The following is a 72,089-nucleotide window of genomic DNA, read 5'->3' as shown; positions in this document are numbered from 1 at the left end:
CATGGTCTAGTTAAAATGTATAGTAGCAGATTTTTAGGGTACCACACTCCCAATCCTTAAATTTGGGACAATTGTTGTAACTGCACGCACAATTCACATATTTTGGTGATAATTCTTCCAAGATGTTTTATGCATAACTACAAGACAAACTTGCTATTTCAAGCACAACAATGAAAGACTAATCTTCCCAAATCTTGGCGAGATGGTTTTCCAAAATCTTCCATACCTTCGGTGTATCTTTGCACCTTTAGGGGCAACTGCTAGTTTTAATGTGGTTGTACTAGTAAATAATATATCTACCATCAATTATTTCCCACCATAATTTTAGCAAGTCTTTGCATAAAAAATGGATAGGAATAAGATGTAAAAAAATACTTACATGAGTTACTTCCCACCATTATTTATGTTTTCTTTAACACTTATGTAGAAGTAAAATTGTAAATGTGTATACTTTTACTACCCACCAAAATTAGAAGATTTTAAGGGTTGAAATTTATCTTAAAGTTTAGAAATCTTGGCCAATCTTAGTAGTCCCTAATATGCAAAATATAAAAAAATTGCAATATTTTTCTATAAATTTTCAATTTCCAAATGATTTTATCTAGTCTTTTATAACATTTTGGCAATTTTTGGGGTAAATTAATTTTAGGCTAGAAAAAGTAGAAATATTAGCCCATTTGCGAATATTAAACCAAAAATTTTCCCTCCCAAAATTTATGCAAGGTTTTTTAGTCACTGCCAGAGCAAGACTAATCAATGATTTGTCTATCAGCCATCATTAATATAACGTTGACCAATGTAAGTTATAATTATTTATGCAATTTTTAGTAGAGCATAATTTCTAACTTGAGTTGGAGGGAACCATCATTAATATAACATTGACCAATGTAAGTTATAATTATTTATGCAATTTTTAGTAGAACATAATTTCTAACTTGAGTTGGAGGGGCAACACAGGCCTGCAAAACAAAATTATACTATAAGAAATCAAATTTTATTATTTTTATTACTTTTAGCTTTCTACTGAACCAAAATTTAAATGGTTACACTACAACATCTCCACCATACTCGCCTCTATATTACTTTTAACCTTTTATTATTTTTTAATTAAGGGAACATATAAATGTTAAATGTTAAACATTTAAGCCTACACATCTACTTCTATGTCAGTTTTTAATTAGGGACATTAGATTAAATTTGTTAAATGTTAAAGGTTAAGCATTTACACTCGACATCTACCCTATACTAGCCTGTAGAATGTCTCTATGCCCAAAAAGCTCTAAAACCTTTTGCATGGAATTTGGTCTCTTGTTGTTTTATGTTTGTTGTTTATGTGTGGTGAAAGAAGTTCCAAGGGACACTCTCTTTTATACATATATAAATTGATGAAATGTTTAGGTGACTTGCTATTTGTTTCTTGTCATTCAAGTTCCTACTACAAGGAAAGTTGATATACCTCAAAATCAATGTTGTGAATTCCTTTCAGATATTTTTATCCTTTGTGCATGCATCTTGTAATGGTCATTTTGATCTAGATGATTAGTGATATATGTTCATGGCAACCAATATTTCTGGAGCTCTCCATCCATTAATACAGGGGGCAATATATCCCACCCATTGGATTTTCTACTTGCTTATCCCACCCGTTGGATTTTCTACTTGCTTAAATCCAACAGGTGACATGTACTGCCCCTGCATTAATGGATGGATAGCTCCAGAAATATTGATTGTCATGAACATATATCACTAATCATCTAGATCAAAATGACAATTACAAGAGGAATTTACAAACTCATTATATTTTGTACTTGCTTAAATTTAATGGCAGCGGCTAACCAGCCTGCCATAGGGCATTAAATGCCCGGGGAGATGCAGGCTGGATAGCCCGCTAACACGCAAATTCCGAATCTGGGCGCGGCTAACCAGCCTGCCATAGGGCATTAAATGCCCGGGGAGATGCAGGCTGGATAGCCCGCTAACACGCAAATTCCGAATCTGGGCACTAAATAAGAAATTGGAATTTGTGTGTTAGCGGGTTATCCAGCCTGCATCTCCCCGGGCATTTAATGCCCTATGGCAGGCTGGTTAGCCGCTGCCTAAATTTAATTGGTGACATATAATACCCTCGTGCATTAATGAATATATAGCTCCAAAAATATTAATAGTTCATTAATTTTCATTATTCAACCTAATAAATTTATTACATATAAACAACTTCCACATCTTAGAATGAAATTCTCAAAAAATGGTAGCAACACTATTGCATTAAAAATCATCGTAGAATTATCCATGCACTCATAAGTTACATGATATTACCCTTGAAAAAGACGGTAAAAACACTATTGCATCGAATCGTCTTAGAATTATCCATGCACTCGTAAGTTACGTGATATTACTCTTGAAAATGATTTCAAGTTTATTTTGAAGGTAAAACATCAAGATGTTGCGTGAGAAAACATGGAGATATTTGTGGTTTGGCCACACCATTAATATTATGCAAAACAAAACATGGAAATTTAAGTGAAATTACATAACATGACACACGTGTAATACTTCTGAGGTTATAGATTTTGATGTTAACAACGATGTGGTTTCCCTGGTCAAGGAAGCCATTACATTTAGTGAAGCCATTGGGTTTTGAAGTTGGTGTATTCAAACTATGCAATTTCTTTTGCCAATTTGTAAACCACTTTGATATAAGGTACTTGAATTCTTATGAATTTGATATGCCATTATTTATTATAGGAGGATCATGAATAACATGGTAAGAAAACAACTTGTGAGTTACAGTTTGCTTTGGGTATCTTAGATATGGTAAAGTTTGATTAGATGGGTATCTTAGATATTGTAAAGTTTGATTAGAAATTGCAAATTACTGCCTAAACATTTATTCTAATTGATATTTAAATTATCAAAGTGGTTACTCAAACATTAACATTGGGTGTTTAAAGTTTGCAAGAATATTACAAGGAAACTCTATAATTGATTTAAACACGAAGCCTACTAGCAAACTCAATATGCAAGATGGTCTTTTATATATTTTGAGATTTCAAAGTAGCAATATTCATTCATAGCATTGCCATTGCCGCCACCCTGACCACATTTCATCATTATTCCTATCACCCTTACAACATTTTGCCATTATTTTTTTCTCAATCGATAATTTTCAATGTCACTAGATTAGTAAACTAATAGTTAAATTAACTTATTGATAGTAGTATTGTTATATATTTGTCATTTGAATTTTTTTCCAAACTTAGTAGTCATTGTATATATACTAGCCTAGATCCATCTTAACCCCAGATCCATCAAGCGTTGAGAGGGATCAAATCTCTTGAGATGCAAACCTCTTTTAAAGTGAAAAGAGATTTGATCCCTCTCAGCGCTTGATAGATCTGGGGTTAAGATGGATCTAGGTTGGTTTTTATATGCACATACCATATCTAGGTTGGATCCATCTCTCCCTCTCTCTCTCTTTCTTCCCTCCCTCTCTACTCTCTCCATCCCTCTCTCCTTCTCTCTCTTAAGTCCTCTCTCTCCCTTTCTCTCCCCCATCTCTCTCTCTCTACCCTCCAACTCTGTGACTATCTCCCTCCCTCCCTTCTTCTCTCTCTCTCCCCCTCCATCTCTATGTCTTCCTCTCTCTCTTCCCTTTCTCTCCCTCTCTCACCTCTCCTCTCCATCTTCCCTCATATCCTCTCTGCCTTGTCACTTTGTCTCTCTCTACCTCGATCTCTCTATGTCTTGGTTCTTCCCTCACTCTCTCTCCCCATCCAACTCCATCATTCTCTCGCTCCCTCTCTCTTCTCCCTCCCCTCCTCTCTCTCCTCTCCCTCCACTCTCTCTCTTCATTCCTCTCTCTCCCTCTCTCTTACACCCCCCCTCTCTCCTCTCCCTCCACTTCTCTCTCTCTCTTCATTCCTCTCTCTCCCTCTCTCTTACACCTTCCTCTCTCTCTCCCCTACCCATCACTCTCTCTCTCTTCACCCTCCATCTTTGTCACTATCACCCTCCCTCCCACCTTGCTCTCTATCTCTCTATCTCCCTCCCTCCATCCATATGATGGAGAATTTTCACTCTATGTAATCAATGTTATATGTAATGTTTAAAATATTTTACATTTTATTTTTTAATTGTGAAATGAGTTATGGTTTTTAGCCATGTGGTATTGATAAGCCATGGTATTGGCCCATGACATTGTAACAAAACCTATTTACAAGTTAATAATATCCATGGTTAAGTGGGGGCGGATATCCATGGTTAAGAAACTTGTTATATTGTAGGTTTATTGTAAGTATTAAGTTTTTATGTGCTTATTAATTAAATTTAAATATGGTTATGGAATCATTATTAGTCCCTGCCAAGGCAAGACTCTAACAATCGATTTGTCTGTTGATCACTATTAATTTAGCATTGACCAATGCAAATTATAATGTTTAACTTTGAAAAATAAATATTTATTTTTCAATATTATTAAAAATTATAATTTTCAAACATTTGATTGGACCATAACTTGAAGGCCTTATTACAGCGGTTGCACAATATAATGCCATGTAGATAATTGGGTTACATAGTTTATGCCATAATTTATGGATATGGTTGCAATATTTATGCATGATTTTTAGATATTTGTGTAGTCATTTTTTTATTCTTAAGCTTTGTAGGAAAACATCCAAAAATAAAATACTTGAAAATAACTTATACTCAAGTAAATACTAGCAATTGCCCCTAAAGGTGCAAATTTAGCGGAAGGAATAGAAGATTTGGGAAGGTCATCTTGAAAAACAAAATCACTAACACATCTTTGACAATATGAATCCCTTCTTCACAAATGAAGTTTCCATCAATATTCAATAGATCAAAGTTCACTTATTTATCATAGTTTCAAATGCAGCCTTTGCCCCTATTCTACTTATACCATTTGCACTCAGATCAAGTTGTTTCAGGTATTCATGACCTTTCATAAGGGCTTTCTAGAGTCCAGACTACAACAAACCCCTCATTCTTGAGTTCATTCTCTGATGTAACAAATTTTATAGAATTATTTTTAGAAGCAAGACACTCTACTAGGGCTTGAACTAATTTCTTAGTTTAGTTAGTTACACAATTACATCTTAAACTACATGTCTTGACCATATTTCCAATGGAAAACAATGTTTGGAAGATGGGTTTGTTCGATGTCTCGATTGTTGCATCAATCATTGCATTAATACTCGAAACTGTTGGCAATGCAATCTAACACTCTCAAAATTCAAGGTATAATGTTAATAAATTCATAATTGCATTAGCATAGTTTCATACAAATTGATTTGTTAGATCTGCCATCATCAATTTCATTCATTCAATGAATTTAACACAGTTACATAGTATGAGCAGCGTTATAATTTAAAGCTACACTACAACATATCCACTTTGAACTCCACCATCGCAGGCCACATATTCTTTTTCTTTTCAGAACCATTAATATTTGGAGAAGATTGCATGTTCACTCCCGCTGCTTCAAGAGGTAAAATCGCTTTGAGAAGTATGTTGTAATACCCTTAATTTTCCTTGTTGGAGTATTTGTCACTTCCGAAGCTCTAAGAATTGGAGCTTTTGTCACTTTCAAAGCATTTAGTTTTGGTGTACTTGTCACTTCCAAGGCTTGCACTACATGATATGAAATGATATTTTAAGGTCCACGAGACTAAAAATAGTCTATGAGACCATTAGTTCCCTATTTTTCGTTCTTTACAATTCAATCTTTTTCCAATTCAAATTGATGATGCTCTGACCCAACCATCCAACAATCTCCTCACTAAAAAGACAATGCCAAGAAACTGATGCTAACATGTTCTCATAACTTTCTTTGATGTCTTTGAATGCATCACATTCCAAAATGAAATGTTTTTCCAATTCCACAGCCCCAGACGTGCAAAATGTACACACCCTTTCTTCCCAAGCTTCTTTAGGCCTTTTCCAACATCCTATTTCACACCAAAGTTGATGTGAGTTGGTCTTTAATTGAGCAATAATAACCTTTGCCCTCCACAAAATGCTAGTTCCAATGAACTCTTTTTGTTGTATATCACACATAGGGTTGAATTCCTCAATGTAATGTTTCTTCTTTCTACCCAACTCTTCTCCCCATACCTTTTTACAAAACTTCTCCATAACAAAATCCTTTAGCTCCTTGCTATTTGTGGGATAGGCATTGAGGTAGATATTCCATTTTTTCATCCATGTGTAGTTTTGTTTCATCCATGTTTTCTTTCTTTCACTGATATCTTCATTGAAGATAACATTAGGCCATCTACCTACTCTCATATGTTCAATTCTTTTTAGGTATCTTATGAGCCACACCATAGCAATTGCTTCAATGGAAGTTGCTCCCGTTTCACTCAACATTATCTCATAAGGTACCAAACTTTTTATTTTGAACTTGCTCATGATCAAGCGTTTTTGAATTTTCTCAAATTGTTTCCATTTTGAGACAGGGGTGCTGCTAGCCCACAATTCACACCCATATAGCATCACTGGACAAACTAGGAGTCCAAAAAGCACTTTAATCGTTTTCCAATCCTGTAACTCTACCTCTCTACATCTGTTTTGAAGAGCATATAATGCTTTCCAATTTCCTAAAATTCTCCTTTCTGCAGTCCTCCTAATTGAGTTTGTTGTTGAAATCAATCCCAAGGTACTTGTACTCCTTTACTTCTTCAAGAATGTTGTCTTCAAAGAAGAAAGTATGCTGGCTCTGTTTCCTTTTATTAGAAAAAATCATTATTTTGGTCTTGCTAGTATTGACTTGCATCCCCACTGCTCTACAAAAATGCTCAAGGGCATATAAGTGCATTTGCAATCCATGGGCCGATTTAGAAATCAATACAATATCATCAACATATAAAAGAAGTTTTATCACAAACTCCCCCAACCGAACGCCATCTCCACCTTGTAGATTTAGCCACTCTTCCAATTTATCAATATATAGACCAAAAAGAGTGGGGGATAGAGGGCAACCTTGCTTGACTCCAATGTCACTTCTAAAGCTCTCTAAAATACCTGTTGAAGTTCTAATTTTGACTTTCACCTCTTCATAAAGTCTATGGACAACAACTCTATAATGCACAGGAATTTCAAGTTCTTCCATTCTACGCCACAATTTATCCCTAGGGACTGTGTCAAATGCTTTTTTGAAGTCAACAAAGCAGCAAAATACTTCTTCTTTGTCCTCCCAAACCTTTTCAACAATGTGTCTCAACGTGATGCCATGATCCACTGTAGAATGTTTCGACCTAAAACCCGCTTGTCCTCTTGCCCTCTTTTCTTTTACTTCTGCCCACTTGCTAATTATGTCTTCTACCATGCTGCCAAAAAGCTTTGCAAACAAAGGATTGATCATAATTGTTCTATAGTTGGATGGATTATTAATGTCTCCACTTTTAAAAAGGGGTATTGCTAGGCTAGTTGTCCAGTCTCTTGGGAATCCTTGCTAAATGATGTTGTTGAATATTTTCATGATGTGCGGTGCAAGAGTGCTCATTCCCCATTTTAGATATTCCGCTTGAAGTTCAACCAAGTCCTTTGTCCAGTCTCTTGGGAATCCTTACTGAATGATGTTGTTGAATATTTTCATGATGTGCGGTGCAAGAGCGTTCATTCCCCATTTTAGATATTATGCTTGAAGTTCAACCAAGTCCTTTGCCTTTCCTGTTTTCAGCTTCTTAATTCCATTCTCCACCTCTTGTAATGTGAAGAGCTTTGAATTTGTGTTGATCCTATGGGGGGACTCTGCCTCAGATTTTTTCTCATAGAGTTGCCTTGCATATTCAAACCATTGATTGGCTGTGATATTATTTTCAATTTGCTTCTTCCTTGGTTGCAGTTCCTGCCAGAAAAGCTTTGGATTATTCTTGCTTAAATATATTAACTCTTCTCTCCTTGTTTGCATGAACTCATCTTTTTTCCTTTTTAGTATCTGCTTATATAACTTTACATTCATCTTCTCTTTTCCTACCTTTTTCAAGGTTCTCTTTGCCATTTTGCATTCTTCATCAAAACAGGCATTTACAGGAAAGCAATTTGATTCTGATTCCTATTTTTTGCTCTTTTGCACTTCTCAAGTGCACTTTGGATTATATTTGTTAACTCATGGCTGCTAAAGCGTTTGAAACTGGTTTTCTCTTTCTGAATTCATCTCTCTAACATTGTCTTGAAGATAGTACCATTTTCTTGTGTTAGAAGTATTTTGCCCCTTGATAGTGATTGTCGAGAGCATTGGGTTTTCCTCCTATGCCGCTTTTCTTCTAACTATGATAACCTTATAAAAATTGGGTTATGGTCTGATTTTAAGTCCTAAATATGCTCTCCAATACTAACTTCGTCTATTTTTTCTATTAAGCTTTGTGAACACATCACATAGTCAACGACACTTGCCCCATTGTATGTGTTGCAAGTGAAGTTCCCATACTTTTTCCAACTATCTAAACCATTGCAAAAGTTTAGTTGAAAGCCCCACACAATGTAAGCAACTCATCTCCAAAATGATTGTTAACTTTTATCATCTTCTAAACACCTCACCCATTGGGGATTCTCCTCTTCAGTGAGCCAAATAGGATTGTTATCTTCATTGCAACAAAGGATACTAGCTTGATTATTTGTTGTTCTAGCATTGAAATCTCCCACTAAAAGAACTTCTCCCTGCTAAGAGTACACAACAATATCTTGTTTTAAAGCTGCATATGGATCCTTGTTGTCAAGCCCCTCATTTTTGTAAGTTTTTTAGACTTGAAGGGCAAAATAGCACGCTGCAATTCTTATGTGATTCTCATTCTCTGATATTTTCAACCATAAATATTGTTTATTTGCATCTTCTTTAATTAATTGAATATGACAGCCTTCTTTTTCTTTCACTAAAACTAGTATTTCCCCATACCCTTTGCCATTTTCTGCTACCTTGTTCCAAACTGCCAACTTCAAATAACTGTCAAACACAGGAGTTTTGCAACCATCATGCTCATGAGTTTCCGTGAGACAAATTATGTCTCTACCTTCCGCAATAGGCCCTAACCCAGGTCCCCTCCTCCAAGGGTAACCTCTACAATTCCAACAAACTAAACTTAGGTAGACCTGGGTAGGATTTGACTGCTACGCAGTTTGGCACATAAGACTCAAATTTGAGTCTTCACCCCTTTTTGTCCATGCTGCTCTTGTTGTTTTCGTCTCTATTATTGAATTCTCTGTTTTTTTTTACTGTCAGCTTGCTGCCTTGATTTGCCTAGAGGCCCAAACACTGTAATAACGGTTTTCCCATTGTACAACCATACCATTTTCCCTTCATTTTTTGCTGTTCTAATTTTCTCCACTTCATCCCTTCTCTCCTCTTGTTGTTTTTTGGTTAGATCTTCATTGAGGAAGAAGTATGAGTCTATCAAGAGTTTCTTTTTATCCAAACGCTGTGGTTTTTCTTGTACGCTTGCCATGGTGACTTTTATGGGTTGAGGCATCTCTTCACATATCCTCCCAACCCTTATTGGTTGGAAATTTTGCTCTTTTCAATGTAGTTTCTCTTTCAGAAAATCTCTTGTCAAATTGAGAGTACTTTCATTCTTCCCATAATCTCTTATTCCCCTGATAATAAAGTTTGTTTTTCTATCCTGTCTTTCTTTTTGTTTTATTTCCTGTGCTCTGCGATCACTTGCATCTTCTTCTTCCTCTGTCTTTATGTAACCATTAGCGTCTTTAGCTCTAGCTTTGATTTCTTTTGGACTATCTTTCCCACTATTCATTTTTGCCTTCTCTTTGGAAATCTCTGTTTGCTGAAATACATGTGTATCTCCCTGAGTTTGTTTAGAAATTATCACATCTCTGTTTGTGGTTATTACTTCTTTCATGTTTTGTCATTCTTGTTTTCCTGTCTCTAAAGCCTCTTGTAACATTGTTACTTGTTCTTTTAAAATTCTATTACCTTCCATTAGACATTGGTTTGCAACTGTGATCTCTGAAATTTTGCCGTCTCGTCACTGTTCTATGGCTTCCAAAATATTTAGCCTTGTTCTGACCTTCATTAGGTTTTGGACATATAGATTTGATGACCAAGTAAGAGTTGTAGATGTGGTTTATTTTTGTTTCTTTTATTTATTTTCTTTTTCTTTTTCTTGATCTTGATCGGTTTTCTTCTCATTTGTCCCCATTTAAAGCGAGCAATCCTGTCTTAAAATGCTCTCATATTGCTTTGCGTTTACCCAAATCAACCTTCCTGTTTTGTCTATTGAAACAATTTTGACTTGACCCTTCCTGTTTTGTCTATTGAAACAATTTTGACTTGACCCAAATGATTTGTTTCCACAAAATCTGAAATTTCCTTGCTCTTTACGCCTTGGCACTTCTGAGCGTTTTCCATGTTTTGAACATTCACTTATTTAGAAGTTAGCTGCCTCACTGCTCTGTGCTCACGAAACCCTGTTCACACTTTCTGCTTGTCCACTGTGCTCACAAAACCCTGTCCTCACTGCTCTGTGCTCACGAAACCCTGTTCACGCTGCCTGTCCAGTGTGCTCACAAAACCCTGTCCTCTACTTGCCCACCTGTTCTCGCTGCCTGTTCCTGTTCACGCCTGCCTGAAATGTTCACGCCATTGGAGAACTACTCATTCTCATGAAGTAATATGTTCCTAAAACTGAAGCTGAAACGGCCATGCCTGCAGATTGCTGCGTCCTCTGTGGCAAATTACAAGGGATCAGATTTTTGTTTTACTCGTGACTGCTCCAATATTGCAGAGCTATTTTGAATTGCGGCCACGGAGAATAAAACTGCAATTTAATCGACTTGGGAATATTACAAAGTGGTGGTCGCCCTGCTTCGGAAAGTGGCTACAGAATTTCTGCGAACTACTCCTTGTCCACGCGGAATTACTCCAAAAACATTGGAATTGACCCCTCATATTTAACTGATCACTAGGCTCTAAACAGCACTACAAAATGTTATGCTCGGTATTGTTTTGATGTAACTAAAATCGAGATGAGCGGTTTTCTTAGAAAGTCATTTGATTACTGTCTCCAAAATCTTCTCCTAAGAAAATCGAGATGAGCGGTTTTCTTAGAAAGTCATTTGATTACACTCCGGAAATCCGTAAATCACACTCATCCGCAATAAGGAATGAGAATTGGCAAATGGACAACGAAGTTTAATTTTAAAGTGTTCATCTACTGGACAGAACACTCACCTGAAGGAAACATACTCAATTTTTCAAGAACCTCCTTTTTTACCTGAAACAAGACACAAACATCTGACAATAACTATATATAAATCAACATGAAGTTTAGTTAATTCCAGGATGCAACTAGTATAGGTAAATTCACTATTGTTGGGACAACGATTTTCTACAAAATCCGACATTTCACTGATTTTGCTTTTCAACTACTTCTTTGGTATGCTAGGAAATTTGTTAAGCAGAGACTCAACTATCTTATTCATGCCTTGGGTAGAGGACTGGATAGTACGGATCTAAAGAAAACATATATCAAGAGAGATGTCAGATGGAGTACAAGTCTAGGAACCCCAAATCATAAATCCTTCATATGGGAAGCAAGATTAGTGATTGCTCACCAGTTCAGGTATGTCTAAGTCTGGAATAACAATGCAATTTTTCTTTTGTCGTTTAGAAGGTTCCCGATCCTCTTTAGGGTTTGCCTCTGTTAGACGTTCAGAAGGCAGTTCAATAAGTATTTTTGGCAAACAAATCTGAATTCGCAGAGCTTGTAAGCAAATTTGTTGCAGTCTATGTCTAGCATTTGACTCTGGAGGAGAATGTTCACTCTTCATGTTATGCAGATTTGTTATGATGAAAAGATGGTTTGACTGCAAGGCTTGTTCCGTTGCATTTTCTAGGACCTTTTGCTGCCGCTCAAATGCAAGCCACTCAGATTTAGTTTCTAGCCGTTGGTTATTCCAACCATTTTGGGACACACTATAGGGGGGTATATCCTCTTGCATATCTTCTTTCATATCTGATTCAATGTCATCCAAACAGACACCCTGTTCATGCATACGACAATATATCATTTTCATACCTTGGGATGGAAAATATAGGTGCACAATTTGACATGTTACTAGGAGTCATCAAGGCCAACAAAATTATCTTCAATCCTATACATCCCCAAAGGAACTAAATGGTTGCACTCAACTTATATACCAACTTCCATAAAAACCTTATTTTGAGGTAAATTCCAGCAACACTACAACGAGATGAACCCTCAATTACCGCCAAGAAAACTTGGGCATTACAACAAGAAATATTAAAATGACAGTAAAGGCCTTTTATGTACTCCTGATTAAAGAACCTCATCACATAATTTTTTCTCTAGAATTTACCTCAGCGTCAGAAAGATATCCATTAGGTACAAAAAAACCCATCACTATCATCATCTTCTTCAGATTTAAAATTCTCTGTCTCAACCTCAATCTTTTCTTCCTCATTATCCTTGGCACAGTCAGAAAGGCTTTCCCCGGGATCTAACTGAAGATATTTAGAAGATTAAGAAAAGCTTACAAAAATATTGATAAATACTCTTTCCCAAAAAGATTCAGTGATTTGTACCTCTTCCCATTCTTCATCGCTATCAATCTCATAGCCCAAAGGAAACTCCTTCCTGAAAGGATTTCGAGGCCTAATGCTATCACTGCATGAAAGCCAGAGAGTCAAAACCAAAAACTTTCCCTCTCGTCTAGTACAGGATTAGGAACCCATGAGCTTCAAGGTGATTCATGTGTTTTTCATCGTGGTCTATCAACGTTAACAACACTATCTTTCTTTAATAATTAACAGCCTTCAGACTATGCAAAGTATCTTCTCCTTTTCTTGGAGAAGGTTCCATAATAATCAGGTTTGTAGCTGTGATCAAACTGCAAAAACTTTCTTCTCTTACTATGGAGCCTAGTTTCTATTTGTGCAGTGGTATTTCCATTATTTCCGGGCAAACTATCACTTAAAAATTCTTCCCAGTCTTTCGCAAGGTTCTTTGCCATGAACTCATGATCTTCAAAATCACCGTAAGTCCGCTTTTTGCTTGTAGAGGATTGCACTTTTGCCAATGCAACAGCTTCAGCAGATGCCCCCATCAAACGAAGTTCATTGACCAATGCAACTTTGGGTTTATGTCAGATACTCCAACTCAGATGTCTTTGTGCAGAAACTCTCCGATTAATATTGTGCCAAGCTTCCAGGTGGGACCTGTGTGCACCAAGAAATCAAACTTATTCAATTGAGTGTCGCCTGTTTTTGTATTGCAAGTTGTTTTTTCATCTCAGCTTCTTCCTTTTTCACGTTGTTTCTGTTTTTTATCTACCTCTTCTTGTTGCCGTTTCTTTTCTTTCTCCTGGTTCAAGACAACTAACGATGCTATCAACTATATATGGTGCCATCATGGAACGCAGAGTAGATGTGTTTCCTACCGGAGTTGTATAAATCTTAGCTTTTCTTTTTTCATGTTGGTTGGGAAAAAGAGGTTTCCTGATTGAATTTGAGTTTGACTGTAATAATGTAAGACAATATTCCACATATACTACAGAAGTAGAAGACTTGATTTTTTTGGGAAACATCTTTGTGAAATCAAATAAATAAACAACATGATAAACTCAATATAGGGGTAACATGTCCTCATAATTTTGATAATCTCACGAAGTAAATCAACATTGCCAATTTCCCACATTCATATTTGCATGAACATCTGGATTAAAAATGATGCAAATCCATTTCAACAAGCAATCAAAGAAAGCAGTGTGGCCTGAAAATCTTACTTGAATAATAGCTTCCTTCTGAGCACGAGCTTGTTCCTTTTCCTAAAATTGCAATAAGAAATGTTAGTAAAAGCTCCAAACACTATCTTTTAAAGCTTGCATTCTTTTATAAGAATTCAACTAACCTGTTTCATCTTCTCCCTTTTCAGTTCCTGTTCCAGCCATTTCTGTTCCATCTCTTCTGTTCATTTCTTTCTTTCTTCTTAATTGCCTCTTTCTCCTTCAGCTTTGCTTGCTTGACCATTCTACATCAATAAACAGAGACATGTTGGCAACATTGCATATCTTCAACTAATCGTACATATCCAGATTGCTAAATCTAACAACATCAATTTAAATTGGCTCGCAAATTGATTCAATTCATAAATATTTGATTGAGAATGTTACATCTGAGTATGATTTTTCTGAAGCAAGTCTGCAACCATAGCACGAATGCTCATCTCATCATCAGCTTTTGCAAGCAATTCCTCAACTTTAGCTACAACTATATTCCTGTTTCCTTGTGATTCCAGTGATGACAATGCTGATAACATTGCTATTTGCAAGCACCAAAAAGTATATACTTAGCTTCTTAATACTGTGTGCAAGGCCTAATTTTTTTTGCCCTGACTTTTGGCGTAGGAAATAATTACCCATTTTCTTCCAGACATGTACAGAGAAGTTAGAACTTCATCGAATATTAGTGTTCACCATACAAAAAATCACAAAATTTAAAGGACATGCTAAATTACAGCATGAAAGACACCACCGATAATGTTGTCTGTAACGCCAATCTCAAACAGTTTTTCACCCCCGTCGATTCAACGCCCCTGCTTCCGCTTAGCTCAGTAAGTACAGCAGGCTTCTTTGCAACATACATCTAAACAACCCGATTCAGGTTGCCACGCGTTAAAAATTTATTAATGAGTGGGAGGAAGACGAAAATGAAAGATCTTATTGACCAATTCTGCCGAGCCAAATTCATCATAGGAATATTTTTGGTGTTGGTGTAAATATTTCTACTGTAAATTGTTTCCCATTAAGGATAAGAATAAGATCTAAAAAAATATTACTTTTAGTGTTTTTTAAACACTTATTTAAAAGTAAAATCGTAAATATATAGTTTTTAGTATCAACCAAAATTTGTACAAGTTTTTCTGCTTAATACTTACCCACTTCACATATCAATTTATTAGTTATTGCCAAAGCAGGGCTATAAAATGATTTGTTTATCAACCATCATTAACTTAACATTGATCAATGTAACTTATAATTATTTATGCAATTTTTCCTCGGGCTTAATTTCTAGCTTGAGTTAGAGGGGCTAATTTAACATGCAAAACAAAATTATACTATAACAAATCCAATTTTATTATTTTTATTACTTTTAACTTTTTATTGAGCCAAAATTTAAATGTTTACACTACAACATCTCCACCATACTCGACTTTTAACTTTTTATTATTTTTAAATTAAATCCACATATAAATGCTAAATGTTAAACATTTAAGCCAACACATTTACCTCTTATGGATTTTTAATTAGGGTCCACATTGACATTAGATTAAATTTATTAAATGTTAAACATTTACCCTATACTAGACTATAACACACAACAATAATATAAATATATGTCAATTTCATTTTACTCACAGAAATTGAGCACTCTACAACCCATCCTACAAGTGAAGAGAGAAATTCATCATTTTGTATGTGTTTCACAATCGACAACAACCCATCTCAAGCAAGTGGGGAGAAAAATTCATCACTTTGTGTGTGTTTCACAACGGACTTGAACCTGTATTTATATCTTGTTATTAAGTGCAATTTGAACCTGGGTCGAGGGTTTCATAAGTGCAAATAAACACGCGGACAAAACAGGTGGGTCTCAGCCAGTGGGGGCTGCTATAGCTCACGGCTGGGTACAATCGAAATCGCCACAGTCATTTGCAGTTTAAGTATAGCGTCGTTTTACCTGAGAGAACCCATGGAAGTTAGGCAGGGGGGGGGAGAAATCCCCTCCTACAGAAACGCAATGTTAGGAAATAGAGGAATTGCAGAAGGGCAAAGGGGAAAAGCGGAATTGAGTAGTGAACCTCCAGTATTGGGCAATAAATGGCAAGCAAGACTGGTTAATCGATGCCTTCCTAGGGCACAGAAAAAACCCAGGTATGTCATCCCTAATAATAAATTGGAGAATTACCGGTGTTATATGAGAGATCACGCCTTAATTTGCAAATTTATCGGATACTGGCCATCTGAAAGAGATCTTACGAAATGGATTCAGCAGCGTTGGCGTCCAAAAGGGAATATCGATCTCAAATTGGGGGCGAAGGGTTTCTTTACAGTTATCTTTGCCAACCTTGCAGATAAGGACCGAGTCTTTGAGGAGGGACCGTACTTCATGAACAATGCGGGTTTATTCACAAGATACTGGGAAGACAGATACAACCCGGATGAGGAGAAGATTATGGCTGCACCGATATGGGTTCGATTATTTGGGTTGCCGGATGAATTTTGGGATCCGGAAATTTTGGAAGGCATAGGAAACTCTATTGGTACTTTTGTCAAAGTGGCAGAATCGACGAAAAGAGGTAAATATAATTCTTATGCTAGAATCTGCGTGTATATGAATATTGCAGACCCCTTGCCGGAATCAATTGAGCTAGAATATCAAGATGAACTGTGGCAGCAACCCTTAGATTACGAACATGTCCCGTTCAGATGTAGGAAATGTCATGTTTATGGACACCTTGCCAAAGAATGCCCACAGAATCGACCAGTGGTGGTAGAGCAGACCAATAGGGAGGATACAAGGAAAGCAGAGGGAGTGGAAGGGACGGGAAATGAATTTACAGAGGTACAGAGGAAAAGGAAACAAGCTCCGGGAACCTCAAAACCCCAATTTAAGGCTACTACTTCATCAACTGAGAATCGAAATAAGTTTATTACCCTTCAAGAGACAGGAGAAGAGCATGAAGGGGAAAAACAGGAAGCGAAGGGTGCAGAAATTATTCCAATGGAAATCATTAAGGATGGCAAACGGAAAAGTAGGAGTCCAAGTAGAGAAATGGAGGGGGACATGAGTGGGAGGAAGGAGACTACAGAAGAACAATCAATGATCATTACGGAGAATGTTACGGAAGTGGGCGCAGATGAAGAAAGGATATTGAAAAAATTACTTAATGAATGGACAAAATTAGATGAAAGATTTATCCCGGAGAAAGAGAAACAATTGTATAAAGAAACCTTTCAACGATATAAGGAGAAGAAAGAAGCATTGGTAGGCAATAGTAGTGATCAAGTGGGGAACCAGGTGACCCAATCTTTAGAAGGGGAAAGTCAAGGCAAAGGAGGTAGGAAAAAAGGGAGAAGGACCTTAACTGAGTCAATCCAAGCAGTGGGTGAGACCTTAGTCAATTCAGGAAGGGTGATACCTCTATCAGAGGTATTTCAACAAACTCCTAAAAAGTTTTAATGATTATTACTAGTTGGAACATTAGGGGTTTAAATAGTAAAGGTAAACAACGATATCTAAAAGACAGGGTGAAGAAAGATAAGCCAAGTATAATGATCATTCAAGAAACAAAAATGGAAAGCCAACAGTTGGCAGGTACTATTCAACAATTAAAAATTGGATATGAGGTTATGGCTTTGGATGCGATCGCAACAGCAGGAGGTCTGGCTATTTTGTGGAACCCGGAAGAGGTAATTTTTGAGCACTGGTATAGTCTTCCTAGAATCCTTTCAGGAATGTTTCGACTAGTGGGAATGAGTGATAGAGTGCTTATCACCGGTGTCTATGGTCCTCATAATCATAGAGAAAGGCCTGTTTTCTTAAAGAATATCTATAATTTGAGAAGCTTAATTCCAAATGTCCCATGGATAATTGGAGGGGACTACAATATGATCAGGGATCTACGAGAGAAGAGAGGGGGTATACGGAGAGAGGACCAGAATATGGAGGCGTTCAATGACATGATTAGGGATTTGAGGTTAGTTGATATTCCTACAAATAATGGAGTTCATACATGGAACAACCGCAGAGGAGGACAGAACCAAATTGCTTCCAGACTGGATAGATTTTTGTTGTCTGAGGAAATTTTGAACAGAGATGTGTTTATTGAGGCGAATATTCTTCCTAGTCTGGGCTCAGATCATTGGCCTATACGCTTAGATATTGATATCAACAAGGTTAAGGGGAAAAAGCCTTTCCGATTTGAGTCGTTTTGGCTGAGAGATCCGAAATTCATTCAGAACGTGGAGGAGTGGTGGAGTCAGATCACTATCAATGCGACCGGCAAAATGCATACTCTACAACTGAAATTAAAAGAAATTAAAAGGCGAATAAAAGACTGGAACAGGAAAGAGTTTGGGAATATTTTTGAAGCCAAGCTAAAGTTAGAAAGAGAAATGGAGGATATCCAACAAAAGATTATTCTGGAAGGACGGGATGAAGTCTCAAGTAGGGAGGAAGGCCGAATAATAAGTCAGTTGGAAGAGCGACGGAAGCAAGAAGAGATCTTGTGGCGACAAAAGTCAAGGATTAAATGGCTGAGGGAAGGGGAGAGTAACACTCGATTTTTTCATCAAGCGATGATTCAACATAGACAGAGGAATAGAATCTATTCAATCAAAAACGCTGAGGGAAACAGAGTAATTGAACAGAAGGACATTGAAAAAACTCTAATTGATTACTTCAAAGGAATTTTGACAGAAACTCAACGGGATAGAGGAGAAGCTATCAATACTATTTGCAGGGAGATACCGAGGTTAGTAACTGTGGAGCAAAATATGGCTTTAATGCGGGCTGTGACAATGGAAGAATTAGGAGAAGTTGTTATGAGTATGAGTAAGAATAAGGCTCCTGGCCCAGACGGGTTTACGGTGGAATTCTTCCAGGCTAGTTGGAATTTTATGGGCAAAGATATACTAGCGGCTGTAGAAGAATCCCGAATGAGACAGAGAATATGGCCTGGAATAAATTCGACTTTTCTGACCCTAATTCCAAAAAGTAATAGTTCGGAGGAACCACAGGGTTTTAGGCCCATAGCCCTGTGTAACGTTATTTATAAGATAATTTCCACATTGATAGTGAAAAGACTAAAACCTCTTTTACCTAACTTAATAGCCCCTGAACAGACGGGGTTTGTGGAGGGTCGGCAGATCCTGGATGGAATAGTGGTATCTCAGGAGGTTATACATTCTCTGAAGATAAATAAACAAAAAGGGATGCTCATGAAGTTGGATCTATCCAAGGCTTATGACAGATTAAATTGGGATTATCTTAGAGCGGTTTTGGAAGCCTATGGTTTTGCAAGAAGATGGATAGCATGGATTATTAGTATGATCTCTACTCCAAGTTTTTCAATTTTGCTCAATGGTATTCCTACAGCCCAGTTCAATGCTAGCAGGGGAATTCGGCAAGGGGACCCAATTTCTCCGTTTTTGTTCATCTTGGCTATGGAAGGATTAAGTAGGAAAATCAAAAAGGAAGTTATTGAAAGGAGAATCAGAGGTATACGACTGTGGGGGAATAATCTGACTATCACACATCAACAGTTCGTTGATGACTTGATGTTATTTGGTGATGCATCGCTGAAGGAGGTGAGGAACTTCAAGAGGATCCTAGAAGTCTTCAAGAACGCATCAGGTATGGAGATTAACAATGATAAATCTTGTACTTTTATCTTTAATTCGCATGAATCTATCAAATCCCATTTAACCAGAGTTCTAGGTTTTAAGAGGGGGGAGTTACCCACGAAGTATTTGGGCATTCAATTGGATGCAAACCCCAATAGGATTAAGAACTGGCAAAGTTTGCTGGAACGAGTTCGAAAAAGATTAGATAGCTGGGTATTCAGATTGTTGAACTTACCAAGTAGAATTGTCCTATTGAAATCTGTCCTATTATCTATTCCAATATATCATTTGTCAATTATGGCTGCCCCAAAAGGAGTCTGTGTTAAAATGCGAGAAATCTTTGGAAAATTTTTATGGGGTGGTCCTAAGCAACAGAGGAAATGGACTTTGGTTTCATGGAAGAATGTAATTATGCGGAAAGAGGAAGGAGGCCTGGGTGTGCGAGACCCTGAAATTGTAAATAACATCTTAGGGGCAAAACTATGGTGGAGATGGGTCCAGGGAGGAGATGATGTCTGGAAAAGAATATGGCAACACAAATATGGAATGCCTCAGTCAACTATGGAACGATTAAGATTAGAGGAAACCCCCAGAGGGTCACAGATTTGGGATTTTGCAAGCAGAAATAAGGCTCTCGTTCAGGACTATGCCTTTTGGGAAATCCGGGATGGAAATTTTGCCCGTTTTTGGGAGGATAGTTGGCAACAGTGGGGTATTTTGAATAGAATACCAAGCCTGCAAGAAATCAAAGAAATAGCGCAAAGAAGAGGATTGAATTATGTGAAAGATTATTGGAAAAGAGCTGAATACAATGATGTATGGAGAACATGGCGAAGCCCGGATGAATGGGTGGATAACCTCGGACAAGAGGCTCGGCATTCGTTTGATAGAACCATAGAAACACGGAAAATCAAGTTTAGAGAAGGTCATGATATTTTGAGGTGGGGTAAGGCAATGATTGGAATGTTTACAGTAAAAGAAGCCTATTACTGGGCCACGAAGGAGGATAGAGCGGAAGAACCAGTAGGGTGGAAAAATATCTGGGAAGGTAAATGGTGGCCTAAAGTTACTTGTTTTGCTTGGCTGGTATGCAGAGGAAAGATCCTCACTTGGGACAATATGCAGAAACGAGGAACGATTGGCCCATCACGATGTCATCTATGTACCAACGCTTTTGAAACCCAGGAGCATTTGCTGAATCACTGTAGGTATACTCTAAGCATTTGGGAGGAAATGCGAGTGCTCTTTGGTATGACGAGGAGGGATCCTGGTAGCATCAGAAATACTTTGTTTCAATGGGGCAGAGGCAACTTCCAAAGTAAAGTTGTAAGGAGACTCTGGAATCTCGCACCTGGTTTTGTCATTTGGGCGATCTGGAAAGAAAGGAATCGACGAATCTTTAGGGATACCTATTGGCAAGGGCCGCAACTTTGGGAGGAAATATGTCGATCTTTGAAAGAAACGATACTAGCAGAAGCCTGGGACGAAGAGGATTGGCGATTGAATCCGGAGGAACAGAGGATTATTTCTAAGTTAAACATGGATTTTCAAATGATTTATCCCAATCCACAGCGGAAGCTTAAGAAAGAAGTACCGAGCCCTAACCATTATAGGATGCCTGGTGAGCGGCGAGTTAAACTCAATTTCGATGGGGCCTCAAAGGGCAACCCGGGACAAGCAGGTTTCGGGGGTCTTTTCAGGGATAGTAGTGGTCATACGAGGTGGATTTTTGCTGAAGATGGAGGAGAGATGACAAACAATGAAGCGGAGTTATGGGCAGTTTATCATGGACTCAGGATAGCAGTTAGAAACGGTTATATGAGTTTAGAAATAGAGGGCGATTCACTAATTACCGTTGACATGCTGAAGAAGTTAAGGGACGGGAAGAGTTGGATATCCGTGTCGAAGAGCTGGCGGACAGCAGCGATCCTACAGGACATTGAGCAGCTCCTGCGTAGGATCGAATACATCCTGATAACTCATGTACTACGCAATGGCAACCGGGCAGCCGATCTACTGGCTAATTGGGGTTGTGGAGGGCCGAATAGGAGTGTAGATTGTAGCTGGATGTCATTACAAGACGATCCAAGCTGGAATGATTTAAACAATATCTTACACCAAGATTATGACGATGCGACCGCTCAGCAGAGGAACTCGCTGGAATGATTTAACCACTATTTTATACCAATGTTATGATGCCACGACCGCTCAGCAGAGGAATCATTAAACGACCTAGGATTATAATAAGGAGGAGGAAGGACAGAGCACTTAAGGTGAGATTACGCCACCCACTAGTCCGATATTATGTGATTAATGGTCTGAAGGCTGGCAGCATTCGACCCATGGGAAGGTTTAGCATACCAAGGCGAAATCCGGCCAAGGTACCGAGGAGAAGTGGTAGCTATGGCGGCGAAGTACTATTACCCTCCCATCATAGAGGTGTAACTGGAATGGACATTAATGATAGAGCCAGGCAGCGAACGTTCACGATGGCAAGGTGGCAGCCTCACGATTGTTTAAGTAATGCATGTAAATGCCCGAACCTCCATATGCAGAGGAGTAGAGTGAGGAAACGCAAAGCAGAATTGCAGAAGAAGACTGATTGTAAGATGGCGGAGTACCAGGAGCGGGGGGTAGGCAGGTTGACGCGGAGTAAAACGACGACCCCCATGGAAAAAGGCAAGAGCACTGTTCAGGAAGCCATGCAAAGGGTTTATCTTGATATCCCGGAGGATTCGGAAGAGGAATTTGACATTAGGAAGTTCTTTGCAGAGGAGGAGCCTCCACGGGGAGGGAAAGGCAAAGTGGGCTTGGGGAAGACCCAAATGAGAAAAGCGGGAGACAGTGAGGACGAGAGTGAAGACCTCAATGACGAAGAAGAGGTGGAGGAACGAGGCCGGGGCAGAGGAGCGCGGGGAAGAGAGAAGCAGCGAGGGCGAGGGAGACCTGCGGGACGAGGTGGTCGAGGCAGTAGAAACTCAAATCTGCGTTCGGAAATGGAGGAAGGTGCAGCCAGTGAGGCACGTGGAAGAAAGCGAGGGAAGAAGGATGTGAGGAGGCGTCTGCAAGAAGCAGAAGCTGCATATGTTTTGGATACTAATCCTAATATTAGAAGGATGATAGCGCAGATGGAGGAAGAAGCATTGCAGGGGTATTCAGAGCCAGAGATGGAGGATTGGGAACAATATCTCCCTGACCCTGGACATACACGAGGTAGAATGTCATTATATAAACAGTCTTTGCATGTCTACTGGGGTATGAAACGTTTATTAGCTAAGGCTATGGAACAAGTCGCTTTAGAGATGGCAGAATTGATTCAAGGTATTCCAACTATGAAAAAGGAACTGAAAAACATTCAAGTGACTCTTATGATGCAAGACAAGAAGATGGATGCTATCGTGCAGCTGCTCCAAGAAGGGGGTCTGGGCATCAAGTTAGAGAAAGAACCAAAGGATGTACCGAAGCAGTAACAGTTTGCAGTTCAAGGGACGAGGTTTTTATCTATGTAGTAGATTTTCTGTGTTTTGTTTATACATATTTTGATGATACTGTCTCAGAAAGAAAACTTTAAACTGTTGGTCAGGATAGATGTATATTTAGCATGGATAGATAGGATGGTGACATACTGTTTTTGGATGGCTTTGAAACATTTCAGATGGTAACGAAGCCCGGTTTCCCTTAAGGGCGGGTGGAGACCTGTCCATTTTTGTAATTTTCTCATGGTTTTTAGTAATGGAAAATAGAGTACCGCACTAGCTTACAAAAAAAAAACAATGGACTTGAACCTAAAGCTAAAGCATTGGGTTTGCTTATTTGGCCTCAAGTTGAACCATTGAGTTCACTTATTCCATTTCAAGGTTAAGCATTAAATTATAAAAAAATTCACTTGTTTTATTATATAGGCACAATGTTGAATTATGCAATTATGATTATTACATTTAATAAAGTGTGAGAGTTAATTGTGGGATAAAAATCGTTTTAGAAAGTATTTAGGTTCTAGTAAATTTAACATAATGATAACATTTCACAAATATGTAAATAAAATAAGATAAGATAAGATAATTATATTTATGCCCAATTAATGATCACAAAATAGGCCAAAGGGACTCTTGAGTACACTAATGTATATACAAAGTGAGAGAACCAAATAGTGTCCTATAAAAGATACAATGCATGAAGTAAATCAACATCTGGGCCTAGAGGAGAAGATCCTAAGGTTCGAGGATTAGACCCATCTCTCCTAACATCTCAGGCTGAATGAATAACACTGAAGAAACTCAACAAAGTTTGTTGTCCCGATGAAGCACCGATGCCAAGTGCAAATTGTCCACTAAATCATTTCCTAGGAGGTTCACATCTGAGGCTGAATGAATAACACTGAAAAAACTCAACAAAGTCTATTGGCCCGATAAAGCATCAATCGCAAGTGCAAAATGTCCACTAAATAATTTCTTGAAAAGTTCACACACTGATGAAGGCTGTTAGACCTGGAATATTCTTCCATCCAACATTAAAATTCACATTACTCTTTAAAAAAAAATACAAAATTAAACCCTATCCAAAGCATTCAAATACATGATACAAATACATTTTTTTCACGTGGAGATTGATTCATTTTTACGGCTAGAGTTAGGTTTAAAGAAGTATGCCAAACTTCTGCGATGATCAAGACACTGACCCGTCTTGCAATTCTCTATCTACCAAATCCCTGAGCATCGTAAAAGCCTAATTTGCGACTAACAGCTTTAGCCTTCCAACCTTATTCAGTCTGGCCGTCTACCAATCGACTGCTCCACTGTACCCTGTATACTTCCGCTGACGATGTCTATCCAGTTAATAGGGGAACGGCTGATGACCAACCAAGTCCAAGTATCATCTCTTCACGTATCAATGGCAAGCTTACTGCTTTCCCCGCTTGCATTTTATTTAAAACCCCACAAAAAATTCGCCGCATTCTGCACAGATATAGCCGACCCAGCCACGACTCCAGAGAGGGGCGTCGCCACGGAGTTTTTCATTAACAAATGTGGTTTAACAGATGCAGAAATTACGAAAGCCTATAGACATTGCAATGAATATCCTCCTGCGAAATTACGAAGCCAGAATATGGAAGAAGTTTTGGAGTTGTTAAAGGGCTATGATGTGACCACCCCTACCCAGATTCGACGGGTGGTTAATAACTACCCTGAGTTTTTCTTTTGTAGCGTCGAAAGGAACCTAAAGCCTAAGCTCAGTTTTTTTGGGACTTTCATGAAGAAAGAGGATATCTCCAAACTTCTTCTGGTCAATGCAAGAACTTTAGCTAGCAAGCTTCGTAGGCATAAATCTGCAATTTCAGTTCTGCAAAATTTGGGCATTGAGGGCGAAGCGATGCCAGAATTACTGCTAAGGCAGCCTCGCCTGCTCACGGCTACAGAGGAAGCAGCTAAGGAGTCATTTCAACAGGCAGAGGATTTGGGGTTCAAGAAGGGAACAAAGATGTTCGCAGTTGCTTTGCGTTCAATTTATGGGCTAGGGATGGAAAACCTAAATAGAAGGCTGAAGCTTTTGATTAGTTTGGGTTTCTCCGAAAATCAAATTTCGGATATATGCAGGAGGCGGCCGTCGATTCTCCGCGTTAGGGAGGAAAAATTGAAGCATAATGTGAATTTTGTGGTTAACATCGTGGGTCTTCCATTGGCTGATCTTGGTAAGTATCCAAACCTGTTTGGATACTGCGTGGAGACAAGAATGGTTCCTAGGTATAGAGTAATGGAGGCATTGAAGTCTATGGATTTGGAATTGGCAAAGAAAAATGTGGCGAAATTTGGGAAGATTGTTGGCTTGAGAGAAGAGCTTTTTTTGGAAAAATACATTTACTCGAATGCTGAATCCTCATTTCTCCTCGATATTTACCATGGATGGAGGAAAAGCTGTAAAGCTGATCATTGACAAGGAGACGTGCTGTGAGTGTGCTTCAGTCAACATGATTCACGAAAGTTGCCAGAGTTAGTCAGCAGCTTTAATATGCCTTTTTCTTTGTACTATTCTTCTTGAAATTTTTTCTCTGATCAGAGAACACCTGTATAGTTTTAACAGCAGTTTAATCATTAGATGTTTTTAATTTTTGGTAGGAATTTGGTAAAATAGATTTTTTTTGTGAGATTGTGGAAAATGTGTTTTCAAATGTATAAATAAGTTTGGCTTCCTCAAAAACCCTTAAAACACTCCTACAAACTTACCATTCCAAAAAAAATGTCTACCAAATGAGAAAACATTACTATGAAAAATAAAAAAACACCTAATGGTTATTGAAGTGATGTACACACAATGCTCCAGTTTACAACATAACTATTGGTGCATTTGCGTGAGTCCAAAAAAGATTCTTGCAATGTCAGAATCATACAGCTGCCATTTAACATTTCTGAGAAGTAGATAAGATAAGATAAGATACGATAATTATATTAATGTCTAACTAATGACCACAAAGTAGGTCAAAGGGACTGTTGAGTACACTGATGTATATACAAAGTGGGAGAACCAAACGGTCTCCTATAAAAGAATATAATGCATGAAGTAAATCAACATTTGGCCCTAGCGGAGAAGATCCAGGAGCTAATAGGTCTGAGGATCAAACCCATCTCTCCTAACATCTGAGGTTGAATGAATAACATTGAAGAAACTCAACAAAGTCTGTTGGCCCGTTGAAGAGCCAATGGCAAGTGCAGACTGTCCACTAAATCATTTATTGGGGAGTTCACGCGCTGCTGAATGCTGGAGGACCTAGTTTGTCTCCTAGGAATGGATCTGAGACGGAATTGTTGCTGAGATCTCGTGTGGCAGGGTGAGGTCCCACAGATCCTCATTGATATGGAGTCTAGATACGTACTGGTATCAATCGATCTCTTGGTGCCCCTGTCTGAAGATAGTACCCTGAAAAATGTCGTGATCCTTTGTGTGGGGTTTGGTCTAATGGGAGGTTGAAGAATATGTGCTCGGAACCTAAGAGTCTCTTGAATATATAGGGCCAAACATCTCTGATCAAGGTACCTGAAAAAGTCGGCGAGGGTCCAAGAATCTTTGAACAAGCAATGAAACCTTCCTCTGATCTCGTAGTAGACAGGGCATCCAAGGATGAAGTGCACCTCGGTCTCCACTTCTTGTAAATGACATACCTGGCAGAGTCTGTCTAGTCTATCCACCTGGTGGTCCGTCTCTACTCGAAGTCTATGAGAACCTACTCTGAACTGGCCTAGAGGAATGCGAAGAGCATGCATCCAGTGGTGAAACGTATACTGGGGTCGAACAATGAGCCCATCTCTCAACTCTAAGAAGTGCTCAACGTAGAAGGCCATCTTTGGGCGTAACCCCCTTGGAGGATTGACCCAGGTGAACTGGACAAACTACCTATAGATGTCCTCCTTGATGATCTTGTTTAGCTCCTGTCTAGTAGGTAAAAGGTGACCAGGAGCATCTAAGGAATATCAAAAAGGAGGGAGACGATCCAACTGAATGCCCACTGATTCTAAGAGGTTTGAAACTCCTGTAAACCAACGTCTGGCTCGACCTGAGGGAGTAGAACGACAATAGTCTCAGAAGAGCAATATGCCAAGTAAGGATATCAGTCCCTACTCTTTATTGAGTCTGCCAAGCCCTGGACATGATGCAAGAATGAAACCAATCTGAAGACCGTCTCAAGCCGAAAGGGCTGAGCTCCAAACTCTGCAAGGATGATGTGTTGCGGCACTGTCAGTTTGCACCTAATGATGCGACGGAGAAGAAGAATCTGGACTCTCTTAGTTGAAGCCCAGTCTGACTCAAGTAAATACGGTCCCCAAATCTCTAAGCCATATAGAACAGTGGGACAGATCAAGGTGTCCATGAGGCTCATCTTAGACGAGATGTCCTGGAAGTGATGTCGAAAGCACTGTCTCTTGAGAAGGGCTAAGGATCCATATCCTTTGTTGATCTGAGGTTGAAGCGCTGGTTGCAAACTGAAGCAGGGACCTGAGAATTGCACCCCCAAGTAAGTATACGTGCTGGTGATCTCAATCTCCTCCCCTCTGAATAGAAAGTGAAGGTCTGAGGTTTTCTTCACCCCATTGAAGATCATAACCTTGGTTTTACCCAGGTTGACCGTTAACTGTTGATGGTCACAAAACAGAGCTAAGGCATCCCACTGCCTCTGTAATCCTTCTGGGGATGAGCAGAGGAGGACCACGTCGTCAGCAAAGAGTAGAATAGATACCAGAACTTGATGAAGAAGGCAACCATCAGTGTCCTAGATATGCTCGTGTAGAAATGCTTCCAACTCATCAATAAAGATCCCAAACAGGGTAGGGGACAGTGGACAACCCTGTTTAACCCCAATAGTGCTTCGAATGAAATCAGACATCCCATGCGCTGCGTGAAGATGACTAAGAATGGACTCATATAGGCGCATAATAGCAGTCAATAGGGATGCAGATATGCTAATATCTCTGAGTCTTTGGTGCAAGGCCTCCCTTGGAATAGAGTCAAAAGCTTTCCAAAAACCTACGAAACAACAATAGACTTTCGAAGAGTGGTGTCGTGCCTCCTCAATCACGGTGCGAAGGGTGAAGATGTGGTCAATGGTCTGATGAGCCGGTCGAAAACTTGCCTGTCCCCTAGCTCTGAGTTGTCTCTGCTCAAGGTCACTGGAGAGCTTCCTATGTAGAATAGTAGCATACAACTTCGAGAACGTGTGACCCACCATGATCGTTTTGTAGTTATTGGGATTTGAGCTGGAACCTGATTTGTGGATTAGATGGATGATGTGGTGTGACCATGTCAGTGGAAAACCTTCACGGACTACATGGTTGAAGAGATCAACCAAGTAGCTAACCAAAGCACGGAAACCGTGCTTAAAGAAATCTGCTTGGTAGCCTTCCTCATCGGCTACTTTGCTACTGTTCATCACCCAAATGGCCTCTCTAATATCTCTATCTGAGAATAGATAACAAGAAGAGGGTGGGGAGGTAACATGAATTTGGGCCTGCCCAGGAATATCATGAAGGTTGGAAGTGTGAGAGAACATGGATGTAGGGTCGAGGTCAGGTGGAAGAGGGGAGCGTCGGGAAAGGATTGTACGCCAAAATTGTTTAGGGAAGTGGGCAAGGAGAGTAGAAAGTTCTCGTCTTCTATGGGAGACAAAGAGTTGTTTCTTGTGATGAAGGAGACAACGATAAGAAGCTTTGAGGTCGGAGTAGAAGGGCTGAGAGTGGGTGAAAGCATATTGAAGTTCTCGATGTAGAGTCTTGCATTCATCATCGTACCATTTGTTCATGGGGCAAGATCCAACTTTAGGGGAGATGGAAGTGGAACGAGTGGAGTGGGGGAAGGATTTGAGTGTTGCTTCCCAAATGGCAGCTGAAAGACAAGTGTATTTAGTGGAAGCAGAATCAAGCAAGGAGAACTGGGTTTTCGATGGGAGCATCTTGCGTAGGGTAGAGGAGAAGATGTCAAGGTCTCCTTCGTCAAATCGAAAGGTAGTTTGGGGTGGGCCCCGAGGGGAGGGATGGGGTGGAAGGGGAGGGTCAAACCGGAGAGAGAAGGAAAGAAGTGCATGATCAGCAAGGGGGATGGGGGAGATTGAGAAATGGCGAATAAAAGGGAGCAAGTTATGGCTAGCGAGTACATAATCAACTACACTTGCACCCCTGCCATATGGCTGGCATGTGAAAAAGCGAGAGTCTGGGAAACAGGGGAGACCATTTAGAATCAACAACTCCTAGGATTCCCCCAACTGCAATAGATGTTTACCATAAACTGTAATGGGCCCTAAAGCATCATCTGACATCCAGTGAAGCCCTATTGAATCTAGATCTATCCCCTGGGTACAAAATACATCCTCTGATCGGTCGTGGAGAGGGATCTGGAGATCTCTAGTGCGAGCATTGAAGTCACCTAGGAGGATGACTTCCCCAATAGCACAGTACCGAGTGATGTCGGTGTACAAGTCTATAAAGGGGTCCCCATTTGAGCCATTATGGACAACAAATGGTGAAGAGGCTGGGGGGAAGTAAAAAACTACAATGTAGATGTCCCTCGAAGGAGAGACTCCGACGCTAATCCGAATCCACATAAACCTGGCAAACTCATCTTCGGCTACCAAAGATACCTTGTTCTAGAGTGATTCACTAGCCAAACAAGCAACTCCACCTGATCCTTTGACCCCTCCTGAGCTCCTTGTCTCCTGCTTGCAAACTGAGATCCAATGGTAACCTGCAATATCTGGGAGGGGTTGAACAGGGCTCGCATGAGTCTCGGTCACGAAGAGGATGTCCGTTGATTCGAGAGCATCATACAAGAGTCCTGACAATGACCAGAAAGATCCATTTCCATTCCAACAACGGATAGAAATGCCTGTACCTTGTCGCCTCCCCAAGCGGGCCCGTCATTTGGAACCTCCAGTTCGGGGTTTCCACCCAGGTGGGAAGGAGTCCTGAATGACTGCTCGGAGATTCCTGATAACTGCCCATTTCCCTGCCTGTCGTGCTGCCATAACTTGTTCTCTGGATTGTTTAAGTTCCACAACCTGTGCTCGAGTGAGGTCCTCGTCCAAGAAAATCCTGTTGGGAAGAGAAAACAACTTTCGCTTAGCCCTGAGGGTGCAGAGTCAATCAGATGCAGTCCGAAACCTGAGGAAGAGAGTGGAGTCATAGCCCAGCTAGGCTCTATCCAAAGCTATATTGGGGAGGCTAAGGGTGTCCCGAAGGAACCTAGCCCCCACTTCCATAGGATTTGGAGAGGGGTGGGGTAAGGGGAGACCTCTCCCCTTGAGATTCAATTCTCTTGTTGTTTTGTTGCGTTATTCCCTAGGTTTTGCTTGCATCACCTCCTCAACTGCTGCAAGAGGGGTAGGAGTTTTATCCTTCCCTCGAACCACCTATACCCAAGAATTGATGTGTGTCTCTGTTTCTTGTTTGAAGGTGGCTTGTTGGGATCAAATTTCTTCTTGCTTGCTTTTAAGGTGAAGAATTTCTGCATGCAGTGCACCATTTGGAGGATGGAGAATTTCCTGCTCTTTAGTTTCATGTAACGTATTCTTAAGGGATAAATTATCCCCCTCTACATCTGAAACTCTGGTAGAAAGGGTGTGTATTTCTGAACAGAGCTACTTGTTTTCAGTTTCGAGAAATTCCATTTTCCGCAACATTTGTTTTACCAAGGCTATCCAGAATGAGAAATTGGACTCCGGGCTGACTACCACTTGCTCTTGCTGGTTTTCAACAACTGATAATTCAGCAAGGCTAAACATGTCATCTTGGCACAACTCGTCTTGTTGCACGGATCCAATCCTTGGATTTGGAACCCATTCTTTTGTCTTTGTCTGTTCCTTAGCAGTAAAATTCATCAAAGGATTTAGAGAAAACCCGTCTACCACCATCTTGGTATTAGAGTCACTGTCAAATTTAGTGGGCAGATTCCGTCAAACACTTGACGTGCATCCTCGGGCTGCCTGTTCTGTTTCAGTAATCTGCCCTGCTCCTCACTGTTGCTCTGCTGTTGCTATCCGCTCGCTGTTCGGGGGACTCTGCTTCTCGCTGCCTGCCTGCTATCCGCTGCCTCTGTCTGCTATGCTATCCGCTGCCTTGTCTGCTATCTCACTGCCTCTGTATGAGCAATTTCGTTCAAATGTGCACATGCTAGATATTTCGATCTCACGACGCAGCTAGACGCGCTTCTATAGTTTGGTAAGCGACCTAAATTGAAGGCAATGGGAGAAATTAGCAGCGACGAGCAATTTGAAAAGGTGAGGAAATGTAGGAAAGGGGAAATTTATAAAATGCAATCTACAACCCTGGCGCTGGAACCAGTCTCCGTGATGGCATAGTCGTTGTTGGTCTCACCATAAGAATTCATCTGATATGAGATCAACAAGGCGCCAATAGCAAGAAAAAGTAGGAGAATAGAGCAACTTGAGAGTATTGCCCCATTCTTGTCAAATCAAGGTACAAGACATTCTCCTTCATGTTGCTCATTTCCTTTAAACGTGTTATCATGCATTGCAGCGAGTCCCTGACATGAGAAAGATAAATAACTCATTTGTTGTTAACAAGGCACCTTTTGTTTTCTATCATTGAACCCTTGCATATATATAGGCAAACTTGCTTTCTTACTTAACATAGGTAGAGTTGGGCTGCCTTGGAAGACATGCTCGTATTTTCATTAGAAGACCAGATCTTTGCAAAAATAATTCGAGCTATGAACCTATTGGTGAAGAATATTGGTGTATTATTTTTTTAAAAATATCATGGGAATTTTTTCTCGATTTTTATTAATTGATTTATGTTTTTTTGGATAGAAAACAATGCTCTTTTTGTATTTTTTTTCCACGGGGAAAAATCGCAATTTTCCATTAATTTAGAAAATTACATGTAGTAGATGCTTGTATGGCATATGCTGTAAGGTTGGCCATAACCATCAAAAAATATAAGTCTGTACATAATTACTACGTAGGGTATACTGTAATTGTTCATTAGAAAAAATATATACAATGTATATACTCTAAACCAAGTATTGATAATAATCATTGCTATATACTGCAAAAGCTAGGGCCTATTGGCCCGCTGGTAAAAATGATCTATATAAGGCTGATGATAATTTTGGAAGTGATCAGCTCCCTGTTGCTCCTGTATTATCCACAATCCCCTGGGCTGGACCGTGGCCGCCTTGGAAAGTTGGTCGACAACAATATTACGCTCCCTGTAAATATGTTGACAAGAGATATAAGTAAATTGTGCTTTTAAGAGCATGACTTCATCCAAAATGTTTCTGAGAGAGTGCATATGACATGCAGATGAGTTATTGAACCAATTTATGATGATTTTAGAGTCTCCAAAAATTTGAATATCTCTGCATTCATGTGCAAGAACAAAATTGAGGAGATGTCTAAGAGAGATCAATTGAACATAATTGTTTGTACCAATCTCCAAGCCCATCTGGATTCGAAAGTAATGATTTTCAGATTTATGCAATAGAACGCCCCCCAACCCCCCACATCCTTGTTCCTGAGGAGCACCATCAAAGTATGCCCAAGAGAGATTATGATCAATGACTTCTGGTGTCACAACGCGACCAGTAAGTGTGGGATCATCTTCTGGGATATCATGATAGGCATTAACAATTTGGGCAATAGATGCCAGCCATCGAGCCCCTTTATCTTTGAAAATGAAATCGTTCCTATTTAGCCAGATGGTTCAGCATATTATCAGAGGAAGACAGTGAATTTTTTGGTTCAAGGACCCCTCCCTCCACCAATTCCAGGCCTCCAAAACATTTTGCCCGTACTATTTGATGGAAATGGACAATGTTGTTAGAACTTGTTCCCATATGTAGATCGCCGAAGGGCAAAGTAAAAAAAGGTGGTCATTTGTTTCCTCTGCTTGATGACAAAGTACACACCAAGTGGGGTTGAAGAAGGATCGTTTCATCAAATTACCCCCGGTTGGTGTCTTATTCATTAAGACGTTCCACATAAACAGTTTGGTTCGGGGAGGAGCTTTAAGCTTCCAAAGAGTACGCCACCATTCCATAAGCACAGGCGGCATATGGGCAGCATGTATGATGGGATATCCATCTTTGGGAGTGTATGCACCATGCCCAATAGGGGCCCAAATAAGTTCATCAACCCCCTCCTTAATGCGAACATGAGATTCTCACAACGCATTGATATATCCATCCCAAGCTTGCTGCCACTGAACATGTATACCTAGTTGATTCGCTGATTTCCATGCTTGAGCGGAAAGGGAGGTGTTCTTTGGGTCAGCAATGTTGGCGATCATGAGGATATGTCTGTTCTTGAGAAATTGAGTGAGGTTGGGTGGAAGTCGATACATGTTGTCACATCTTGTCCAGGGGTCAATGCCAATACGCATAGATGAGCCATCTCTAATTCACCAAGTAAGTCCATTTCTGATGGTGGGCAGAGTATGTAAGACAGCTCGCCAAATCATAGATATCCCAAATCTTTGCCATGTAGGTTGGCAGATCCAATCCATAAGCTGGTAAGGCCAAATATATTTATAGTGTATCACCTCGGTCCAAAGACTATGGGAGGTAAGAATAAGCCACCCCATCTTTGCAGCAAGTGCATGAGCGAATGAGGGGAGGTCTTTCAAGCCCCATCCTCCCCATTTCTTTGGAATTGCAATGTGTCTCCATCCCACCCAAGCAAATGGTTTCCCTTCCTTGTATCCATTCCAAAGGAATCTGCAACAATTTTTTTGTATCCGAGAAAGAATTCCCTTGGGAATCCATGCCAAAGACATCCAATACATCGGAGTAGCCTCCAAGGCCGATTTAATAAGAACTAATAGGCCTACCCTAGATAAAAACCTGTGATTCTAGTTGTGTAGTCTCTTTTTCACCTTGGCCACAAGCCATATCCAGTCCGCAATTTTGTAACAGTGGGGTTTGATTCAGAACCCAAGATATTTGAGCCCATCATCCAAATTAAGGCTCTGAAAAGGAAATTTCTGCGGTGCAATCCGAGCTTCCTGTGGAGTGCAGGCTGAGAGAGTGATAGTGGATTTCAATCTGTTAGGTTCCATAGCAGTGGCTGATGAAAAAAGCAACAAGATGTCATAGAATACAGTGGTGTCCCAAATGCCTCCATTGAGAAATATAAGCACGTCATCAACAAAAAGGAGGTGGGTAAGAATGCACTGGTCTGTAATTTTGAGACCCTGCAATTGCCCCTCTTTTAGCCAGGGATAATAATCGGCTAAGTCCTTCCATGACAAGGAGGAAGAGGAGCGGGGAAAGAGGGCAGCCTTGTCTGAGACCTTGTTCTGCATGAAAAAAATTGGAGGCAAAACTGTTGATCAGGATGCTGAAAGAGACAATAGTGATACAACACATAATCCATTTGATGAAGGGGAGGGGAAAGCCTAAATGGGTTAGGAGCATTCTTAAGTAAAGCCAGCTAATTTGGTCAAAAGCTTTGGAAAGATCAGTTTTGAGGATGGCTCCTTTAAGCTGCTTAATCTTGATGGAATGGAGGGCCTCCTGTGCTGTGCCAATAGCCTCTTGAATTTGTCGGTTATGCAAGAAAACAAATTGTTCAGGCGGGATATGATTTGATAAAATAGGCTTAAGGCGATTGGCTATAATCTTGGCAATGATCTTGTAGAGGCAGTTGCAGAGAGATATACGTCTGAAATCATTGAATGAGAGTGGCGAGTCCACTTTGGGAATGAGTGCGATGAAGGGTAGAGTTGATAGCCTCGTACATACGCTCAGTTAGCTTGCAATCCTCCACCACCTTAAGGAGATCTTGTCCAATGGTATAAAAAAAAAGCCAAGTAAAATTCAATAGGCCAACCATCTAGTCCCGGACTTTTGTCTTTTTTGAACCATTTTAGCGTACTTTCTAATTCTCCCATAGTAATAGGATTTGTGAGCACCTCTGCCTCGTTTGGGTCAACAAACCGAGGGAAGAGTCCAGCAATTCGAACAATTTCGGCAAGTGTGGCACCAGGGGCGGCCTTGAATAGTTTCTGAAAATGTGAATTGCCCAAGTGTGCCAATTGATGAAAAGATTTGGCGTAGTGGCCATCCTCAGATGGCATGTTCCAAATAGTGTTGTTGGCCCTTCTCCCCTTCGCATAATTGTGGAAAAATTTGGTGTTCTCATCTCCAACCTGTAACCAAATAGCCCGACTCTTGAGGCGCCAAGTTTCCTCCCGGTCTTTGAGTATTTTGGATCTCTGAGTCTCCAAATCAATGAGATTTGTTTTTGCCTCTTCAGATGTAAACCCTCGTCCTTGCTCATCCAAGAGATCTGCCAGCTTGGTTTCAATGATACTGAGAGTTTGATCATCCTGGTCTCGCTTATCCTTAGCCCATTTGATAAATAAGCTCTTTATCTCTAGTAGATTATGACAGAAACCTTCTGCAATGGATCTCCCCTGAGCAGGTGGATGAGTACGCCAGTAATCATTGACCAAATTGATGTAATTGGGGTCCTTCAACCAGGCAGAATTGAATTTAAAAGGTGCCCGAGGTTTCTGGAAGGGACCCGACAACTCCAGGAAAATAAGAGAGTGATTAGATATGCCACTAGATCCCACCCAATGTCTATAATTAGATAGGGCTCTTTTCATATGTTCCTTGATGAGGAAGTGATCCAAACGCTTGGCCATAGCTGCATCCCCTGTTCTTCTGTTGCACCAGGTAGGTTGTGATTTATTCATGGGTATATCAATCAAGTGGTGTTGCTGCAGAAGGTGCTCCATAGTATCTGATAAAGGATCCAGTTGAGCATTGCTTCCCCAAGATTCCCCATATCCAATGGAGAAATTCAAGTCCCCACCCAGAATAAGATTGTCGGAGTTGGTTAGAGTTAAGTTGAGGAGATGGTACCAAAACTCCGCTCTATTATGATAGGGGGCATATACATTGATAATTCTGAAGTCCATGCCAAGCTCCGAGGAGTAAATATCCATAGCAATGAAATCAAACCCTCCCCAAGAAGTATTGATTTTGATAGTGCGGGGATTAATGCCTAGGGCAATGCCTCCAGATCTACCAATGACATCAAGTGCATGGAAGGTCCGACCCGGTTTCAGAGATTGCAGGACAGGGATAACCTGGTTAGCCAAACCAAGGCTTTCTTGTAGGAAAATGATATCGATAGGTTCAGAGTTTAATAGTCTTCTGAGGGCTAGTTTTTTGGGAGGGCTAGCCAACCCTCTGCAATTAAACGAGATCCACTTCATGGGGGGACCAAGGAAGGGTGTTTGATGCTCTAAGAATCTTGTCAATTGTGGATTGTCTACCATGAGCCACTTCCACCCTAGCTTGCATCATAGCTTTTGAAATGAGAGAGTGTCGACCCATGGTGTTCTTGGAAATTCTAGGAGGGGAGATCAACCCAATCCTGACATGCTTAGGAGGGTGTGACATTCAGGATCGTAGATTGTATGAATGAGAATGTCCAGAGGTGGTCGAAAGATTCGGGGGAGAGGATGAGAGAACCAACCTAGGAATAGATGGTGGAGTGGTCGAGATAGATGGTTGGTGGAGTTCCAATGGGCAGGTAATAGAAGAAGAAGATATGCCTGGTATGGATGCATATGCAACATGCAAGTGTTGTGCAATACAATTTAAAGAAATAGAAGATACAGAGAAGAGGGGAGGAGGAGTACCCGATGAGCGAGCGGCTGTAGCTGCCGCCCTGGATCTTGTCATAGGCGGGGAGGGAGGACGGGGAGAGGCCGAAGTTGGCACCTGAGTTGATCCACACTCTGTTGTCATAGGACCCTTTGACCGAGGTGTCTGACCTTCAGCAGATGAAGGTGCAATAGGATCAACTTCATCCGCGGCTTTGGAGGGAGAGGCGGCAGGGCGAACCAGAGGGCATTCTTTATAGAGGTGTCCAACCTTATGACACCTTCTGCATCTGAAAGGCACCCCCTCGTAGTCCAGAATTTGTATACGCGTGAATCTTTTCCAATGCAATGTAATCTTCTCCTCCAAACCCTCTTTGGTATCCAGGTATACCAAAATGCGAGCCATTGATTTATTGCCTGAAGTAGTGTAAGTCTTGTCGTAGTCCAGAAAGGTGCCAAGCGCATTCCCAATGCGAGTGAAGATATCCTCGGACCAGAAGTGGAGGGGTAGCCCAGGCAGCCTGACCCAAAGCGGTCCTGCTCCAATTTGTTCCCGCTCAGGATCGAATAATGGGCTCCATCGCTTGAGCAATACAAGATCCATCTCGATATGCCAATACCTCGAGAGAGCCCAAGAGGTGTATTCCTCCCTCTTAAAGTTGAGCTCGAACCAACACCAAGGTAGGGTAGTAACTTTCGGGAGTTCCTTGAAGATATTCCCCCATATTTCCATGACCCAGAGGCGTAGACGGGCAACTAAATACGCTCTATCTCTGACTCTACCCACTAAAACCTTGTTTGACGTATCCCCAACTTCCCCCATTTGTACCCCCTCTCCAAAACTGAGAGACAGATCCTTTTGGGTGGCCTTAACGCACTTCAATTTTTTGACCTTACTAGAGCGAGGCATTGTCGGGTGGTCCTGTAGGGGATCCTAAGTACCCTGATTCTCTTGCTGAGGTATAGGGGCACTGACCCGAGGGTTTACCGTCGGCGAGTCGAAGCATCTTGAAGGAGAGGTAGATGGACTGGGCTCCGTCGCGATGTGAGTGAAAGGGAGGGAATTCAGCTGGAGTGGAGAGAAACCCGCCGTTGAAACAAACCCTACCGAGGTGGGGAATGTAGAGGAGGGTTGATGGGGCGATGAAACTGGTGGCAGTGAGTCATATAAGGGGGAGGGTGAGATGCAAGGGGCGAGAAGGTGAAGCGAAGCCGGAGAGAGGGGTGGCAAGTCAAGGCCGAAGAGGCAATAGAGAGTGCGGTGAACGACAAATTAGGCACAAAGGGCCGGGGTCAGAATAAGCAGGCGGAAAATCAGAGTACAACGGATATGGCGTTCCTAGGGACCGAGCAACTGTTACCTCTGGCAAATCGTTAGGGCTCGTCCAAATAGGCTCGTAGGGATTAGGGTTCACCGAGTAATCTACCACGCCTTCGTCCATATCCGACATCCTGCAGACAATCTCAGAGGCAGTGAAGGATTCGGTTCGATGACAACGAAATTGAAGGGGGAAGCCAGCCGACCGTGACGGTGATGATGACACAACAACAGAGGAGATGGCGGCGAGCAGTTATGGTTCTGTAGTCGGTGCTTATGTAAACCCCAGTCGTGCTCCCATAGCAGATCAGACCGAAGCTACATCTTTCATAGGACTACTTTCCAATGCTCTTTTTGTATTGTATAGGCGCAGGCCAAATTTGAAGTCCGCATCTATAAAATTCAAAAGCAAATCAAATTATTGGCATGGCATAATTTTTCTAAAATTGATTTTATCTCACCTTGCAGACGTGTAAGTGTCATGTTGTGCAGTATGTGTATGCTGTTCATGTCTACAGGTTTCCTTGGATGACTAGATTTATCATGTATGGATATATGTAGTGATGAATCACCCATCCTACGATGGGCTAAAGGGGTATTTAAGGGAAATGAAGGCTTCAAATTTTATTCTTAGATGCATTGATATATGAGGGGATGAATTACCCCACATTATTGTCTTTCTACAAAAATTGAAAACTATGATGTTATTCTAATGTCTACCAAGGTATGATGTTATTACCATTTTGCATCTACAACAATGTCATTAATTCTAATCTGCCAAGTGGTATCAGATTACAATGGGGATATAATATAAATCATCCATTGAAACCACTCAAAACCCATAAATACACCTATAATGGCCCCCAAAAGAAAGAGCTAGTGATTTAGGTTGGAGGCTTCTGCCTTAGAAACTCCCATCCAAGGTCAGGACCGTGGGCTTGCAAAAATGTGTTAGTTTGCATAGTCCACACCTGCTTAGAATACAACTCATCCAACATATATCGGGAAGTTCTCGAGGTTACTTGGAGACTAGTATGAGTATTGACATGTATAATGCTTGGATGAATGGAATCTTCTTAATAGTATGGAGAACATCACTTTCGAATGGGTATTTGTTGGGTCTCGATGTTTCCATTTTGGTTATCATTGGTTCATTTTGAAATTCAATGGCCTCCAAAAGAGAGAGCCAATGATTTAGGTTGGAGGCTTCTACCCCATAAACTCCCAGCGAAGGTTAGGACCGTGGGCTTGCAAAAATGTTTTTGTTTGCACAGTCCACACCATAGTATTCAAAATCATTTGGTTTGAACCAGAAACCAATCAAATCGGTCGGTTCATTGGTTGAACCCACTAGACCAGTAGGCAGACTTTGTTAGCCGCCCTCCTTTGTTGGTTTTTGGGTCAAACCGGACATAAATCAGACAGTTTATGATGGAACCGACTTGTTCACTGCCAGGCCGACCACAAACCCACCAGACACATTTTTTTGAGGCTTGTGAGGTGGTTTTGAGGGAAACTAAACGTTGTTTCCCTCAAAAAACAACCCCTCCAAGCCAATAAAAGGAGGTATCCCCTCTCATTTGCCTCACACCATCTCATCTGGAGTTTTTGTGAGCTTCATTGGGAGCTTAGAGAGTGTTATTTTTTGTTGGAGTAGTCATCTTGGAGGCTTGGAGTTGGACTTGGAGCTATTTTGGAGCTGTTAGTGGAGTTGGCATCTTCAAGAGGAGGCTAAGGTAGCTTGTTTGCATTTTCAGGTAAGGATTTTCACTTAAAAAAATTCATATTTCATTGTTGTCCATGTATTTAATTTTTTTATGTATTCTATGCTATATCAAATTTCAAGTTCAATTGTTAGTTTTCAAGTCTTAAATTTTATAGGCTAAATTTGCCTTATTTTTTTTCCAAATTTATCTTAGGTTTTTCCATTTTACTTCGCTGTATTTTTTTTTGTTTTTTTTTTTTTTAATTTGCAAATTTCTTTCATTTGTAAATTTCAAATATTTCTAGCCACCATGCCTCCAAAAGCCAAGGACATTGCATGGGCTAATTGTGATGTGATTGGTGGAAAGATGATGTGCAAATTTTGCAATAAATCTATTGGAGGGGGGGGGGGGGGGGGGGGGTATTTTCAGGTTGAATCAACACTTGGCTGGGATAAGAGGCCAAATAAAGTCATGTTATGCACCAAAGGAAGTGATAGGTGTTGTTAGGGCAGAATACCTTCCCAAGTTTGAGGAGAATAAGGCTAGGGAAAAGGCTATCCAAGAAGAAATTGCAAGGAAGAAGGAAATTGTACAAGCCATGATAGATGGTGGGTATGATGATTTTGAGATTTACGACTCCTCTTCTATCCCTTCCACCATTGACCCCTTTCACTAGTTCCTCCTGCTCTTGGGTCTTATCATCAAGACCAACAATCTAAAGGAAAAAATAGGATGAACATCCAAAGTTATTTCTCAACCTCTGCCACCACTGCCACCACTGCCTCTCCTAATCCCATTTCCTCCCAACCAAGTCTAACTCGACGCCAACCCACTTTGGATGACCATTGGAAAAAGTAATGCAAAGAATCTTCTTTTCAATACATTGCTAGATGGTGGTATGATGTAGAGATCCCATGTAATGCTTCCTGCCCACCTTATTATCAAGCCATGTGGGACTTTGTTATTGCTGCAAGAAAGGGATTCAAAGGACCTAGTGTGCATCACTTGAGGGGAACTCTTTTACAAAAAGAGATTTGTTACATTGATGAGTATTTGGCTAAGTGTGGAGAGTCATGGCTCAAAACAAGTTGTTCCATCATGTTGGATGGATGGAATGATGGAAAGAACTGCACTATCATTAATTTCCTTGTTTCTTGCCCTCAAACAACCATGTTTTTTAGATCAATTGATGCATTTGATAAGGTGAAGGATGCAAACCTTCTATTTGAGCTGTTGGATGAGATTATTCAGACAGTGGGAGAGCAAAATGTTGTGCAGGTCACCACAAATAATTCTTCAAACTATGTTCTTGCTAGAAAGATGCTACAGTCCAAATATAAGACCATATTTTGGACTCCATGTGCTACGCAACATAAACCTCATGCTTGAGGACATAGGCAAAGTGGAGTGGGTAAAAAACACTGTAGAGCCTGCTAAGTGCATCACAAAATACATTTACAACCACTCATGGGTATTGATCCCAATGAGTAAAAACACTTGGGGTAAAGAGCTTGTTAGGCCTGCAATTACGAGATTTGCAACTCACTTCCTTACGTTGCAATGTCTCAATTTTCAACAAAAAAACTTGTAGAATTTTTTTTTTTTTTTTTTTGCAGATGAATGGACTTCATCTCGGTGGGCTCATAGACAAGATCACAAAGACACCATAAAGAAAATTTTTGACAATTAGTTTTGGAAAAGGTCTGCAAAGTTTGTGAAAATTTCCGAGCCCCATGTTAAGGTGCTACAGATGGTGGATGGGGAAAGTTGGCCATGGGCTACATCTATGAGGCTATGGATCAGGCAAAGGAGCAGATACAGACAACTTACAAGGATAAATTAGCTAAAAATGGGCGTATTTGGGTGATCAGTGATAACAGATGGAACAATAAACTCTATCATCCTATACATGTAGTTGGGTACTTTTTGAACCTAAAGTATCATTATAAAGCTCGGTTAGGAGATCTGCAGGTTGGGGAGGTCAGAGATGTATTGTATGATTGCTTGGAGCGCATGGCCCCTAACCATTCCAACCAGTTGGAAATACACAGACAACTTACTCTTTTTAGTATGGCAGCAAGTACCTTTGGAAAAAACTTGACAAAGATGGCAAGGGATGTGGATCAACTAGGTAAGCAATTCCAATTTGTTTTTTTTTAACAAATTTACAATTCAAATTGTTTGTAGATACTTGTAAATAAGTAATGAAACGAACTAAGTTACTAATTAATGTCTTTTTGTGTGCAACACATTGGTGGGAGTCATTTGGTGGCCAATGTCCTCAATTGCAAAAGTTTGCAGTTAGAGTCCTCAATGAAACTTGCAGTGCTTCAAGTTGTGAGCACAATTGGTTTGTTTTTGAGTGCATACACATGAAGAAGAGAAATCGTTTGGAACAAAAATGGTTAAATGATATTCTCTTTCGTGCAATACAACCTTCGACTAAGGTGCAACCAATTGATGAACAAGATATTCTAGATCCCATTGTGTTGGACGATATTGATCCAACATTAGAATGGTGGAGGAGACTGGAAATTCCAAGTTTGATGCTGATTTTGATATTGACATGGAGTTAGGGGGGTTGATCCCAATGCAGATTTGGTAGCACCATTGGAACTAGAATTAGTAAACGAATCAAGCAAAGACAAACTAGTGGAAGGCACTAGTTGTGCAACTCGACCAACTCGTGTTTCCATTAGGTAAAGTTCTATTGTTATTGGTGCTACTATTGAGGTTGCAGATGAGGCTGAGGCATCCTCAGACTTTGATCCATATGATGTTTATGTAGCTTTTGTTGATGATCTTGTGTCTAGTAGTGGTAATGAGTTTGATCACGATGAGGATCACTATATGTACCTGTAGACTTGTAGTCTTGTAGTAGGCCAATGACCCCATAGTTTATAGCATTGTTTTTGGACTTTATAGGCCATTTAGAGCCTCATTGCTTGTTGTTGAAAATAATACCAAGGAGAGGTGTTACTAGGCATTTATCCCTTTTAGCCTAGTAGACACATTAATGACTTTTGTCTTGGTGACATTTATGAGATATATTAATGTCATGGGTGGAAGAGATACTTAAAAGTGGTATACCAGGTACTTTTTCTAATATTCAAGTCACTTGTACGTTATAAAGTGACTTTATGTGTAAAGTACATAGTTCACTTTTCTAATATTAAAGTGAGTTGAGAAAATCACTTTATGAGAAAAATAGAAAATGTGCACAACTTGAAAAAGGTACTAGGAGACTTTTAAGTAATGGGGCCAATAAATGAGGGGGGTCATTCGTGAAAAGTGATCTCAACCACACATCTTGATATTTGGAGATTAAATATCAACCATTGAATCCTAGGGTTAGGGATTCAATTTTCTCTAAAAGACAAAAGGAGAAAAGGAAGGCTCATTCTTGACTTCACACTTGAGAGAGCATGAGGAGAAGAGGAGAGGAGAAACTTCAAGAAGAGGAAGAGAAATTGTAGAGGAGAAATAGTAGCAAGCAAGGAAGCTCGAATTTCTATGAGAGACATTCACTTGGCAACTTGAATTTCGAGGAAGAGGGCAGCTACAACAAGCACAAAAATCGAGGCAAAGGAGCAAAAATTTTGAGGGAATGCCGAGCACAATTTTCAAGGAACTTGTCGCTGTCAGGCCCGAAATTCGAGGCACAAATTTCGAGACATCAACTTTCTTCTGAGCATTTTTGAGGCAACACACTAGCACAAAAATCGAGGCAATCTACCTCATGCAATGCAAAAAATGAGGCACCTTTAGGCACAAATTTTGAGGCATCTACATCACAGAAATCAAGGCCGAGTTTACACTTTTATCAAGGCAGATTTGGCACTGATATCGAGGCATACATTTTTGTGCATGAAATTTGTGAAATCTAGAAAGTATTTCAGTGGGCACAAATTTCCAGAAATTGAATTTAAAGCTTTAGCTGAAAGGAGATAAGTATTGTGTTTAATTTTATGTACTTAGACTAATTTCTCATGCAACAAATCCTCCTCTGAAGACTCGTTTTCCCCAAGAGGCTGTGGGGTTTTTCCGGGGTCACCTTGACAAAAAATAAGTGTCTCTCATGCTTGAATGCTTGCCTAAATTTAACATTAATTTCAACTGATAGGAAATGTGAAAAATAGTAGAAGTACTCTTTGAATGTTTACAAATAATGCATTCTGAAATTTATATCAGCGTGACAAAACATGTGGGTTGGGTCAAATGAACACATGCAAACTTGTAAATTGGGGTTAGGGTGCAGATCATTAATTTTCTACATGGTATCAGAGCTTAGTTGAGCCAAGTTGAGGCTCAGATCTTCATTTTCAGTCAGCTGATAAAGAGGGCAACAAGCTACCAAAGTCTTCAAACAATGAACCATACCTTTGAAACTTTGCCAGAAACACAAAGACTTCAATAGTTCAGAGGGAGATTGGTTCTAGCTTCCATACTTTCTTCATTTGGTTGGTTGTGGGATCATGGCTACTGGGTTGAGAGTAGAGGACAAATTGATGGGGGTTGAAAACTTTGGCCCATGGACAAAGCGGATTATGCTTTTACTGGAGGAGTTGGAAGTGCGGGATATTGTTCAAGCAGCTGTGCATGCACCCAATGATCCCGCTCAGCTGGTAGAGTTCACCAAGAAAAATGTGAAGGCAGAGAGGATCCTTCTAGATGCCATCAAGGATCATTTGTTCCCTCATGTTTTAGGGATGAGATATGCATATCAGATGTGGGAGTCCTTGGTCTCTTTGCACTAGAATTCTAATGAGAATAGGAAGATGGTGTTGAGACAAAAATTACGCAACACCAAGATGACGAAGATCGACAGTGTGACATCTTTCCTCACCAGAGTCTCACAGGTAAAAGATCAGTTAGCTGCTATTGGAGAGACTATTCCAGAGGAGCAGTTGGTTCACATTGCTTTAGAGGGGTTCATCGAGAAGTGGGATAGTTTTATCAACAACTTGGTGGCTATAGAGCATTTTCTTGGTTGGAGGAGGATGTGGGACAATTTCCTCTAGGAGGAGATCAAGAGAAGCATGCATAGTGGCAACAAGGGTGGTGAGGGAGGTGAAGAGGAGAATGTTGCTCTTGTGGCAAAAGGCAAGTGGACAAAGAAGATCAAGAAATGGGGAGCAAAGCAAAAGGCTAAGGAGAAGCAAAGCAAAGATAAGGGGAAGCAAAAGGCTAAGGAGAAGGACATGAGAAAAGTGAAATGCTTTGCTTGTGGAAGATGGGTCACTATGCAGTTCAGTGTCCCAACAAGAAGGGTAAGAAGAAACAAGGAGTTGCAACTACAACATATGTGGATGAGTTTGCAACTATGTTTGATTCAGAGAGTGCTTTGGTGGTGAGTTTAGCCACTCATGTTACATCTTCTCGTGCATGGTTCATAGATAGTGGAGCATCCTGCCACATGACTGGAGTTAGAGAGCACTTCACGAGCCTTTTGGAGGGTGACATTGAATTGGAGGTTGTGCTTGGCGACAACTCCAAAGTCAAGGTGGTTGGTATGGGGACAGTGTCATTTCAGAGGGAGTCATTACCTGCCCTGAAGGTGGCAAATGTTATTTATGTTCCAGGGTTGAAGAGTTTGATATCAATTTCCAGCTTGGAGGACAAGAGGTATGAGGTATTGTTCTAGAAGGGACAAGTGCTGTTGTATCCTAGAGGATCCGTATCAAGTTTGCTTGTGTGATTGGAGCTCACAGTGGGAGACTATACAGACTCTTGTTTCAACATCTTCGCGCTATGGTAGCGCAGACCAATAACAATGGTTTATGTGAGCTGTGGCGCAGGAGGATGAACCACTTGCACCATGGAGCTTTTAGGATGTTGAGGGAGATGGTTACTGGGTTGCCAGACTTCAACACTAATCATCATGATGTGTGCAGGGGGTGTGCTTTGGGAAAGTACACCAAGACACCTTTCCAGAGCAGTGACAACAGAGCTGTAGGTGTCCTTGATTTGATTCATTCTGATGTATGTGGTCCTATGTCCCATGTCTCATTGAGCGAATATGAGTACTATGTGACTTTCATTGATGACCACTCCAGGAGGACTTGGATTTACTTCCTGAAGACCAAGGATGAGGTCTTTCAGCAATTCCAAGAGTTTAAGGCTCTTGTGGAGAACCAAACAGGGAGGAAGATCAGGGTGTTGAGATCAGACAATGGGGGTGAGTACACTTCAGTAGAGATGAGAGACTTTTGTGGGAGTGTTGGCATAAAGAGGGAGCTCATTGTGCCTTATAACCCTCAACAAAATGGGGCGGCAGAGAGGAAGAATAGGACCATTGTGGGTGCAGCTAGAGCGATGCTACATGATTAAAGTTTACCTTTCTTCTTGTGGGCCAAGGCAGCTAACACTGTTGTTTACTTGCAAATCAGGAGCCCACATAGAGTCTTGGGGACCAAGGCTCCTGAGGAGATATATACCGACAAGAAGCCGAAAGTTGGGCACATCAGGATATTTGGGTGCCTTACATATTAACACGTCCTTGAGGAGAAGAGGACGAAGCTGGAACCCACAACAGAGAAAGTTATACTGATGGGTTACAGTGAGACTAGTAGAGCCTACCGTATATACCTCCTGCACAGAGGATATTGTCTTGAGGCGGGATGTGAGATTTGAGGAGGAGAGGGCTTTGAGGAGGTCTTGGGAGATTGATCAGGTAATGCAGCAGGCTCCTCAGCAGGGGGCCACACCATAGGTTTCTGGAGCATCAGGTGGTACATCAGGATTAGGAGGTTCACCTTCTTAAGGGGTGACAGTTCACAGAGCACAACTTTACCCGGTACCGAGTCACCTGGTGCAGGGTATCAGGTATAGTATCTTAGAGTTCAGGATCTCCTTTGGTTATTTCAGAGCCTTCCTCACCAGGAGGAGAGGCACCAAATGAGGATTTTCCCATACCTCCATAGGACACTACTGCAGGGAAGAGGAAGCCAAGATGGCTTCGGGAGACCCTGAAGGAGGCTCAGGACGCAGTGGGGAGACCTAAGTGGTCAGTGAGGGAGAGCAGACTGCCACAGAAATTAGGTGGCTTTGTGGCAGATGTTGTAGAGAGAGCCAACTAGTTTTGAGGAGGCCGCTAGACAATAGATTTGGAGGGATGCCATGGTGGAGGCGTATTCCTCTATCATGAAGAATGATGTTTGGGAGGTAGTGCCACGTCCTGATGGGAAGTCGGTTGTGACTTCTAGGTGGCTCTACAAGATCAAGCATGCTGCAGATGGCAACGTTGAGAAGTTCAAAGCTCGGTTTGTGGCGCGGGGGTTCTCACAGGTAAAGGGACTTGACTATGAGGAGACCTTTGCACCGGTTTCTCGTTATACTTACATTAGGGCAGTGATAGCTGTAACAACTAAGATGGGATGGAGGATTCACCATATGGATGTGAAGACCAGTGTTGTTAAAATCGCGATAAAATCGCGATTTTATCGGAAAAGCGCGATTTTTTCATTTACCCGATTCAAATCGCGATTTTTATGCATAAAAATCGCCACTTTTTTTTATAACGATTTTTATCGAAAAAATCGTGAGTTTTTGAAAATATCGCGATTTTTTCGAAAAAATCGCGATTTTTAAGGAAAAAATCGCAGGCCGTCGGGGCAGCGGGCTTTTTATATGCAAAATCGATTTTTTTTATGTCATTTTGCTGTTTGCGCGCGGAGGAGGAGGAGAAGAGGTGAGGGAGAGGAGCTGAAGGGTTTCCGTCGGATTTGGGAGCGAATCGAAGCGTTTTTAAGAGGAATCCAAGCCTAGATCACCAATTTGTCCATAAAAGAGGTATGTAGATTAATTTTTTTTGGTTTTGCTTCTATAAAAACTTTGGTTTTCATTGTTTTTAAAGAATTTTTTGAAATTTTTCATTGATTTGGGATGGGTAATTTGTTATGACTATGAGAACCAATTTGTTATTTTTATTTTCTCATTTTTTTTAAACATTGTTTATTTTTTTTGAATTTTCATTGTTTTTTGGCATTTGGTTGGGTAACTTGGGTTTAGAAATTGGGATTTTGGAAATAATTAGCTTGTAATTTTGCAAATGCTAAATTGTAATTTGTATTATCATTTATGTAATCCTAAATTCCTATTTCCTAATCCTTATTTTTCCATAGGTTTGCAAATTCAAAATTCAAAAACAAACATGCCAAGGAAATTGGATCCTTTCTGGGAATATGGTGACCCTAAAACTCCGAATGATAGACAAAACTTGTATTGCAAGTTGTGTGGAAAGGAAATATTCGGGGGGGTGTACAGGTTGAAGTTCCACCTTGCACAAATCCCTGGACGTGATGTGGGGCCCTGTCTAAAGACAAATGCTGAAATTATCCAAAAAGCCATGAGAGCATTGGGAGAATTAGAGCACACTAGAGACGCCAAAGAAGAACTCAAAAGGCAACTAAAAAGGTCAGCTGAAGGAAGTGGGCCAAGTGGCACAGGTTCTACTGCAGCGTCAGTCAATCCGGTAGCTGCATCATCATATTTTGTTCCTCGAACCACACCTGGTTCACAACCAACTATTGGTTCAATGCTAAAAAGAACTGAAAAAGAAAAAGCTGACAAGTTGATGACAAAATTTCTCCTCTGGAGTGATATTCCTTTCAGCATTATAAGGAATAATCCATTTTTCCAACCTACTGTTGATGCTATTGCCAGTGTTGGCCCGGGGTACAAACTCCCTTCTCTTCATGATTTCAGAGGCCGGCTTCTTCAAGATGAAAAGCGTGATTGCACCCAAAGATTGGAGGATTTTAGGGCATCATGGGCACAAACAGGATGCACTGTTATGTCAGATGGTTGGACTGACCAAAAGGGGAGAACCCTTATAAACTTCTTGGTTAGTTGTCCCAAGGGGACTATGTTTATCAAATCTGTTGATGCAACTCATCAAATCAAAGATGCAAGAACTTTATGTGATTTGCTGGATGTGTTTATTTTGGAGGTGGGTGCAGAAAATGTTGTCCAAGTCATAACGGACAATGCTGCAAATTATGTTGCTGCTGGTAGAATGCTTATGGACAGGCATCCTGCTTTATTTTGGACACCTTGTGCTGCCCATTGTATTGATTTGATGTTAGAGGACATTGGGAAAATTCCCTTTGTCAAAGAGGTTGTTGACTCATCAAAAAGCATCACAAAATTTATTTACAATCACACATCTGTGCTTAGCTTGATGAGAAGATTCACCAACAACAAAGAGTTGGTGCGCCCCGCCATTACACGGTTTGCGACGAGTTTCATATCTCTTCAATCCCTCTTGAATTCTATGTGGGATTTGAAGAGAATGTTTCTTTCAGAGGAGTGGCGTGCTTCGTCAATGAGCCGCAAACCAGAAGCAGAGGCCGTCTGCAGACTAGTTTCATACCAGGAAGACTTCTGGGCGGGAGTGCAGGAGGTGTGCGCTGTTACAGAACTTTTGGTAAAGGTTCTTCGGTTGGTTGATGGTGAGAAGCCCGCAATGGGCTATTTGTATGAAGCCATGGACAGGGCCAAAGAAGCCATTCGGTCCTACTATGATGACAAGGGAGATGATGGGTTCCAGAGACAACTCCTTCTATGGAACGTCATTGATGAGCGATGGAACAACACACTCCATCGTCCAATTCATGCTGCGGGGCTTTTCCTGAACCCTGCATTTTCTTATGCATGTGGGTTTAATTTTGATGTTGAGGTCGTGGAAGGATTATTAACCTGTGTCCAGAAGATGGTGAGATCTTCAGAAGAACGTATGGAGATCTCTAGACAAATTGAGCAATATAAGTTGTCAGGTGGCACATTTGGCTTTGAGATGGCTGTCATTGATAGGACGGTTAAAATGCCAGGTATTTTTTAGTTTGTACTTTGTAACTTTGTTTCAAATTTCATTGTTTCTTCAAATTCCATTTTTTTCTTATGTTTATTTAAAATTTTATTTGTAATTTTGTTGTAGACGCATGGTGGAAGATGTATGGTGGCAGAGTACCCCTTTTGCAAAATCTTGCCGTACGCATCCTCAGCCAAACATGCAGCTCCTCGGGATGTGAGCGCAATTGGAGTGTATTTGAAAAAATACACAACAAGAAGCGCAATAGGTTAACACTTAAACATTTAAAATATTGCAAATTTCCAAATAAATTTTTGAATTCATTAAAGTTTTAAACAATATTTTTTTTATAATATTAATTATTAATTATTAATTTATTATTTCATGAACTTTGTACAGGTTGGAGTCCCATAGACTTAATGACATGGTCTATGTCTACTACAATCTTCGATTGTGGGTGAAACAACTAGAGAAGACACCTGATACGGAAGCCATCTCATTGGATGGGATTGACACCACTGCTGAATGGAGGGTTGAGACCGAGAGGCCTCTCATGGATCCCACTGAGGATTGGTTAGTGCAGGATGAGGGGGAGGAGGAGGGGGAGGAGGAGGAGGAGGAGGAGGAGGAGCAGGAGCAGGAGCAGGAGGAGGAGGAGGAGGAGTTGGAGGAGCAGGAGGAGGAGGTGACACCGCCTACCCGGGCTACCCGGGCTACCACTACCAGAGGACGTGGTCTCCGTCCACCTCGGCCTCCTGTAGCTGCTACTACTAGTTCTTCAGCTTCTAGAGCACGTCAGACTCCACTGCCATTTCCACCACCACAGGCACCAGCTTCTACATCTAGAGGGAAAGAGAAAGTTGTGCCATTTTCTCGCAAGAGGGGCAGAGGAAATCAATAGGATTAGACTTTCATTTTATTGTATATGACATTATGACATGATGAGATACATTATCATATTTTTTGTTGATATTTTGAGGCTGAGTTGGACTTGGGACTCAGGACTTACTATTCAGGACATGATTCAATGTTATGTGTGATTTTAGCGCTAGAAATGATATTAAACATCTTATATATTAGTTTTTTTATCATATTTATGTGTCAATGTATTTATTTTATGTTGTAGATGGTTTAGATATTAAAAAAATTGAAAAAAAATGAATATTTTTGTGCCAAACGAGTTTTTCCCGCTTTTTTCCGATTTTTTCCCGATTTTAACGATTTTTTCCGCTTTTTTCCCGGCGCCGATTAAATCCCGATCGCGATGTGTGCAACACTGGTGAATACCACCTTTCTCAATGGTGTTATATAGGAGGATGTATACATTGAGTAGCCTAAGGGCTTTGAGTTGCATGGAAGTGAGTCTCATGTTTGTAGGCTGAATAAAGCCTTGTATGGACTAAAGAAGGCACCAAGGGCATGGTATGAGAGGATAGATGCCTACTTGCAACAACTAGGTTTCCAGAAGAGTGATGCATATCTAAACCTATATTTTGGTAGGTGACGATCCACTCATTTTGGTATTGTATGTGGATGACTTGTTTATTACAGAGGAGGACAGTGTCATCCAACATTGTAAGAGAGATTTTGCTTTAGAGTTTGATATGACTGAAATAGGGCTTATGCATTACTTCTTGGGGATGGAGGTTTGGCAGGAGGATGGGCACATCTTTGTGGGCTAGGGTAAGTATGCAAGATATATCTTGAGGATATTTCATATGGATGGTTGCAGGCCTATGGCTACTCCTATGATCACCAACTGGGAGAAGCTGCATCATGTTGATTCCGAGTTGGTGGATCCCACTTTGTATCGTTAGTTGATTGGTTCATTGACTTATCTGGTCAACACTAGACCAAATATTTGTTCTGCAGTCAATACATTGAGTCAGTTTATGATGAAGCTCGGGAGAGTACACTGGATGGCTGCAAAACATGTGTTGAGATACTTGCAGGGTACAATAGATTATGGGTTGGACTATGTCAGATGTGATGGGGTCAGATTGATTGGTTGCACAGACTCAGATTGGGCTGGCAGTGTCAGTGACCGGAAGAGCACTTCTAGATGTTGTTTCTCATTGGTCTCAACAGTTATGCCATGGTTCAGCAAGAAACATAAGTCAGTGGCATTGAGCAACACAGAGGCAAAGTACATGGCAGCTAGTCAGGCAGGATGCAAGGCATTATGGCTTCGCAAGATGCTTCATGGACTATTTGGTCAGATGCTGAGACCAACTACGATTTACTGTGACAATTAGAGTTGTATTAAACTCTCTGAGAATCCAGTGTTTCACAATTGGTCAAAGCATATAGAGATCATATACCACTTCATCAAAGATTAGGTTTAGCAAGGGGCATTGAAGGGTGAGTATATATCCACTGATGAGTAGGCAACAAACATTCTCACCAAGTCTTTGACAAGAGGCAAGCATGTCTTTTTCAGAGATAGGATGGGAGTGGTGAGCAACACCCCTTGATAAGAGGGATTGTTGAAAATAATACCAAGGAGAGGTGTTACCAGGCATTTATCCCTTTTAGCATAGTAGACATATTAATGGCTTTCGTCTTGGTGACATTTATGAGTTATTAATGTTATAGGTGGAAGAGATACTTAAAAGTGGTGTACCGTGTACTTTTTCTAATATTAAAGTCACTTGTACTTTATAAAGTGACTTTATGTGTAAAGTACATAGTTCATTTTTCTAATATTAAATCGAGTTGATAAAATCATTTTATGAGAAAAATAGAAAAGATACACAACTTGAAAAAGGTACTAGGAGGCTTTTAAGTAATGGGGCTAATGTATGAGGGGGTCATTTGGGAAAAGTGATCTCAACTACACATCTTGAGATTTGGAGATTAAATCTCAACCATTGAATCCTAGGGTTAGGGATTCAATCTTTTCTAAAAGAGAAAAGGAGAAAAGGGAGGCTTATTCTTCACTTTACACTTGAGAGAGCATGAGGAGAAGAGAAGAGGAGAAATTTTAAGGAGAGGAAGAGAAATTGCAGAGTAGAAATAGCAGCAAGCAAGGAGGCTCAAATTTCTAGGAGAGAGACAATCACTCAGTAGCTCAAATTTTGAGGAAGAGGGCAGCTATAGTAGACACAAAAATTGAGGCAAAGGAGCACATATTTCGAGGGACTGTCCAACATGATTTTTGAGGGGGAACTTGTTGCTGTTAGGCTCGAAATTTGAAGCATGAATTTTGTGATAGCAACCTTCTGTGCGTTTTTCGAGGCAACACTAACACAAAAATTGAGGCACCTTTAGGCATGAATTTTGAGGCATCTACAACACATAAATCAAGGCTGAGTTTGCACTGTTATCGAGGCAAATTTGGCATTGATATCTAGGCATAAATTTCTGGGTATGAAATGTGTGAAATCTGGAAATTATTTCAATGAGCACAAATTTCCAGAAATTGAATCTAAAGCTTAAGTTGAGGGGAGATAAGTACTGTGTTTAATTTTATGTACTTAGACTAATTTCTCAAGTAATAAAATCCTCCTTTGAAGACCGGTTTTCCCCAAGAGGCTGTGGGGTTTTTTCGGGGCGACCTTGACCAAAAATAAGTGTCTCTCATGCTTGAATGTTTGCCTAAATTTAGCATTAATTTCAGCTTGATAGGAAATGTGAAAAATAGTAGAAGTACTCTTTGAATGTTTACAATGAATGCATTTTGAAATTTATATCAGCATGAAAAAACATGTGGGTTGGGTCAAATGAACACATGCAAACTGTAAACTGGGGTTAGGTTGCAGATCATTAATTTTCTACACTTATGCCTCAACCTCTAATCCAAATGATGTTTATGTAGCTCCTATTGATGATCCTGTGTCTAGTAGTGGTGATGAGTTTGATCATGATGAGGAATGATCATGTTGATCCCTGATATGTACTTGTAGACTTGTAGTAGGCCAATAGACCCATAGCTTGTAGCATTGTTTGTGGACTTTATAGGCCATGTAAAGCCTCATTGCTTATGCATTTTGTTGATGATATGTATTGCACTTAGTGCCATTTTGATATATTCACCTTTACATGGTATATAGATGAACAAACTTTGCATATTTTGTCTCTATTGGTTTGGAATCATGGTTTTAAAACTTAAAAATAGTTTTTTTCATTAAAAAATATTATTTCATGTATTTTTTTAAAAATTGGTTCATTGAGATCTGACTAGTCTCGGTTTGACCGGTTCCAATTTGAAACCCGGTTTATTAGATGGACCTGGTTTGGTTACTGGTTCTAGTTTCGAATACTATGGTCCACACCTGTAAAGAATACAACTCATCCAAAATATATTAGGAAGTTCCCGTGGTTACTTGGAGACTAGCATAGACTGTTGACATGTATAATGCTTCGGATGAATGTGTTGAAATTTGATGACTAAAAAGTTTCCTTCAATCCCAACCCGGTTTTAATTTCACCTTATCACTCCCATTCAGTTAAATGCCCATTCCTGTAAACATACATTCAACATATAGAATTCTGGAAATGAAATTTTCAGATTAAAACAGAGGGGACTGTCAACACATGCTGAAAATAAATATGGACATAAACAAACCAGCAACACACATAAAAATACACACAGATTTTTGGTCAACTTAGACCCAGGCAAAACCCCTTCAATCTTCTCTAGGGAAAACCTGTTAGAGAGCTTATCAAATTTATTCATCTTTCAAGTTCGAGAAAAATACATTTGCAGGCAAAACAAAACAACGAAATACAACTTATCTCTTCAACCCAAAACTCCTTGAAAATCGTGCCCACTTTGTCTCGATTTCTGTGCCCACTTGAAGCTAAAAACATGTACTGTACGGATACAGACTATACTGTACATATTGTACGATTTTTTTTCCAATATATATATATATATATTTGTTTTCCCAAAAACTTCTCTTGAATGGCATGCAGTCCACAACATTAAATGATGTTCATACTATACCTTCTGTTGTCTTCTATGCCTTGATTTCCATGTCCAACTTTGCCCAGAAATCACTCCTTCAACTTGCTGCAACGAATTTCTCCTTCAGAATTTTTCTCCAGCTCTTAGCCTCCTTTCTCCAATCTGCGCATGAAGAATGAAATGCAGTCTCTCTTTTCTTTTCCCCCTTTTGTTTACCTAAATGACTTTTGGACAACCCTAAGATCTAATGGCTCAGATTCATTTAGATCAAGGGATGAGAATAAATGTGCATTTAATTCTCACTTTCTATTTTTTAACTCACCAATTAAATAAAGTACCCACATTGTACTTTATATCTATAGTCACTTTTCACTTTATAATTTAACATTGACTTTACTACTTATAAAGTCACTTTCAGTTTATAAAGTCACACTTATGAAAATAATTATTTTGGACACTTTTCCCTGGGTAGAGACTAACCCATGGAAAACCACTTGTCCAAGGTACATTAAAAATCAACAGAATGGAATCTTCTAATAGCATGAGAGCATCACTTTCGAATGGGTATTTGTTGGGTCTCGATGTTTCCATTTTGGTTATCATTGGTTCATTTTGAAATGCAATGAATAATGTAATAAAACTTAAGCAAGTACAATATCTCATGGTCACAAATGGTAAACCCATAGTCACAAGATTTCACAGTTTTCAAATTTTATATTTTATATTATCAAGGGTTCATTTATTTGACTATGTCTATTTTAATGGATATTTTACACAATTCAACCAAGAAGAATGGTCATAAGGTAAGTCACTTGATCATGTTTGCTTTTATGTTTAAATCGACGGTAAATACGGAAAGAAGCTTGACCCACCCTTTACACTTAAGTGAAGAATATGGTTCATTGTTACATTGTCAGTGCCATACACTTATCCGCCTGAAAACCACATCAACGATATTTACTATAATCAATTGCCACATCTAACAAACCCCACATAAAGAGGAACATGCCCACTGGAATATGAACCTGGGTGGTTGTCATAACCACTGCACCAAGTTGTTAGTAGACAAGAGCTAAGTGGAGAAATAGAATTCAATTATTGCAAAGTCCAGACTTCATTCAAAGGGGACCTAAAATACCAGTAAACAAGCTTTCGATTCACAACTAGTTCTTCCAGTAGGAAGTTGCATCTTGATTAGGACCTACTTATTAAACAACTGAACCATGATGATTGAAAATTCATAAACAACACATGCGGACGTTCCAAGCCACAGTGAGAAAGGTGCTTTCAAGCATAGAGTTATGTTTAAGCCATGAACATTGTTAGATCCAAATCAAAAATCTTGCACATTATGCGATGCAAGGCTTCATTGACCTATGAAAAATTGTTGCACTAACCACATGATTTATTTTTTATTAATAGTAAACTGTAATACTTGTCAAAATGCTTATTCTTCTATATTTGTAATAGCCATGATATTTAAATGGGTGACTAAGGAGATTTTAGTTGTCTTTGTTGATCCACATCTTGCTCCGCACCATGACCATTTTCTCTCAATCACACTTTGTCATATGCAAGGTTAGACGAGGCTCAAAGTTGAGATGGTTAATCTTTTTTGTCATATTAGTTTACCTAGATATAGGTGGTCTATTTGTTACCTTTCCTTCGAGAGTTTCCTTTTCTGTAAGGTTCCTAGGAAAAGATAAAATTTCTATTTACAAACTGTAACTTGTTGAAAAAGGTAACTAGGTTTGGTCTTCATAATTGTTAAACTCACATGGAATGTAAACAACAAATGTGAAAGATAAGCATTGAATTGCATGAGGCGGATCTGATCAGTTGAATTGACTGGCATTATATTGATGAATTCGCTTTGAAATCATCTCAGTGGAAATCCAACTGGATCTATTTATAGCAGCAGACATTGAATCTCCAGGCGTGCGACCTCCTGTGGAGGGTTACGCCAAGCTCCATTTACCCTGCAGCCCGGCGTTACGATCTGCGATACGATTTGGATATCGATCTAGCGATACGATCTGCGACCTCTAATTATTTATATATCTGCGATCTGGACATTGACCTACAAGTTATATGGTAATATTTTGGTGATACGATCTGTATCCTCTCTGCGATCTAGACATACATCTTTCAACGACGATACGATCTTTCAAATTGCATGTAATTTCAAGCAGCAATACGATCTTTCAAATTGCATGTAATTTCAAGCAACAATACGATCTTTCAAATTGCATGTAATTTCAAGCGACTAGATCTAGATCTAGATCTAATCTTCTGCCTTATTCTTTGCGGCTCGGTTCTAGATCTAATTTTCTGCGGCTAGATCTGGATCTAATCTTCTGCCTTATTTCTCTGCGACTGGGTTCTACGGGCAAATATGGCTCCCAGCTTCGCGAAAATAGCTGCTGGCTCAGTTCCGTCCGCTTCTAGAGGGCAAGCTCCTGCCCATATCGTCAGTGAAGCCCCAGCTCCCACTGTCCAGGTGGTCTAGGCCTCACTCGATGAGGCTTTGAAGTTTTCCGAAAGTGCCCTAATCTGCCGGTTCAATGTTTTTTGGCCGTGGCTGACAACTCTTCACAATTGGATCTCAGAGGTATGGAAACCTGTCATTTCTGATGAAATTAATATCTACCCCTGTGCTAGGGGTTTCTTTATAGTAGATTTTGAAAATTCTGAAAGCAGACAATGTATTCTAGATTCTGGCCCTTGGTTTTGGGAAAACTCAGGCCTATTCATGAAGCCATGGAACCCATCATTCGACCCCTCAACAACGGTCATAACCTCAGCACCAGTTTGGGTGAGATTGCCAAGCCTACCCTTGCATCTCTGGAATCTCTCCTCGCTAAAAGCCATTGGAAATGCAATTGGGAAATTTTACTGCAGGTGCCCAGAAACAGAGGAATATGCTAGAACCACCTATGCATGCATCTGTGTGGAAATGGATTTCAGCGCCGAATTCCCAGCTGAAATAAACCTAACAAGCAAAGACTATGTGTGGAACCAGAAACTCGATTATGAAAGTGTCCTCTTTAGATGCCGATCCTGCTTTGAGACAGGCCATCTAGCCAAAAATTGCCCAAAAGCCTCCCAGAAAAATTTTGCTAGAAAAAACCACCACAGATCTACATGTGGGAAGGAGCATAAAAAGAACACTACACTGTCATCAAAGAAGAATACTCTAGAGAAAACTCTGAATCACAAGAAATTGGGCAAGAAAGAAACAACTCTCAAGGCAAGCATGGAGAAAGCCCCGTCCCCTCAAGCATCAACAATTATGAGGATTCGAATATTGCACAAAATAAATCTTCATTTAACAGCAAAGTAGATCTCCTTGACCAAACTTCTTCTCCGACTATCTTCAAAAGGACGAACACAATAGATCGCGAAGCTAAGACACCAATATCCCAAGAACAAGAAGAGATGAAGGAGATGCAAGATAAAGGAAGTTGGAAGACCGTAGAGAAAAAAAAAGAAAGCTACAGCATCCATCTCACCAAGAAAGACGAGGAGCCAGACAATTAAAAACTAAGAAAATTATAGGTCCGATAGACCAATTTGGTCTCAGTGGACGTTAACCATTATCATCATCATCATAGTACATTGATGTGGCCCTTGAATTCATATCCCAAGTGGTCTCTTGGACTCCAGTCACTGTTCACATTCCACACCAACCCATAGAGGATTAGGTGTCCAACTTCCCCCCCTTAATCCGAAGGGGTATTTATGAATCCAAGAAGAGAGTTGTAATAGAAAATGTGCAAAAATGCATGGCAGCACTAGGCTGAATGTGCTCTCTGAAATGTTGGTATAAGGGGGGTGGTTTAAGGATGACCACCAACATTGGAACGCTTAATGCAGTTCCCGGAACTCTTCCAAATTTGACATGAAGTTGAGGTCTTCTGCTAGAGGAACTTCTCCTCATGTTTTGAAGAGGGAAACCTTCAACCTTGAAAGGGAGGTCTCACCCCGCATAAAAAGGGAGAACCTCAACCTGAAAAGGGAGGTCTCAACTTGTGATGGTTTAAGGATGACCACCAACTTTGGAATGCTTAATGCAATTCCTAGAACTCTTCCAAAATTGGCAAGAAGCTGAAGTCTTCTGCTAGAGGAAGTGTCCCCAATTCTTTGAAGAGATGTCTCAACCCCGCATAGATGGTTTAAGGCTGATCATCAACCGAAGGCATGCTCAAGGGCATCTTTGTCTTTGCCTACAACTCTGAATCCTATATGGCAGGTTGTGGCTCAGGCTCGCTTGATGTGTTTGAAACTTGTAGATGACCATCATTTCCCCCCTTGTCAGATACAAGGTGAGAAGATGGTGAAAACTCAATTGCAAGACCTTTTAATATTCTAGAAGAAATTTTGACATATAATTGAAATATCTTCTTGGCGGTTGAAGCCCATTGCCAAGAAGCAATCCATCCAAGATGAATCTTTGTTCTTGCAGGGGGCTTGTTTTTGAAGTATCTGTGTGAAGAATGAATATGCTGACCACAATGCTTACACAGATGAAGATCAAAACAATGATCTTTCATATGGCCAACTTGGTCACAATGTTGGCATATAACATTCTATTGTTGCTACTGTGGAAAAGGAACAGAATCTGAAACAGCTGAAGGTGAACTGTCATGAAGAAATCCAGCACTCTGAAACTGGATGGGCTTTGAGTAATTTGGAATATGAAAGGACATCTCCTTATCATATCCAAGACCTGTTTTGTACTTGTTATGGACAAGCTCTTCCCAAGGTCTGATGATTGGCTTGGGAAGTGCAGACTGAATCTCTGTATCTTTCTACACATCTGCTCCTGAAAAGGGTACTATATCTGTCATTTCTTGTTGTTGATGGGCGTCTGTCTAAATGTTATTGATTTGACCACTTGTTGGCTGCTCATGGGTGTCATGATGCTTATGTTGTTGTAACTCATCTTGCTGGAATTCAATGCTTATCTTTCACATTCGCTGTTTACATTCCATACCATGTTAAACTCACATGGAATGTAAACAATGAATGTGAAAGAGAAACATTGAATTGCATATATTATTGACATGATATACATTTATAGTACATTGATGTGACCCTTGGATTCATATCCCAAGTGGTATCTTGAACTCCAGTGGCTGTTCACATTCCACACCAACCCATAGAGGATTAGGTGTCCAACACTAATGACATGTAATTGTGATTTTATGTAAGAGATGTAAAGAAAAATAAAATTATTGTAATGTTTGCATCATGGGTTTCATGAGCAAGAGATTTTATTTTTAGTTAAGGCTCCCATTGAGAGCCTTTAGGAATTTTTTCATCTAGTCATAAAGTATAAAGAGTCATTGTCATGTAATGAAGACATGTTACACATTGTAAAGAGTCACTCTTGTCTATGTAAAGTCATCCTCCAAGACCTTGTCACTATCCCTCTTCAAGTTGGCCTACAATGAATGAAGAAACCTAGCAAATGATGTTGATCCTCCTTCAAGTAATCATGTCGGCCTAAAGGACATGAGGTAACATGTATATATAGCAGTGCTTGACCTCATTTGGAGGCAAGCAATTCGGTGAAGATAAGCCTACGATCATAAGTGCGAAGAAGGACTAGAAAAGAGAAAGCAAAGGACCAAAGAAGGATAGTGAAGGAAGGAACACTTTTGGGAAGTCTGATTCGGGCTAGTATACTCTCCCTCGTGCGAAGGTAGCAGATCCAAAGGCATCTAGTGAAGGTCGAAGAACTTGCAGCTACATTGAGGTGATCTTGTTTTGTTAAGTTATGGTATGTTCTATGCTTATAACAATTTACTTCTTTTCCTTATTATATTCCACAGATTAGCAATCATATGTACATAAAGTAAAGTGCAAATAGAACATTAAACGATCGACAGAAAACAAGCCAAGACAAAAGACACAAGATGTGGCAGCTAGCCAGGGGCAAACCCCACAATGTGTGGGAAAACCCTTTGATCAAATCTTCTTTTATCTTCAATAATTCAGCAGAGAGAAATAGTACAATAAATCTGATTTATATCAGCGGTAGTAAACCCTAGATCAGCAGCGTCAGCATTAGCGGCTTCATCATCAAATTAGGGCAGACGATATCTCGCAAACCGACCGTCGGATCGGCTTGATTCCACCACCAAAAGTTGCGGCTTTTAGAGGAGGTTCAGATGAACCTACAACGTAGTTCAGATGAGGAGATCTTCTAGTCCACGCAGGTCAAACTTCACTTCTGCAGTTGCAGCTTCAGTTTCAACATCTTCCTTTAAACTAGGGCAACCAATATCTTGCAAACCGTCTGTCGGATTGACTTGATTCCACCACCAAAAGTTGTGGCTTTCATAGGAGGTTCAGATGAACCTACAACGCAGTTCAGATGAGGAGATCTTCTAGTCCACGCAGGTCAAACTTTACTTCTGCAGTTGCAGCTTCAGTTTCAGCAGCTTCCTTCAAACTAGGGTAGTCGATATCTTGCAAACCGTCTGTCGGATTGACTTGATTCCACCACCAAAAGTTGCGGCTTTCAGAGGAGGTTCAGATGAACCTACAATGCAGTTCAGATGAGGAGATCTTCTAGTCCACGCAGGTCAAACTTTACTTCTACAGTTGCAGCTTCAGTTTCAGCAGCTTCCGGCTTCACATGTGTGAGGGAGAGACCCTTTTCTGCGCAGTAGAGAGAGAGAGATGTGATGAGATGAGTGAGTCCAAATGAGGAAAAGTCCTCCTATATTTATACACAACGTTGGTGTTTGAATAGATGCGACTGTTGGGCTTCTGAGCCTACATGAGTTGTAGGTCGGCTTGATAATAATTCCATAATCAAAATAAATTCATATCTCCATGAATACTTATCGGAATCGGATAATCTTTATATCAATCCTACACCTTTTGACGAGAGGAATCTAATAAAAATATTATCAGCCATGAATAAGATGACCCACATGAAGTTTTGCCCTAGTTGCCAATTTTAACACTCCCTCTCAACTAGGGAGAACTTCATCTGCAATTTGTTTATTGGTTGTTACTATTCATCCATCAAATGCACTGCCCTGTACAGCCTGACCCTTGCCCTGCTCTGCTCTATTCTGCTTGTTCTGCCCTGTACTGATCTGTACGACTCTGCTCTGCTTTGTTCTGTTCTGCTCTGCTTTTGTCCGAATTATGAAGAAGAAGAAATGATCAAGGATGCATCATACTGACTCAAAGTCAGTCTCAGAGTATGTACCACTGGTCCCATACCAGTCTCAACCAATCCGAAGTCAGCGTCATAGTGAGTACAACTCCACTGGTCCCAGACCAATATCATCCTCCACTGACTCAAAGTCAGTCTCAGAGTGCGTACCACTGGTCCCAGACCAGTCTCAACCGACCCGAAGTCAGCTTCATAGTAAGTACCACTCCTACCACTGGTTCCAGACCAGTATCGTAGTCTCAGAGAGTGTACCACTGGTCCCAAACCAGTCTCAACCGACCCGAAGTCAGCGTCATAGTATGTACCACTCTCACTGGTCCCAGACCAGTACTGCACTAACACGAAGTCAGTCTTAGAGTATGTACCACTGGTCCCATACCAGTGTCAACCGACCCGAAGTCAGTGTCATAGTATGGTACAACTCCTACCACTGGTCCCAGACCAATATCATTGATCCCAGATCAATGGAGGTCATCCTAGCGTAGGGAGTACGGTAGATACAACGATGCATCCATCGGTACTACTGTGGTCCCTAACTTCATTTCCCTGCTCATTGATTAGATGAGAGGTACTTCCCATGAGTCCCAGACTGCATGGGTAGGATGCCTCGACAGGAGAACTAATCAATCCTGTCCTCACAGGAGAACACTTCAATCCTGCTACAATCGCCATGGAGAACACATCAATCCAGGCTGCCATGGAGAACATATCAATCCAGGCCTCATAGGAGAACACATCAATCCTGCTACAATCGCCATGGAGAACACATCAATCCAGGCCTCACAGGAGAACACATCAATCCTGCTACAATGTCACCACGGGGTGTACATGTATACCATCAGGGGATAGTGAATTATCCTGTGGTCATATGCTGCTCCAAGAAGTACCCCGCACCCCCCTGGAGCTCCCAGAGCTCAATGCATCATACATGACCCTCATCGGAGGGTCTTTGAACAACTCCAAGTTGTTCTCGGAAAGTCAGAAATTTTACTTTCCCAAGGGGTTTTGTCAAAATGTCGGCGACCTGTTCATCTGTACCGATATGTTGGAGCCTTATAGCTCCCCGCTGCACCATATCTCGAATATAGTGGTATCTGATATCGATATGCTTGGAGCGATCATGAAATACGAGATTCTCTGACAAACGAATCCCACTCTGGTTGTCACAAAGGATCACAGTGGTATCCAATGTAAATCCAAACAGCTCACTGAAGAGCTTTCACAACCAAACTGCCTCACAGGAGGCCATGCTGGCAGCAATATACTCTGCTTCGGCGGTGCTCAAGGCCACCGACTTCTGCTTCCTGCTCATCCAGGATATCGAAGCAGATCCCAAGGAGAAACAACACCCGGAAGTGCTCTTACAGTCCTCCACATTGCCTGCCCAATCAGCATCTGTGTATCCAAATAGTCTCACATCTCCGGCAGTGTATCTTAACCCATAAGTGATAGTGCCACAAAGATATCTCAACAGATTCTTGGCACCAATCCAATGTATGTGGTGGGGTTCAACCATATGTTGACTGCGAAGCATATATCTAGACGGGAGTTCACTAAGAACATTAATGCTTCGACAAGTTGTTGATACTTGGTAGCATTTCGTAAAACGGGTCCAGTAGCACTACCGCTTAACTTCTTGAAGTCAAGCTCCATCAGGGTAGTTACAGGCTTGCAGTCCACCATACCGAATCTTTCCAATATCTTCACCACATATTTTCCTTGAGATAGGAAAGTTTCCCCTGGCTTCTGCCACACTTCAAGTCCTAGGAAATAGTGCATCAGTCCTAGGTCCTTCATTTCAAATTCAGAAGCCAACTCCCTCTTACATTTGAGAATGAGAGGGTCTGCACCTGTTAGAAAGAGGTCATCCACATACAACACCAGTATGAGAGGTTTATCATCTTCAACCTTAAAGTAAAGGTTAGGATCGGATTCACTCCTAGTGAATTCCAGCTTCATCAAGTAGCTATCGATCCTCTCATACCATGCTCGGGGTGCTTGCTTCAGCCCATAGAGAGCCTTCTTCAACCTGCATACATGAGATTTTCGATCATAAATCTCAAATCCTTCGGGTTGCTCCACGTAGACCTCTTCTTTGATCGAGTCGTGCAAGAATGCGGTCTTGACATCCATCTGATGTAGGTTCCATCCTTGTGAAGCGACAAGGGCTATGATCGAGCGGATGGTTGTATATCTGGCAACAAGTGCAAATATCTCATCATAGTCTATACCTTCCTTTTGGGAGAAACCACGAGCAACAAAGCGAGCCTTATACTTTTCCATACTTCCATTTGTTGCATGCTTTATCTTGTAAAGCCATTTGGAAGTAACAACTGTCTTGTCCTGGGGTCTGGGAACTACTTCCCAGACATCATTCTTCATAATAGACTCATATTCTTCGGTCATAGCATCCTTCCATACTTGATGCTTGACGGCAGTGTTGAAAATATCGGTATCGGCAAAATATCGGCGAGGGTCCAAAAAATATCTTATCGGCAATATCGGCGAAAATATCGGCAAATATCGGCAAGCATAAATTTTTTTTTTTTCAAATTTTTAAATATAGCCGATATTTTCAAAATATCGCGATATTTTGCCGATATTTTTCGATATTTGCCGATATTTTGAAAATATCGCGAAATTATCAAAATAGAAAATATCGCGATATTTTCTCGGCGATATATCGTTTTGCCGAAAATATCGCGATATTTTCGAATATCGCCGATATTATCAACAGTGCTTGACGGCATCTGAGAATGATGAAGGCTCATTTTGTATGATTGTGCTCATGATGGTCAGGTATCCCTGATACCTATTAGGTTTCTTACTTTCACGAAAGGTTCCTCGGGGTGCAGCATGTCCTTCAGCATCATCAAGTAGCCCCCTAAGCCATGAAGGCCTCTTCCTAGAAGAGGAAGGCTCATGTGGAGGAGGATCAATCGGATCCATGGGTTCTTCTACATCAAGCATTGATTCATCATCCTTTTCTTTCGGTTCCCTGGTGTCGGCTTCTTGAGAGCTCCTCAAAGTCGGAAGATTTTCCACCTTGCAGTCTATCGTAGATTTCCTTGGAGGTGTCCAATTCAGAGATGTAGGCCACCAAGCGCTTGTCGATAGAGTCCCGGATGATCTTCTTCGCTTTAATTTCTCCATTCTTCCATTTGTTCCTGGCAGCAGGACGTGCATTATTTGATGGAGGCTCAACAATATTGCCTCTCACATGATCCAACTCTCCTTGATCCTCAAGGGTTAGATCAATAGACATCTTCCATCCGTGATAGTCAGCTTTCTCACGGAGCTTGTCTTCGGCAGGGAAGAGTGTTGAGGACCCCATCGTTCTTTTAGGATAGCCTTGCCAATCTTCTCTTCGGTGATTGCTCTTGCTCTTGCTCGGGCTTTGTCTTCACCTCAACTCTGATACCATGTTAAGTTATGGTATGTTCTATGCTTATAATAGTTTACTTCTTTTCCTTATTATATTCCACAGATTAGCAATCATATGTACATAAAGTAAAGTGCAGATAGAACATTAAATGATCGACAGAAAACAAGCCAAGACAAGAGACACAAGATGTGGCCGCTAGCCAGGGACAAACCCCACAATGTGTGGGGAAACCCTTTGATCAAATCTTCTTTTATCTTCAATAATTCAGCAGAGAGAGTACAAAAAATCTGATATATATCAGCACTAGCAAACCCTAGATCAGCGGCATCAACATTAGCGGCTTCATCATCAAACTAGGGCAGACGATATCTCACAAACCGACCGTCGGATCAGCTTGATTCCACCACCAAAAGTTGCGGCTTTCAGAGGAGGTTTAGATGAACCTACAACGCAGTTCAGATGAGGAGATCTTCTAGTCCATGTAGGTCAAACTTCACTTCTGTAGTTGCAGCTTTAGTTTCAGCAGCTTCCTTCAAACCAGGGCAGTCAATATCTTGCAAACCATCCGTCGGATTGACTTGATTCCACCACCAAAAGTTACGGCTTTCAAAGGAGGTTCAGATGAACCTACAATGCAGTTCAGATGAGGAGATCTTCTAGTCCACGCAGGTCAAACTTTACTTCTGCAGTTGCAGCTTTAGTTTCAACAGCTTCCTTCAAACTAAGGCAGTCGATATCTTGCAAACCGTCCGTCGAATTGACTTGATTCCACCACCAAAAGTTGTGGCTTTCAGAGGAGGTTCAGATGAACCTACAACGCAGTTCAGATGAGGAGATCTTCTAGTCCACGTAGGTCAAACTTTACTTCTGCAGTTGCAGCTTTAGTTTCAGCAGCTTCTGGCTTCACATGTGTGAGGGAGAGACCCTTTTCTGCGCAGTAGAGAAGAGACTATTTTCTGCGTAGTAGAGAGATGTGATGAGATGAGTGAGTCCAAATGAGGAAAAGTCCTTCTATATTTATACACGACGTTGGTGTTTGAATAGATGCGACTGTTGGGCTTCTGAGCCTACATGAGTTGTAGGTCGGCTTGATAATAATTCCATAATCAAAATAAATTCATATCTCCATGAATACTTATCGGAATCGGATGATCTTTATATCAATCCTACACCTCTCGACGAGAAGAACTAATAAAAATATTATCAGCCATGAATAAGATGACCCACATGAAGTTTTGCCCTAGTTGCCAATTTTAACATGTTTGGGTAAAGGATTTCACTAGAAGAAGCTGAGTAGAAGTGCTATAGGTCTCTCTCTCTTGAAGAGACTAATCAAGGAGCGAAATTGTTCTAGGGTTTTTGAAATAGGGTTGACCTAAGAGACTGAGATTCTCTAAGAAGCCAAAAAGAGAAGTGTGGAAAGGAAGAGTCCGAGATACTAGAAGGAAGCCGAGAATGGGAAGAGGAAGAGCATCAAGGAGGCTAGTGACTTGTTCTTGGGAGGACTCTAGTGTCAAGGGTCTTTGTCATGGTCTTGGTGTTTGTCAATTGAAGATCTTTAAGAATAATTTTGTTTTTTGTTTTCCTCTCAAAGAGAGAGAGGTTTTGGCCCTGGATGACAGGCCTACATACTGTGTCTCTTGTCTTTTGTTGTTTATGATTTGGTGATTGTTTGATGAAATGAACATGATAATAAGCTCAAGAAGAGAATATCATAATCAAGAAGTAAAAGTCTATCACAAGCAATTATCAAGAAGAGAAATCTTCTAACTACTGATGCCCTAGATTTCTCAACATAACTAAAATAAGAGATGTTTTCTTATCAAATCCCATGCTGTTAAGGACAATTGTTGAAACAGGGCTGGCTGCCATTAGAATATCCTATTAGTGTCTTGGATCGTCCTCATCTTCTCTATCATTCTGATATAATGTACTGTATGAACAATATAATAACACCTTTCATTGTTGCCAAGCCTTTAATAAATATGATTTTAAGGAGATTAAAATTTGTTCTGGATATTTCTCGTGTTCACTGCTATTCAATATGATGTATTACATTTGCAATACAATTACACCACTGAGCGATGCCATGCTGTTAATTTACATGAACTACATAAGAAAAGGAGATCATAAATGTAAAGGCCAGATTATCGTTAACAAACATTAAATATGGGGTTAACATACGACGTGAATTGATTGATTAGGAAAACTAATTCAAAGTCTTAAGTAGAACCAATCATTTATATTATGAATTTGAATTGCAAAAGGCAAAATATGGAGTTTCAGTGCTATGTCAATTGCAATTCAATCAATGTGATTAAAACAATGATATCTTATGAAATAGATTCATAACAGTTCCCTTGGAAAAAAAGTTGGTTTATATTGTACATTATCAAGGGTTCATTTGTTTGACTATTTCTATTTCAATGGATATATTTACACAATTCAACCAGGATGAATGTTAGTCCTATGGTCACAAGATAAGTCATTTGATTGTGTCTGCTCTTATGTTTGAATGTGTCTTTTACAGATGATGAATTTGGAAAGAAGTTTGATCCACCCTCTACACCTAAGTGAATAATAGGGTTCATTGTTACATTGCCAGTGCCATACACTAATCTCCCTCTACGCTTAAGTGAATAATAAGGTCCATTGTTACATTGCCAGTGCCATACACTAATCTGCGTAAAAATTACAGCAATGATATTTATTATAATCAATAGCCACATCTAACAAAGCCCACATAAGGAGGAACATGCCCACCAGAATATGAACCTGGGTGGTTGTCATAACCACTGCACCAAATTGTCACTAGAAAACAGCTTAGTGGACAAATAGAATTCAATTATTGCAAAGTCCTAACTTCATTCAAAGGAGGCCTAAAATACCAGCAAGCAAGCTTCCAGTTCACAACTAGGTCTTCTACTAAGAAGTTGCTTCTTGATTAGGACCTATTAAGCAACTGGACCATGATGATTGAAAGTTCATAAAAAGCAAGTGCGGACATTCCAAGCCAGTGAGAAATGTGCCTTCAAGCATAGAATTATGTTTAAACCATGGGCATTGTTAGATCCAAATTAAGAAATTTTGCACGTTATGCGATGCAAGGCTTCATTGGCTTAATTGGCCTTGAATACAAAAAAATTGTTACACTAAACTGTGAGCACATGAATTTTTTATTATTATAGTAACTGAAATACTCGTCAAAATGTTTGTTCTGATATATTTGTAATAGCCACGATATTTAAATGGGTGACCAAGGAGATATAAGGTGTCTCCCCGGATGCACATCCTGCTCTGCACAATGGCCATTTTCTCTCAATTGCACTTTGTGATATGCAAGTTTAGACGGGGCTCGAACTTCATATGGTTAAATTTTTGTCATACTAGTTTACCTAGATATTGGTGGTCTGTTTGTTACATTTCCTTTGAGAGTTTGGAATCTGTATGATTTCTTTTCTGTAGTGTTGCTAGGAATAGGCAAAATTTATGTTTACAAACTATAACTAAAATAAGAAATGTTTTCTATCAAGGATTAAAAACCCATGCTGTTAAGGATGATTGTTGAAACGAGGCTGGTTGCCGTTAGAATATACTAATAGTGAATTGGATCCTCCTCATCTTCTCTATCATTCTGATATGATGCACTGTACGAAGTTCGAAAAATATAATTACACCTTTCGTTGGTGCCAAGCAAGTAATAAATATGATTTTAAGGAGATTAAAAAATGTATTGGATCTTTCTCGTGTTCACTACAATTCTAATATGATGTATTACATTTGCAATACAATTACATCACTGAGCAATGGCATGATGTTAATTTACATGAACTACACAAGAAAAGGAGATCATAAATGTAAAGGCCAGATTATCATTAACAAACATAACATATGGGCTTAATATACAAGTGTATTGATTAGAAAACTAGTTTAGAGTCTTAATTAGAACCGATCATTTATATTATGAATTTGAATTGCAAAAGGCAAATTGTGGAGTTTCGGTGCTATGTGAATTGCTAATATCTTACATGGCCTGTTTTTTTTTCCATCATTAGATTTTTCTGTATCAGTCTATCAGATAATGTAAAAGGCTGGCATAGAAGAAGGTTTGGAGTTCATACAAGTGTAAAAACCCTAAATAAAAGCCATGTTGAAACTTGCAATGCAGTGTTGGACACAACTATAATCAATTTACTCCTGAATAACACAACTAAATTAAATTAGTTGAATGTCATAGAATGGCATCACTTTGGTTTAAGAGTTTCCTTTAAAGAAGTTTTTGCCCCTCAAATATCAAAACTTCACGTGATTGTGGAAACCAAAAATAATGATGGAAATGATATTTACAAGGCATGTGGATGGATGGGCTTAGGTAAAGCCCAACAGGATTCTATTGCAGCAAAAATGAAATGGCTTTGTTTGTGAGCGTGAAGTTGCTGCCTCAAAGTTATACTCCAAGCTGTCTTGTATTCTTTCAGCGTTAAGCAAGTGGTTCCACTTATAACTGAAGCTACTTGGTCATTTTTCGACTCACAGGAGTTATTATTGTGCATGTATGGAGTCTGATGGTGTTACTGGTACTTGTTGCTCTAACTATGCCCTATATTACTAGTACCAATAGATATAGGGTCCTACGTGAGAACTTCATGTAGTAAGGTGACTGAAATGTCTAACCTGTTGGGATAACAACTAGTACCAGTAGTTGAAAGGTCTTAATTCAGAACTTCACACAGTGAAATGACTGAATGTCTAACCTGGTTGGGATAACATAAAGAGATTTTAAATACAGAGAACAATACAAAATTATAAACACAAATTTTGCAAAAGGTTGTTTATGTGGGATTGGACTCCAATCAGACACAGGTCCCCAACGAACAAACCAACTATGAACCGGTAGTCATGGATATTGCTTTAAGTGATACTGGAATGATTCTGCCTGCCCAACATGCATGGGGAACTGACCTTTAAAGTCCCCTCACTCAAAGCTCTGAGACAACTCTAGTGTCTACAACAATCACAAATAAATTGTTGACACCTGGGATAGCTTTTTTAAATCTCTAAAATCGAAATCTTTGCCCACCCAATTAGGGTGTTAGTTCAATATGGTGTTAAGTCATCCACCTAGGTTTCATCCTTGATGTGGTCTGTCACTATGTGATTTTGGTGGAATAAATACTCTAAAGAAGTGGCACCTCAGTCGAGGAAGTCCACTCATTTTAATGTTTGACCCTAGACAGGTGTTTCTTGAAGCAATTCTAAACGCAAAAAAAAATTGAAAAAACAAAACCCTTGTTTAAATAGAAATCCATTACCACCATCACCATGCAGAATGGACAACATACACTTTTTCTTGACTTCAGACATGAATATATTGTCTATCAATACAATGTTGATGATCTGGTACATGAGGTGTTGTAAAATGAACCATCAATGAGTCACTTGGTTTTTGTAGAATTTTCTTGATAGATAGTAGAAGTTGTATATAAATTATGATTTTTGATTATTACGATCTTGATGTCAAATCTGTTGGAAACATAATTCTTAAGATAATGTAAATTTGTCATATTCACCTGAGAGGGAATATACACAACCTCGAGAATATGAATATGTGTTGGGAGTCCAAAAGACCTCAGGGTCAAAGAACTGTATTAATATGTGTATCATTTGAATAATGAAGTATCTCACATTTATCTTACATCTCTTTCAGTTTTGTGACTCTTAACAGTGGTATTAGAGTGCAGGTCCTGGTTAGAAATGTCCCTAGCCCCTCTGCCTTGTATCCCTGTGTGTCTGTCAACCCTGTTACCTCTGTCAGGTCTGCATTCCTTCTGTGGCTCTTCTGCATTCTCTCTCTATGTCAAACATCCCTGTGCACATTCTCATCCATGTAGACCCTCTTCTTTCGCCTACAGCTTGACGGTGCTGTGTTCGTTCTCGCTAGGTATGGCATTTGTGATTTCCTTGCCCTCGCTTTGAATATTGGGGAACATTTGTTTCACATTGTGATACCTAGAAGGCTCTTAGAGCTTTGTGGACAGACTGGTATGCATGGTTTTCTGGAGATATGTCAAATGAAGAACTTGAGCTTGAGAAGCACCAGGTATCAAGTTTGGTAGATATGATTCACCCATGATGGATAAGTTGTTGCTCTTGCATTGGAGGAGAAGGTGCAGGTCTTGGCCATCTAGGTTGACTGCTCCACTGCCAAAAGAGTTGAGGAAGCTTTTGAACTTTTGAAGGCATCCATTCCCTCAGCTTCGCTGGTATTGAAGTCCTAGTCTACAATGTGGGTGCACTCATCTCATGGACTTTTGCCAAAATATACGAACACCAGGCTTGAATCCTTTGAAAAGGCCTTAACAGTTCTGGCTATGCGTGCCTTCCACTGTGCTCATCAAGTTTTGCCTGGTATGATAGAGAGAAGCACTTTCAAGTGTTTTAAAATCTTGGAAGCTGCGGTTATGTTGGACCAAGAAACTCGTCACCCACGTGGCTTTGTATTTGTGACTTTTGCAGATTCGTTGCCCATGGACATTGAATCTACTGTATTCCACGTGACGGAATTATTATTAAAGGGCCAAAGCACATCTTTCATTTGATTGAATCTGAATTTATTACTGCTGCATCGTTGTAGCATTGAGAAATGGCTCTTGGACTATTTCATATATACGACAGCCTGTTACAGCGTTTAGGAGATGATTCAATGTTGCTCATGACCCTGCCAGTATTTCTCATTATCTCCTGAATGAATTCGAGATTACTTACGGCATCCAAGTCTGTCTAAGAATTCCAGAATCATTAAGTTTGTGCGCAAGGTCTGGGTTTCTGCTAATAATTTTGTGTGTGTGGATTACTCAGAATCAAGTTTCACACCAAATTAGGACTGCTGATAAGGTTTTGAATGACATACCTATCAGGTCTCTACCTTGGTCACTCGAAGATAATTTATTAAAGATTGTGGACCAAATTACTTTTATTTGACAACGTTGTCATCTTTTTGAGAACGTTCAGACATTTCCTCGCACTTCTTACTGACTATCTTGTTAGTGGGTTCCCAGCCTACCCAATGTTGAACTTCAAAATGTAAACACTTATTGCAGATGGTGTCATTAGAGATATTGTTTTTACCATGGGCTCATATCGAAATACACTTCATCAGCAATGTGTCAGGCGACGCAAGTAGGGCCAAAAGCTCTAAAGGAAGTATCTTATTTATGGTTGAGTGGATCTATTTCTTGATTGCATGC

General features: G+C 40.2%; 2 protein-coding genes, 1 long non-coding RNA gene and 1 pseudogene across 3 annotated transcripts; 3 read left to right on the top strand and 1 right to left on the bottom strand.

Annotated features, from left to right (window-relative positions):
* Positions 1 to 13,781: 13,781 nt before the first annotated feature.
* LOC149207620 (uncharacterized) lies at positions 13,782 to 14,361 on the bottom strand. The gene is made up of 3 exons (XR_016252034.1): positions 14,164 to 14,361; positions 13,902 to 14,021; positions 13,782 to 13,818 (listed from the first exon to the last, which is right to left on the bottom strand). It is a non-coding gene; the product is annotated as an uncharacterized LOC149207620 (long non-coding RNA).
* A 9,654-nt stretch (positions 14,362 to 24,015) lies between these two features.
* LOC149207617 (transcription termination factor MTERF8, chloroplastic-like) lies at positions 24,016 to 68,020 on the top strand. The gene is made up of 2 exons (XM_089393925.1): positions 24,016 to 25,385; positions 67,373 to 68,020. Exon 1 carries the CDS (start codon positions 24,220 to 24,222, stop codon positions 25,327 to 25,329), a length of 1,110 nt encoding a protein of 369 aa, XP_089250051.1. The 5' UTR covers positions 24,016 to 24,219; the 3' UTR covers positions 25,330 to 25,385; positions 67,373 to 68,020.
* On the top strand, positions 49,401 to 50,429 carry LOC149207619 (uncharacterized). The gene is made up of 2 exons (XM_089393924.1): positions 49,401 to 49,618; positions 49,750 to 50,429. Exons 1-2 carry the CDS (start codon positions 49,491 to 49,493, stop codon positions 50,249 to 50,251), a joined length of 630 nt encoding a protein of 209 aa, XP_089250050.1. The 5' UTR covers positions 49,401 to 49,490; the 3' UTR covers positions 50,252 to 50,429.
* LOC149207618 (secreted RxLR effector protein 161 pseudogene) lies at positions 51,246 to 51,605 on the top strand (annotated as a pseudogene).
* Positions 68,021 to 72,089: the final 4,069 nt, after the last annotated feature.

This window comes from Pinus tabuliformis, chromosome 1_2 (genome assembly GCF_031772625.1).
Source record: "Pinus tabuliformis cultivar Carrire ecotype Pingquan chromosome 1_2, CPIR1, whole genome shotgun sequence".
Lineage (NCBI taxonomy): Eukaryota > Viridiplantae > Streptophyta > Pinopsida > Pinales > Pinaceae > Pinus > Pinus tabuliformis.
The sequence above is the reverse complement of the archived record's forward strand: the minus strand, read 5'-3'. Positions and strand labels throughout refer to the sequence as shown.

Coding starts and splice junctions, on each gene's coding strand:
- LOC149207617 (XM_089393925.1), top strand. CDS start 24,220: ATGTCTATCCAGTTAATAGGGGAACGGCTGATGACCAACCAAGTCCAA.
- LOC149207619 (XM_089393924.1), top strand. CDS start 49,491: ATGTATGGTGGCAGAGTACCCCTTTTGCAAAATCTTGCCGTACGCATC. Junction 49,619..49,749: donor CACAACAAGAAGCGCAATAG/GTTAACACTTAA, acceptor AACTTTGTACAG/GTTGGAGTCCCATAGACTTA.